The sequence below is a fragment of the Phocoena sinus genome, chromosome 4 (genome assembly GCF_008692025.1).
Source record: "Phocoena sinus isolate mPhoSin1 chromosome 4, mPhoSin1.pri, whole genome shotgun sequence".
Lineage (NCBI taxonomy): Eukaryota > Metazoa > Chordata > Mammalia > Artiodactyla > Phocoenidae > Phocoena > Phocoena sinus.
This window is the reverse complement of record NC_045766.1, coordinates 8,719,354-8,791,442: the sequence shown is the minus strand read 5'-3', so window position 1 is coordinate 8,791,442 and position 72,089 is coordinate 8,719,354. Positions and strand designations below refer to the sequence as shown.

The window sequence follows — 72,089 nt, the reverse complement described above, 5'->3', positions numbered from 1 at the left end:
AAAATATTCTTTTTTTTAAATGTATTTTATTGAAGTATAGTTGATCACAATGTTGTGTTAATTTCTGCTGTACAGCAAAGTGATTCAGTTATACACATATATATTCCTTTTCATACTCTTTTCCACTGTGGTTTATCACAGGATATTGAGTAGAGTTCCCTGTGCTCTACAGTAGGACCTTGTTGATCCATCCTATATATAATAGTTTGCATCTGATAACCCCAAACTCTCAATCCTTCCCTCCCCCACCCCCCTCCCCCTTGTCAACCACAAGTCTCTTCTCTATGTCTGTGAGTCTGTTCTGTTTCGTAGATAACCTCATTTGTGTCATATTTTAGATTCCACACATAAGTGATATCATATGATATTTGTCTTTCTCAGACTTTCTTCACTTAGTATGATCATCTTTAGGTCCATCCATGTTGCTGCAAATGGCATTATTTCATCCTTTTTGATGGCTGAGTAGTATTCTATTATACATATGTACCACATCTTTATCCATTCATCTGTTAATGGACATTTAGGTCGTTTCTGTGTCTTGGCTATTGTAAATAGTGCTGCAATGAACATTGGGGTGAATGTATCTTTTTGAATCAGAGTTTTCTCCAGATATATGTCCAGGAATGGGATTGCTGGATCATATGGCAACTCTATTTTTAGTTTTTTGAGGAACCTCCATACTGTGAAAACATATTCTTAAACTGCTTTCCATAAGCTCTTACCTGTGAAACAGAATATGACAGATGATGTCAAAAACCAGGGAAAAAAATCGGCACCCCCCTCACTGCCGGCATTTAACCTCAGCATGCAGGTACTTTGCTGACCATAAATAGCAACTGAGCCGGTGAGAACTAAAGTTCTATCATTCCCTGTCTCTTCCCCCGCACCTAATCTCAGTAGCATCCATCTCTTCATGCATTTGGAAACAGCTCCCAGAAACAACACAGCAGAAAGAGGGGTAAGTGAACAAAGACACGTTTAATCTTGGGATTCTTAGTTAACCTCAAGAGCAGAGCTATAAATAGGATAAAGACAGAAAGGACATGAGGAAGACTGCCTGCGGGGTGAGTAGATCTTTCTCAGAGGCTACACTCTTCAAATAAGAATTGCAAACTGCTTAGCCAGAGAAACCAACATTGAGAGCAGGAGAAAAATGCAACATCAGACCAGTAGACATATATTAATGTATTAGAGCAACATTTTCAGTGGGAGCACTACTGGTTTTGGAGAAGTGGTTCTTTTTTCTGTGGGACAATTGGCTTCACTGGCCCTTGGGCACTTGATTCAGGTAGTACCCCTGCTATTAATGTTGTGTAACAAACTACCCCAAACTTGCTGGAATACAACAATAATCATTTTTCTATGTTCACAGATTCTCTGGGTCAGGAATTAGGGCACAGCAAAGATGACTTTTCTATGGTTCACCCCATCTGGACCTCAGCTGGGATGACTCCAAGACTGGGGGCATGTCAATGGCTGGGGGCTGGAATGATATAAATGCTCCTTCAGTCATGTTTCTGGCATATGGGCTGGGAGGATTAAAGACTGGGACTGCTCATCAGAGTACCTACATGAGGCCTCATCCTTACATGGTAGCCTCTTAAGGCTTAATATATTTTGTAAAATATTTATTTATTTATTTGGCTGCACTGGGTCTTAGTTGTGGCATGCGGGATCTTTGCTGTGACATGCGGGATCTTTTAGTTGTGGCATGCGGGGTCTTTTTTTTTAAAGATTTTTTTGATGTGGACCATTTTTGAAGTCTTTATTGAATCTGTTACAATACTGCCCATGTTTTATGTTTTGGTTTTTTGGCCCTGAGGCATGCGGGACCCCAGATCTGTGACCAGGGATTGAACCCGCACCCCCTGCATTGGAAGGTGAAGTCTCACCACTGGACCTCCAGGGAAGTCCCACATGCATGGTCTTTAGTTGTGGCATGCGAACTCCTAGTTGCAGCATGACAGATCTAATTCCCTGACCAGGGATCAAACCCAGGCCCCCTGCATTGGGAGCGTGGAGTCCCAGCCACTGGACCACTAGGGAAGTCCCAAGGCTTAATCATTTTCTTAAATTGAAGTATAGTTGATTTACAATGTCATGTTAGTTTCAGGTTTACAGCACATTGATTCAGTTACGCATGTGTATGTGTGTGTATGTCTGTGTATATATATATATATATATATATATATGTTCTTTTTCAGATTCTTTTCCCTTATAGGTTATTACAAAATATTGAATATAGTTCCCTGTGCTATACAGTAGGTCCTTGTTGGTTATATATTTTATATATGGTAGCGTGTATATGTTAATCCCAACCTCCTAATTTATCCCTCCCCCACAACTTTCCCCTATGGTAACCATAAGTTTGTTTTCTATGTCTGTGGGTCTGTTTCTGTTTCTGTCTATTTCTGTTTTGTAAAGAAGTTCACTTGTATCTTTTTTTTTTATTCCAAATATAAGCAATATCATATGATATTTGTCTTTCTCTCTCTGGCTTACTTCACTTACTATGACAATCTCTAGGTCCATCAAGTGTTAATAATCTTAATAATCAGATTTATGCATGGCAGTTCAGAGCTCTGAGTATGAGTGTTCCAGGGAACAAGGTGAAAGTGACATGGTTTTTTCTGGCCTTACCTTGAAAGTCATACAGCATCACTTCTGCTACACCCTTGGCGACAAGTAAGTCTAAACTCACCCAGATTTGAGGTCAAGGGCAGATCCACTTTTCAATGGAAAGAATGTCCAAAAGAGATGTTGTGTCATCTTTGGAAAATAGAAACTGCCTGTCATTAAGACAATGTGTATTTATTTCTATGACTGCTGTAACGAATTACCACAAATTTAACCTCTTGAACAACACAAGTTATTATCTTCTCATTCTATAAGTCAGAAGTTTGACACAGATTTCACCAAATTAAAATCAAGGTGTCAGCAGGCTATGCTCCTTTCTGGAGGTTCTAGGGGAGAATCTGTTTCCTGTGCATTTGGGTTGTTGGCAGGATTAACTTTCTTGATGTTGTAGAACCATGATCTTCATTTTCTGCTGGCTGTCACCTAAAGGCTGTTCCCAGTTTCTAGAGGCCACCCACATTCCTTGGCTAGTGGTCCCCTCCCTCCATCTTCAGAGTCAGTAACAACAGGTTGTCCTTCTTGTGTAACATCCCTCTGGTCCTTCTATCATCATATCTCTCTTTGACCACTGCTTGGAAAGATGAAAAGGTTCTCTGCTTTTAAGGATAACCCTGGATAATCTCTCCATCTCAGGGACCCTTACCTTCATCACGTCTGTTCTTTTTGCCATTTAATGTAATAAATTCATAAATTCCAAGGATTAGGGCATGGGCATCTTTGGAGAGGACAGTATTCTGCCTGCCTGCCTACCACACTAAGCTACCTGCCTACGTTTTGAAATTCTCCTTTTGAAGTGGTACCATCCCTGGTCAATATGCACTGTTAGAGACTTCGCAGGTTAACTTGAACTTCAGGTTTAGGTTTGAGGATAGACAAGGACATTCACTCAGTCTATTGGAAAACACAGGGTTCAAACAATAGTGTTCTCCAAATTCCAACATGAACAGACAGAAAAAAATTCTGGGTACATGAAAAAATACTGTAGCATATGGGAACAGAACACCACCTTTTAATATTCAAAGGAAGTTCGTGGTTCTGGGAAAAACTTGTTTCTAAGAAATACATTAAAATTTTGCAATATATTTGCTTGAAATATTAAAAAAGATGCCCAAGGACATGATTTCTTTGTGGAGAGAACATAAATGACAAGTCTGACCTAAAGATAGCTACGAAAGAAAACTGATTGAAATGAGAAGAAAGAATGTATCAAAACCCAAAATATAGACACAGTATTAAAATCTACACAGAAGTGAGTAAAGGACAAAGCTGGCAAAATAATAAACCAGTAATGTGGAGGACAAACTTGAGAAACCTTCCTAGAATGCTTTATAGTGAATTTAGAAATTTGTTGGTTGCAAGTAACAGGAACTCCATTCAGTATAGCCAATGACTCCTTTGTTCTAAGAATGTTCATATGGAATTTGCCACTTGCAACCAAAATAGTTCTAAAATGATTAGAATAATATATACCAAATATAGTTAGAATAATATAATTATTAAGGCTGATTTAACATATATACATCAGAATTTGTGCTCCATAAATGGAAGTTGTGCCTTTTCAACTGTCCATGGAATAATGTTCCATTTGGCTATTTTTTTTCCTTCTTACAAGAGGCAGATGGAATTAACTGACTCTGATGATCATAATTTGAGCTTTATGTATATATTTGTGCATCTCTGTATAAATGTATTATACTTCATTTAGAAAAAACAAAAAGAAATCAACCAGAGAAACTGGGAAAAAATGGAAGTATGGAATTGATAAAGGTAAAAGCAGAGATTAATAAATAAGAAAACAAACAAATGGAAGAATTGGTAAATTCATGAGGTGCTTCTTTGAAAAAAGAGACAAAAAGCAAAGAAATGCTAGTTTTCATAAAAAGTGGATGTAAGAGCAAATGAGATGGAAGTTTTATTGGAAAATTATCCAGACAATTTTATGAAACTAATGTAACTTTGATAATAAAACCTGAGAAGGGTAACACACAATTTTACTTATATAATAGGGTTGAAAGCCACAACTGACATAAGATCTTTCTTAATAAAGTGAATTCAGTTATATTAAAATAACAACCTGCCATGGTTTAGTTGTATTTAGGCTTGTAATACAAAGGTGCTCTAATATTAGGAAATCCTATATACATACCATATCATTAGGACAAACTGAAAAATTCTTTATCATCTTAGTAGAGGCTGAAAAAGTTATTAAAGTAAACATTCATTCATGATAGAAACTCTTAATGAACCAAAAGTAAAATCATATCTCCTTGATAACTATCTTAAACAATAGCCAAATAATTCTTAGTAATAAATTACTGCATCACTGTTTCCCAAAATGTCATTGAACATTTATTCCTTTGGGGAAATTAGACAAATTTGGTGGTAGTCAGTGGGGACAGGGGTGAAAATAGATTGTTAGTTTGTCATCTCACAGGATATCAAGATGACTTTTAGGTAGATTTAAAAATTAAGTGTAAACAAACAAACAACCCAATCAAAAAGTGGGCAGAAGATCTAAATGAATATTTCTGCAAAGAAGACATACAGATGGCCAAGGGGCACACGAAAGGATGCTCCCAACTGCTAATTATTAGAGAAATGCAAAGCAAAACTGCAGTGAGGTACCACCTCACACCAGTCAGAATGGCCATCATCAAAAAGTCTACAAATAATAAACGCTGGAGAGGGTGTGGAGAAAAGGGAACCCTCGTCCCACTGTTGGTGGGAATGTAAGTTAGTAGAGCCACTGTGGAAAACAGTATGGAGGTTCCTCAGAAAACTAAAAAGAGAGCTACCATATGATCCAGCAATCTCACTCTTTTACATATATCTGGAGAAATCTCTAATTCAAAAAGATACATGCATCCCAATGATCATAGCAGCACTCTTTACAACAGCCAAGACGTGGAAGCAACCTAAATGTCTATTGACAGATGACTGGGTAAAGAAGATGTATATATATAAACACACACACACACACACACACACACACACACGAAATACTACTCATAAAAAAGAATGAAATAATGCCATTTGCAGCAACATGGATGGACCTAGAGATGATCACACCAATGAAGTAAATCAGACAGAGAAAGACAATATCAAATTATATCACTGATTTGTGGAATCTAAAAAAATGATACAAATGAACTCATTTATGAAACAGAAGGAGATTTGTATAGTCTCACACCTTTGGGCCCCAAAATTCTCCTTCCAGTTATCTATCTAAAAGAAATTAATCAGCAGTGTAGACAGTGATTTTGTAGAAAGATGTTTATCAGAAGATTATCATAGATAAAGCATTGGAATTAGCATTCTTATTTACAAAACAGAAACAGACTCACAGACATAGAGAACAAACTTATGGTTAGCAAATGGGAAGGGGAGGGGGATGCAGACTACTATCTTTAAAATAGATAAACAACATGGGACTTCCCTGGTCGTCCAGTGGTTAAGACTCCATGCTCCCACTGCAAGGGGGTGTGGGAGCTAAGATCCCTGGTCGGGGAACTAAGATCCCACATGTTGCGTGGCCAAAATAAATAAATAAATATACATTATATAATATATATATTATAAAAAATAAACAACAAGTTCCTACTGTATAGCACAGGGAACTATATGCAATATCTTGTAATAAACCTTAGTAACAAAAATATGAAAAATTATACATATGTATAACTGAATTACTTTGCGGTACACCAGAGACTAACACAACATTGTAAATCAACTATACTTCAATCGTAAATCAGCTATACTTCAATTAAAACAAACAAACAAAAAACAATAGGGAAATCATTCGTTATGATACATCCATGAAATGGAATATTACATAGACATTACAAAGAATTTTAATAACTTGAGAAAAAACTAACAATGCAATATGGTATTATGAATGGAAAAGAGATGCAAAATTATATGTATTATGATTCCAGTTGTTTTTAAAAATTGTATACAGTGATATATATATTAATTTTTTTTTTTTTTTTTTTTTTTTTTTTTTTTTTTTTGTACGCGGGCCTCTCACTGTTGTGGCCTCTCCCGTTGCGGAGCACAGGCTCCGGACGCGCAGGCTCAGCGGCCATGGCTCACGGGCCCAGCCGCTCCGCGGCATGTGGGATCTTCCTGGACCGGGGCACGAACCCGTGTCCCCTGCATCGGCAGGCGGACTCTCAACCACTGCGCCACCAGGGAAGCCCCAGTGATATATATATACTGCATAGCATTTACATAAATTTATATAACAGTCAAAACTAGAAGAAAACCACTAAAATGTTTACAGTGGATATTTGTTGACTGACAGTTTAGAGACAGTTTTGACAGTCTTCTTTATCCCTTTTTGTGGTTTCCAAATTTTCTACAATGAACATATATTATTTTTATAATCAGAAAAAAGAGAGACATTTTAAAATCAGCTCTTCTCTGTAAGAACAGAGCATTCCACCTTCAAGTTATTGTGTGGCAAGTTAAATCTGAGGCTTGCACTTCTTTTCATTCTTTTTTCTTTTTAATTAATTAATTAATTAATTAATTAATTATGGCTGCGTTGGGTCTTCATTGCTGCACACGGGCTTTCTCTAGTTATGGCTAACAGGGGCTACTCTTCGTTGCAGTGCACAGGCTTCTCATTGCTGTGGCTTCTCTTGTTGCGGAGCATGGGCTCTAGGCATGCGGGCTTCTGTACTTGCAGCACACAGGCTCAGTAATTGTGGCTTGAGTGCTCTAGAGTGCAGGCTCAGTAGTTGTGGCGCACGGGCTTAGTTGCTCCACAACATGTGGGATCCTCCTGGACCAGGGATGGAGCCAGTGTCCCCTGCATTGGCAGGCAGATTCCTAATCACTGCACCACCAGGGAAGTCTTTGTTTTCATTCTTGATGATGATCGATAGAAAGTGCTTTCTTTCATTTTAGAATTACTCCAGACTCCCAAATTAAGGTTCTTCCTGGCTGCTGTCTGGGGTGAACGTTGCAACAAACTTTTAAAAGATTAAAACAGCAGTATTATTCACAGTAGCCAATAGGTGGAAGCAACCCAAGTGTACATCTAGAGATTAATAGATAAATAAAATGTGGTATTTTACAATGAATATTATTCAGCCTGAAAGAGGAAGGAAATTCTGACATATGTACAAGACAGAAGAACTTTGAGGATATACTGGCTAAGTGAAATAAGCCAGTCAAAAAAAGATAAATACTGAATGATTCCACTTATATAAGGTCCCTAGAGTGGTTAAATTCGCAGAGTCAGAAAGTGGAATTGTGATTGCCAGAGGCTGGGGGATGGTAGAATGGGGAGTTCTTATTTCATGGGCATGGAGTTTCAGTTTTACAGGATGAAAGAGTTGTGGAGATTGCACCACAATGAAACAATGAGGATGTACTGAGCCTACTGAGCTGTACACTTAGAAAAGAGTAAAGTGGTAAATTTTATGTTAAGTATATTTTACCACAATTTATAAAAAAAGGATTAAAACAGAAAGAGAAAAAGAGGATGGAAAAGGAAGACAAGAAAGCCCTATCTAGCACGAGCAAGGTGAATTGCCTCACTTAGCAGAACCTTAGAACTGGGCCACGGGGACCTCTCCTTTGATTATTGCAAGTCTTCATTTAATACATCTGTTCCCTGCTTTATTAATTCAGTGAGATGAAAACTGTGCATATCAAGCTGTCGTCAATTAATGGATACTTGAATAACTTTTAGCACACCCACATGGAAATAAGCTTTCTCTAGCCACCTTCTTTTAGGGGCTCTTAATCTGGAGATCACCACTGTGAAAAAGTGGTCTGTGCACGGGTTTAGGGGTACTTTATTTTCATGCAAAATTCTGTGTGTAGCTGAATCTGTATATATATATATTTTTTTTTTTGCATTACGCGGGCCTCTCACTGTTGTGGCCTCTCCCGTTGCGGAGCACAGGCTCTGGACGCGCAGTCTCAGCGGCCATGGCTCACGGGCCCAGCCACTCCGCGGCATGTGGGATCTTCGCGGACCGGGGCACGAACCCGTGTCCCCTGCATCGGCAGGCGGACTCCCAACCACTGCTCCACCAGGGAAGCCCTGAATCTCTATATTTTTATAAAAGAAGTCTCTTTGCTCTTAGCAGATTTTCAAGAGGGACTCAAAGTTGAGAACCATTGTCATAAGGAGTGTTCTCTTTGTGGTTTAGTCTGCTAAATTTCACTGCCCAAGTGTTTCAAATATCTCTCTAACAGTATGTGAAAAGATTCTCTAAATCAGGATTTTATGGATATAACAGATGATTTGCGAGTGACTTTTCACTGTTGGAAGTTCATGATGTATATTTTCCTCCATATTTATGTTGAGCGTGAGTGCGTAGATCAAGAACAGTCTAAGTTTCAGTACAGCGCATTCCAGATTCCTCTGTTTTCTGTCTAGTCAAGGTCTATAAGTAATTTTTCTGTCCTAACCTATTTGGGTTTCTTTTGGCCTGTATTTGTGCTAGGGTGTAACTTAACAACAACAAAAAAAAAATCAGGACATTCATTTGTGAATATTTCTCCATCTGAGCTTATGTAATTGTTTAATGATCACTTTAAAACAGTAGTTTAAAAACTTTCTTGGTAGTGACCCTCAGTTAGAAATGTATTTTATAGTATAATCCACTACACATACACTCTCACATACATACATACATATATATATATATATAAATATACACTGAACAAAAATGTCTCAAAATAATGCCCTGACCTGCATGTGAAACACTGGCATTTTCTTTCCTATTCCATTCCATTCTGTTCTGCTTCATGTCACTCTTCTACTTTAGTTATGAAAAGAATTGCTACTTGGGACCTTCTAAATCAGTTTTTCTCAAAGTTGGGTTCTCAAATTTAGCTGTACATTAAGATCACTTACGGAGCTTTAAAAAATTCGGATGCCTGGGTTTATCCCTTATTCCCTCTCCCTCCCCCCATTCCCACTGCTGAAGGCTGTGATTTAATTGGTCTGGGGAAAGGCCTGGGCTTTGGGACTCTAAAACTCAACCTTTGTGATTCTAACATGTAGCCAGGGTTAAGAAATACGGATTTAAATCGATTTCACAATCCTCTGGTAGGTCTCATCTCTCAGTTAGAAAACCGTAGTTTGAAATAGCCTCTTAGATTATTGTTTGATGGTGTAGCAATTATAAAATGTTTTAATTACTTTTCTTTTTTCAAATACTTATTTTCTCTTTATTGTTTATTCAAACGCACCCCATTAAAGACCGAGGCTTGCATTTGCTCCTGTACCTTTGTGCTTCGATAAGCTCCCTTGCAATCATTTGAAGCATGTGTTTTAGACCAATGCTTCTCAAAGTTTAATGTGCATAAGAATCACCTGGGATCCTTGTTATAATGAAGATTGTGATTCAGTATGTCTGGGATGGAACTTGAAATCTACATTTGAGTTCCCAGGTAAAGTTGTTACTGCTGGTCCATGGACCACACTTTGAGTAGTAAGGTACTAGACAAAGATGCTTCAGCTCTCCTTTCGAACTGGATCTTTCTCTGTTCTGTGGCCAGCTGGCTCTTTGCCCTTTTTGTTATTTACAGTTTTGCACAAACCTTGAGGAAGCAAATGGTATCTTATTTCCTTCTAGCGATAGGACCAGTAACCTCCTGATTGGGGCTCAAGATGACAGGGAATCCTCTCCCCCACACCAAATGGTGTGGCATCAAACCAGTAAACACTCATTTTGCTATAGCAGTTTGAGTGGGTATCTCTGATTCTATGTCCCTTATTTTACGTGTGTATGCATACGTGTGTATTCAATTCTAATGCAATACATTTTCACATTGTAAGCATTCTTTCTAATCGTTGAGTAATGCTTTCACAGCAAGATATGTGTGCTTGTATTTAGCACTACTTTACATGAAGGTTGTTTACAAAGTCTCTCTCTTACTAGTGTATAAGCACTTTGAAGACAGGTCTATGCCTTACTCATCCTTGCATCATCAAAGAGCCTACTAGGCACTCAGTGTTTCATTGAAGAGTGGTAGTATTAGTTAACAGTCACCATGGTAATGCTCAGTGGTACCACCTCAAATCTCAGTAGCTTAAACTAATTGGCATTTATTTAGCTCCATAGTCTGTGGTTCAGCCATTTGGATTGGGCTTGGTATGTAGTTCACCTGATCCAGACTGGACTTGTTGATGTGTCAGGTGGTAGGCTCACTATTGCCAGGTGACAGGGGTTGTTGCTGAACCAAACTTGGGTCCTATCGCCCATGTGCAATAAAGCCAATCTACTCGCACCGGGTTGTGGGGAAGGAAAGTGCAGCATTTATTGCAGGTGCCAAGCAAGGAGTAGGGGCGGCTAATGCTCAAAAGGCCCAAACTTCCTCATGGTTTTCAGGGAAAGGTTTTTAAAGACAGAATGAGGGAGAGGGTTGTGGGGTGCATAATCAGCTCATGTACATTCTTCTGATTGGTTGCTGGTGAGGAGTCAGCATCATCAACCTTCTGGTTCCAACTGGTCTGGGGTCTACCTGTTTGTGGTCAGCATGCAGTTAATTTCTTCCAGCTGGGGATTTCAGTATCTGAAAAATAGCTCAATGATATGGCCCGGAATATTATCTACAGACCTTGAGGAGGAACTAAATATCCTTGACTTTGTTTACTGACTAAACTATTATCATTTTGTCTTGCTTGACTGTTTTCCCTTGTGTCTGCATTTTCTCACTTCTCTGATGAAATTTGTTTTTTGGAACTCAGGAGAGGCCTAGGAGGCTACAATTTTTCTGCAAACAAGAAGCAGGCAGGGTCTGTCCGGGGAAGGCCCCATAGGGTCTGCTCAGTTTCAGGGCGACTGGACATTTTTCTCTCATCCACCAGCAGGATAGCCCCCTTCATTTCCTCATGCTGGAGGTGGAGTTACAGGACAAGCAAATTGAGACAAGTAACCATTTTTCAAGCTTCTACTTGCACATATTTGGTAATATCCCACTGGCTTGAGCAAGTTACCTCTTCAAGCAAGAGTCAGACTGAGAAGGCACTACAAAGTGATATGGCAAAGGAGGGTAAAGAATCGGAGCTATTTTTTTTGCAATTAATCAACTACAGTAGTTTTCCTTTCCTTCTCTATCTTCACAGCACCATCCTCCACCCAGTCTAAAATTCCTGCAATATGTAGAAACAACATAGTGATACTGAAGTCCTTCCTGATTTTAATTTTGAAACCATTAGTTAGCTCTGCCATAATAGAGCCTTGATCTGAAGTGATTTAGTCAAAGACATGAAGATCCTGACTTTTACTGGAGGGCAGCCTGGGTTTCATTACCGTCCACTCTCATGCCAGGTGTATCAGCCACAATCCTATCTACCTGCTGGTGTGTGATCCTTCCAGGTGCTGGGCCAACATGCAGGGAAGCAGACAGCCATGTGTTTTGATCAGCATCTGTATCTTAATTTGTGTGTGGGGGGAGGGAGTTGCTCTTTGAGCCATGTTAAACAAAAACAAAAATTACCTTAAAAACACCTTGATGAAAAGACACTTATCAACTTTCTCATCAGATGGGAGGAAAATACTGAACATGGGGTAAGTGGACAGCAGCACTGGTATCACCAAACCCAAAATAAAAAACCTTAAAAATGCTTAGTTTAACATAGCGATCATAAAGAAGCCATTGCTTGTAATAACAAGAAAAACTAAATAACAAATGGCATTCTCAGTGTCCCCTTATTCTTCTACCACAAGGAGATATATTATATGAAACATATGCAAGTAATTGAGAGGCAAATAGAATTGCTTAAAGAGAGGTACTCAACTGACAACAATAAAATTTAGACCAAATATCAGAAAACAATTAAGCCTGGCAGTAACATTGATTAGAGCACTCTTTTCTTATTTGGTTAGTCCTAGGAGGCCCACTGAGCTGCTATTTTGTTTAAGCTGACGGAAAGATAAACTAATCTCGTTTAATGGGCAGAAGATGCAGGAGCTGTGCTTTCTCTCTTCATTACAAGGATGGTTCAGGGGTAGTTGAAGTTTCAGTAAGATGACTGGGTTTAATACCTTATTTACTTCCTGGGAAGTTAGAGACATGTAGAGATACACACCTCAGCTCAGTGAAAAAATATTTTGCTGGCCCCAAGTAAAATTGTGAAAGAAGTTGGTTGTATCTTCAGATCTTAGCCTCAACCCTTTTCTTCATGAGATACTCCTCTGCAAATCATCACTCAGGATCCTAAATGGAGGCCTCTGGTTTTTCTCCCTATCAAAATGACCTAAAACCCCTTTGCATGTCAATATTAATGATGGCTAACAGGTCAAAGCATTTTTCCCCCAAAGGGAATAAAGTTACTGAAAAAAGGTTTTTATTAGTGAAGGTGTATGTACCATTTCCACCCCTAAAGTGACATCAAAGCAGCTCTCCTTTTACAAGGCAGGATCCTGAAGTTTAGAGTTCATTGGTACATACAGAAACGAAATAGGCAGCTAGCACATCAGATAGAAAATGAAAGTCTACAGACTTCGGTTTAAATATGGCATGTTGAAGACCTCTGACAGTTTTCCGCTTCTAAAACTCCACCAAATTTACAGAAAAGAGTAAATCCAAAAGGCTAAAACAGTAAGAAAGGAGACAATGGCAGATGAATACTGTTAGCAATATTTTGGAAAACTGACAGCAGATGGACTCAAAGTACTGACTTGTATCAGCTTCCTCTACTTTGCTGAGTTTTTGTGGGATACAGGCTCTGGTGGCACTGATGGAGGCAGTGATGGAGGTGGTGACAGTGGTGGTGATGGAGGTGGTGGTGATGATGGAGGTGGTGGTGGTGATGGAGGTGGTGGTGGTGATGGTGATGGAGGTGGAGGTGGTGATGGAGGTGGTGGTGGTGATGGAGGTGGTGGTGATGGAGGTGGTGCTGGAGCACATCCCTTTCCTTCTACCCTGTGAACTGCTTGAGGGCTGAGACTGCTCATCTTGTGTACACTGGACACCTCTATGAAAGTTGGTTAAACAGGAGTATCATAGTAAATGTCTGTTGAGTTGAATGGAAAGTTCTCTCAAGAACTATGAAAGATCTGAGATTTTACCCTATTTGTAAGCAATTAGGTTAACCTGACACATGGATATTGATAGAGGTAATGGGACTCGTGGGTCGGAGACAAAGAGCTTTATTACTTATGGCACAGCAATCATCATGAGCTTCATATTCGGGCCCTCCTGTCCCCCAGGTTTCATGAGGGTGATTCAGAACGTATCAGGGCAATACCTATGCAGGAGGTTTGTGTCACAGCTGAGGAATCACAGCTTTGGAAAACTCAATCTTTTATAATCTTCTCCTTCATTCCTCATGCAAACAAACTTTTCCAACCTTTGCCCTGGGGAAAACAGTATCTTTATTATACTGGACAGCAAACATACCTTCCCTCTATTCCAGAGAGACACACTATGTCTATCTTCCAAAGCTATCTGTTATATGAACATTCTTGAAAAGGTAGTGGATAACGAATTTTCAGTGCTTTGGCTCATGAGACGTGCAGAAACACAAGAGTCCCAGGGAGAATTGTCTCCCAAACTGTCTCTCAAGAGATCATGAGTCTCTTCTGATTCTTCTGATGGCAAAAACTTTAACATACCTTAACTGTGAAATACACACAATTACCTTGCCATCTCTTTGCCTAATTTTTCTCAGCCCCATGCCCCCCTATCTATATAGGCTGCTCTGTGATAGTGGGACTGAGACTCCATAACTTCATCTCCCAGCCCACTTCCACATAGATTCTACCAATAGGAGGCATTGATGGGAGACTGGAAGGCAGGTGGAGGAAATAATGTGCCCTCTCCTGGCCTCCAATTCAGGTCTGAATCCCTCCAGCAGGAGAGAACAGCTATAGCTGTATCCTCCAGCCTTTCTTGGTACTTCCAAAGCCAGCGTGCAGCCGCCCCTACGAGGTATATGCAGCAGCCATGCTGTTGGAGTGACAGCCCCACCACACTCCCTCATCCCCCACCCATCAACCGTCCTAGCATCTGCCACACTATCCCCAGCATCCAATTTTCATTAACTTCCAGTTCTGTCTCCTTGACCTTCTATCACCCACCTGGCTATGACCCTCCTTAGACTTTTCAGCAAAAATCAGCACCATGGGCATGTCCCTTCTTGTCCTGCACTCCCACAGAACTTTCAGGTTCTAGTAACACCATCTCTTCCTATTTGTTTTCCCAGCCCTCAAGGTGGTAGTTTTTCCTGGTGTTTTCTCTAGGTTACCTCAGCATCCCACTTTCAACCTTTCAATGCCTATGTAACAAATCTCTGTATTAAATAACTCTGTTTGAAATACCTAGCATGGTTTTTGCTTTCCTGAGTGGACTCAGGCTGATAAACCACCCAGAATTAGAAATGATTTTCTGTTCTAATCCAGTGTTTAATATTTTATTTCTTTTTAATCTAATTGTTATCTTTATCAAAGGACATAGTTCAAAATATCAAATAGTGCAGTAGGCCCTTGCCCAGTGGCATGCTGGTTAATGATGACTGGGTTTTTTCTATGAGTGCGATGATCTATCTGTGGGACTAGGGGTAGAACCTCCAAGTGCATGACTGACAGTTACAGATAAGCTAGTTATTTGTGGGTACCAGTCTAAGCTCAGAGGTTAAATAACTTACTCAAGAGCAATGGTAGTCCCTAGAGAAGGTCTTTAATTTCTCTTTTGGAAATATGTCCCAAATATTTATCAAAATTATGATAATAATATTACTCCATACAGGAAAATTTTGTTGTTTTTTATAAGTATATCATCTTGTGAAAATTATATATGAATACTATTCACTGTCTCATTAATAAAGGAGTCAGTTTGAAAACAATTTTAGGGACCTATTCTGTGACTTTATTTTTCTAATCATAAAATATTGAGACTCAAATATATGTCCATGTAATATCTCTCAGAAACAAAAACATAATACACTGTTTACATTTTTTTAGATGAAAGAAAATTCGAAATAACTTTAGTGGTAAATAATTTTCAGTGATAAATAATTAGAAGCTGCCTGAGTTCATAATACTTTAATACATTATTATTTTACCTAAAACATGTACAAAAGCAATTTAATATCAGGAAAATATAGTTACAGAGACAGATGTTATTCTGGATCACCTTACCCCCTTAAGTAAAGAATGCAGGTTAATGCTGATTAATTTTAATAAATGCCTTCAAAGGTATATGCCTTCAGAAGGCATACACGCTGAATTGTAAATGGTTTCTTGAGACCAAATCCTTTAAATCCTTCCAAAGCATGTTGCCATTTTAATACTATCAAATGCTAGTTTAGTATATTTCATTATCATCAGAACTGGGAATGAAATATTTGGGGCGCAGCTAATAATACTCAGACCCTGCTCACATTGTGATATGAGAGTCAACCTTTTAGGAAGCGAGTCCTACCTTTATGAATAATTTGTTTCACAACCCAACTCAATCTGTTGGTTAGAATTTGGATATTATTGCATAATCTTGTTGAGAAAAATAGAGTAACATCTTGAACAGAGCCAAGGAGCTCTTTTATTCATTTTCAGTAATAATGTAAAAATGGGACCACAAATTGATTTGTGCATGTGGCACTATTTGAAATAAAAAAGAAGAAATGTTCTCTTTTACAGGGTTCACTTCTTTAAGGAAATGCAGCAACATCCTCCTCTCTGTTCTGCTAATGTTTTGCTGAGTTTTAACCATTTATTTGCTTTTATAAAATTTCCAGTGGGATTTGTCTGCTTGAAAAAGGTTTACGCTGGGACTTCCCTGGTGGTGTAGTGGTTAACAATCTGCCTGCCAATGCAGGGGACACGGGTTCCATCCCTGGTCTGGGAAGATCCCACATGCCACGGAGCAACTTAGCTCGTGTGCCACAACTACTGAGCCTGCGCTCTAGAGCCCACACGCCACAACTACTAAAGCCTGCGTACCCTAGAGCCCGTGCTCCACAACAAGAGACGCCACCGCAGTGAGAAGCTCACGCACCACATTGAAGAGTAGCCCCCGCTCGCCACAACGAGAGAAAGCCTGAGTGGAGCAGCGAAGATCCAACGCAGACAAAAGAAAAAAAAAAAAGAAAAAGGTTTTTGCTAATGTTAACATATATTTTGCCTGAAGGAATATATAAAGGACAAGGAAAATAAATGCATTAATTTCAATGAATGGATCTGTCTTATGACCAGAATGGATCATTCCATGATGTAGCTGAATTTCACCCCAAAGTGCCTATTTTAAACATTTCTATGCGTTTGACAGTGGATTTTCTTAGTTACAGCTTCCCATCTCTCTTGCATCCTTAGTCTCTATCTGGTGCCCTTACTTCTGCTGGAAACTTGCTCACTTCTGCTCTATTCTGTATTAAAATGCTTCTCTCCACTCTGCATCCTCTTCAAGCTATTGTCCTCTTATTCTCCTCCACTTTTCTACCAATTCATCAAAGAGCCTCTCAGCCCCTACCTCCATCCTCTACCAAAATGTGGCTTTAAGGACAACACTCTGAATAATCTCTACCTCTTGCAGGAAGGAAGGGAAATGTTATTAGAAAGGAGTACACTGAAGGCTTCAGCCATTTTGATAATGTTCTATTTATTTAAATACTTTTTTATGCATGAAATACTTATTATATTAAAAAAAATGCTTCCACCATCACTATTTTACTAAAACGGCCATCAGTGACCAGCTAATTGCCAAGACCAATGACCTCCCCCCTTCTTTAACTTTCTACAATATTTGATGTTATTGAGCAAACTTTCTTTGTATAAAAATTGTTTTCTAGAAATAGACTCATAGGTGTAAAAAACAAACTTATGGTTACCAAAGGGGAAATGGGGGAGGGAAGGGAAGAAAAATTAGGAGTTTTGGATTAAAAGATACACACTACTATATATAGAATAAACAACAAGGACCTACTGTATAGTACAGGGAACTATATTCAATATCTTATAATAACTTACAATGGAAAAGAATCTGAAAAAGAATATCTATATCTATACCTATATAGATATAGATATATCTGAATCACAACATTGTAAATCAACTAACTTCAATTAAAAAATTGTTTTCTGACTCTAAAGTATTACACACTTATCATAAAAATATGGAAAATAGACGAAATACTTAAATTTATTTAAGTATTTAAATTACATTCTTTAAGAATAAACTTAAATCCCAATCATTCCCATTCTCCAGATAGAACCACTGTGAACGTTTTTTTTCCTACAAGTGTTTGTGTATTTCTACTTAGTAAAATTTCCATTTTATATTCTGATTCTCCCTTTTAATATTAAATTAAAGGTATTCTCCCAAGTCACTTCACTATTCTTCACAAACATGATTTTAAAGAACTGAATGATCTTCCATCATGTAACTATACAATTATTTATTTAACCTTCTCCATTCATTAGAACAATCAGCTCTGCAGATGCTTCAGGACAACACTCACTGAGGACTTACCTTGTTCCCGGGAAGTGATCCACGTGCTTTGCATTTGTCATCTCATTTTGTCCTCACGACAGCGGGAGTATGATTGTAACCCTCCTTGATCTCAACTACCTCCCCTCTGCAGACTTCTTCTGAATAAAAACCTGTGTTTCCAACTTCTCTTCTGAGCTCAGGGGTCTTAACACCTAACTGCTTCCTGGTCTTCTACCCCAGGATGTCCACAAAACACCTAAACCTGAGATGGCCCAAACTGTCCTTTCCTTCCACAAACTTGCTTACGTTTCTTCCCTCCCCAAGTTCAGTTAGTGGCCCTCTTTTCCTTCTAGCCCCTGAGCATGCAACCCAGGCATCCTCTTTCCTTACGTCTAACCAGTTGTGAAGGCCTGTCCTACCTCCATTATATTTTCCACAACTACTCTTATTTCCCCATTTCCTCAGTAACTTCTCAAGTGACTTACTTATTACCTCTCATCTGGACTAATTTAAAAGACTGTTGAGGAATTATCCTGACTTCCATCTCTTCTAGTGTCAAATCATCCTATCTACCACTGTCTTATTAATCTGGCTCCATTCTGTTCATACATTTGCATTGGTGCCTCATTCCCCCAGATGAAGTCTAAATCCCTGAGTCTGATATTTAAGACCTTATATCCACCAAAATCCACCATTCTAGCAAATTATGATGTTCACAAACTCCTGTGCTTTTGCTTTTATTCTTCTCTGTATTTGGAGTGTTTTAACTACTCTTTCTCTCCCCTCTCCTTCCACTTTATTTGTTCTAAAGATGTCTATCTGTCAATATCAAGGTTAATACCACTCCTCCATGAACCTGCCCCATTCTCCCATCTGGGACAAATCTCTTCCAAAATTGAGAATCAAGAATTCTTTGCCTTGTCTTATTTTTGGTCCATATCACTACAACTTTGTAGAACAGTAATGTGAAGAACTGTTTTGTGTCCCTACTAAAGTATACGCTGCTTGAGGGCGGGAACTGTGCATTACACACATTTTGGGCCTTCATAGCACCTGCCACAGTACCTGGCACATAAAGAATGTTCAGTGAATGCTTGTTGAGTGTGGAAATCAGTAAAATTACTGACCAGTATCACATATCCATATCATTAACTCCCTTTCTTTTACTTTAACTCTTTATAATTTTGCCCTGCTTCAGTTTCTGCTTCACTTTCATGCCTCATGAATAACTCGCACCCATCCCTCTGCTGAAGCCTCACTTAAGTGTACCCTCCTTTTGTAATAAATCCCAAATGATTAGGTTGATGTTTACTTGCCGACACATTTCCTTTCCCAGGAAGTCAGTTCTTCAGCACTATTCAGAGAGCTGTACGATATTAGTGTGGACTCTTGGTTACCAGTGACAGAATCTCAACTCAGACTAGCCTGAGCCCAAGGGGGGCTTTAGTTGAAGGATCTTGCAAACGCTAGCCAAACCAGAGGAAGAGTTTCAGGAACTTCCTTGGTTCGGGGATCTCAGAACCTGGAGTTTGAAATTCGGGACTCCCGCCATAGAGACACTTTCCCCCTCTCATTCTCTCTCTTGCTTCCAATTACTTCAATCCTGGCTTGCCTTGGCTTGGCTTTATTCTGCCCAGCTGGAGATGGATGCAGACATTAAAGGCAAACAGAAACTGGAGACAAGTAGAAAGGGAAAAAAAAAATCCAGGCAGTGGTGAACTCAGATCACCAGTCCTTAAGCTTAGCTCCTGTTTCTCTAATCCAGTATCTTTTCCCAGCTATGGAAAGCAAACTAGTCTGCTAGTTTGCGGAGGCCAACCCGAGTTAGTTTTTGTCATTTGTCATGAAGAGAGTCCTGACTAATACAGGTAAATGCTTTTTCACAGCGCCGGAGAATTGATTTAGGAGCAATTCAGTAAAATACTCCGACTTCAAAATGGGATTGAGTCCTCCATATCGTTGAAATGTGTCAACGGAAACTGTGGGTCCTATTCTAGACCTCCCCATATGTTGGGGTGATTGAAAACTTTCCATTTAAGAAGAAATTTAAGATTTCAAATTCTTCCCCCCAAACTTTCTAAATCTACCACACTTACCAGGTTTTCAGATTTACATATGCTCATAATATGCCTTAAAGATATTCCTTATCTCTTTTATCACTATCCTTTCTTGTTTTGTATAAATTGCTGTTATGTTGAGCTTTCTCTCTCCTTTTTATTGAGGCAGTTATCCATTTACCAGTTTCATCTGAATTATCACAGGAAAATTTATTTTCCCTATAAAAATAACTGGCTTTCTTAACTGCAGTTTTATTCAGTAGTGCCTAAACTCATAACAGTTCTCCATAAGGTTTGGGGGAATTTATACTTTTATTTAAAATCTTTTTGGAGCAGTCCAGTTTTCTTTACCTTTGGCATTTCCAAATTCTTAGTGAATGACCAGAAATCTATCTGTTGCTAGCTGCTTCAGAAGCCTCCCATAAGCTATGGTGTGGTGCAATGCTATGCTAAATTAAAATCTATATATTCTTTGATTTCCTTTGTAATGGCTATTAGAAAACTTTTATCCTTGATTAATGGATTACTGAATATCCAACATGACACCGTTTTATCTTTCTCTGTTTATATTATCTGTATTAATCCACTTCTACATGATCATATGAAAGGAAATTCTGCGTCTGAATTTCTAACGGGCTCCTAAATACATTGTTTTTTGCATGCTCATATATATATATATACATATATATATATTCAGTATAAAGACTAGTGATTAAAAAACATGTTATCTGTTTTCCCATGTTTCAAAATTTTACTGGAATCTATCGGCAACATCTAAATAATCTGTATTATGATGACCAGATTCAGAATATAGAAACATGAGAGCATCAGAATTTATGGGTTTTTCCTTTAAAACACTATTTCTGAATAATGCCAACTTAAATTGATTTTCTTACTCAATGACCACATTACCTCCTGTATTTATTTCTTTCTAAACACTAATCTCAACTATAATAAGTCCACACACAATAGGATTATCTTAAGGAGAAACTTAATTAAATCAGGAGGAAAAAGGGAATCTGTCTTTGTAGAATGAGGGCATATATATTTCATAATACATTTCCTTCTAGATCTGTGCAGGTTTAGAAGACTTGTTCCAGATTCAGAGTGGTCTCCTGAGTGTCCTGTGAAATAATGTTATGTGGTGGTAATATTTATACTATGACAACATCTGTACCTGATCTCTGGCATAAATTAGTAACCCATTCCTTGCTCTTATCAAAAGGAATTTCACATTTCCTGTTAATTTCAGTGACATTTATCTGACAGTGTAAATTGGGAGAAGATAGTAAATGGCACAGTGGGTTTCATGGATTTTTGTTTGTTTGTTTGTTTGTTTTTTTATTTGCGGTACACGGGCCTTTCACTGTCGTGGCCTCTCCCGTTGCGGAGCACAGGCTCTGGACACGCAGGCTCAGCGGCCATGGCTCACGGGCCCAGCCGCTCCGCGGCATGTGGGATCTTCCCGGACCGGGGCACAAACCCGCGAACCCTGCATCGGCAGGCGGACTCTCAACCAGTGCGCCACCAGGGAAGCCCGGTTTCATGGATTTTTAAAACATATTTCTTATTGTGGTAAAGCATACATAAAATAAAATCTGCCACTTTGACCATTTTTATAGTAATCATGTGGCAGTAATTATATTCAGAGTATTGTACAACCATTACCACTATCTATTTCCGAAATTTTTTCATCACCCCACACAGAAATTCTGTAGCCATTAAGCAATAACTCTCCGGTCCTCCCTCTCTTCAGCCCCTGGGAACCTCTAACTTTCTGTCTCTATGAATTTGCCTATTTTAGATATTTCATATAAGTGGAATCACACAATATTTTCCCTTTTGTGTCTGGTTTATTTCACTTAGCATAATGTTTTCAAGTCTCACCTGTGTTGTAGCATGTATCAAAATTCCTTTTTATGACTGAATAATATTCCATTGTATGGATATACCACACTTTGTTTATCCATTCATGTGTCAAGGGACACTTGGGTTGTTTCCACATTTTGGCTATTGTTAATAATGCTGCAATGAACACTGGAGTACAAGTATCTACTTGAGTCTTTGTTTTCAATTCTTTTTGGGCATATACTTAGGAATAGAATTGTTGGGTCACATGGTAATTCTACATTTAGCTTTTTGAGGAACCATTAAACTGTTTTTCACATTGACTTCACCATTTTACATTCCCACCTTCAATGTATAATGGTCCAATTTCTCTGCATCCTTACCAACACTTATTTTCTGCTGTTTGTTTGTTCATTTATGTATTTATTAATAGCCATCCTAATAGCTTTGAAGTGGTATCTCATTGTGGTTTTGATTTGCATTTCCTTAATGCCTAAAGATGTTGAGAATCTTTTCATATACTTACTGGCTATTGGTATGTCTTCTTTGGAGAGATGTTCATTCAAGTCCTTTGCCCATTTTGAAATTGGATTATTTGTCTTTTTGTTGCTGAGTTGAAGGAGTTCTGTATTTATTCTGGATATTAAACCCTTACCAGATATGTGATTTTCAAATATTTTCTCTCATTCTGTAAGTTGTCTTTTCACTCTCTTGATAGTGTCCTTTGATACACAAAAGTTTTTAATTTTAATGAAGTCCAGTTTACCCATTTATTTGTTGTTGCTGTTGCCTGTGCTTTTGGTGTCATATATAAGAAACCATTCCCAAATCTAAAATCATGAAGATTTGTTCCCATGTTTTCTTCTTCTATGAGTTTTGTGGTTTTAGTTCTTAAGTTTAGGTCTTTGATCCATTTTGAGTTAATTTTTATATATGGTGTAAGGGGTTTCATGAATTTTTTTAAACCAATAAAGAGTAGATTTAAAAAAATGTTTTTGAAAAAGAGAACACTTGTACACTGTTGGTAGGAATGTAAATTGGTACAGCCCATATGGAAAATAGTATGGTGGTTCCTGAAAAAATTAAAAATAGAATGAACTACCATATGATCCAGCAATCTCACTTCTGGGTATATATCTGAAGAAATGAAATCACTATCTCAAAGTGATACAGAATCAATATCTGCACTCCCATGTTCATTGCAACATTATTCATGATAGCCAAGGCACGGTAGCAACTTAAGTGTCCATCAGTAGATAAATGGATTAAGAAGATGTGGTATATTATTCAGCCACAAAAAAAGAAGGAAGTTCTGCCTTTTGTGTGACCATGTGGATGGACCTTGAGAGCATGTGCTAAGTGAAATAAATCAGACAGAGAAAAGCAAATACTGTATTTTCTCCCACATATGTGGAATCTAAAAAACCAAACTCATAGAAACAGAGTAGAACAGTGGTTATTAGGGGGTGGCAGGTGAGGGGAATGGGGAGATGCTGATCAAAGGGTACCAAATTCCAGTTAGAAGATGAATAAGTTTTGGGGGTCGAAGGTACAGCATGGTGCTTATAATTAACAATGTATAGTTAACTGTATTATATACTTGAAAGTTGCTAAAACAGTACATCTTAAATCTTCTCTCCACACCGAAAAACAAATGGTAACTATGTGAAGTGATAGAAGTGTTAACTAACCTTCGTGGTAATTATTTCACAATGTATACAAGTATCAAATCATCACATTGTACACCTTAAACTTACACAATGTTGTATGCCACTTATATTGCAATAAAGCTGGAAAAAATCTGCTTGTGAGAATCATTGCTACAACCAGATAAATATCTCCAAAGTATATAACTTAAAAAGAAAAACTAGGGGCTTCCCTGGTGGCGCAGTGGTTGAGAGTCCGCCTGCCGATGCAGGGGACACGGGTTCGTGCCCTGGTCCGGGAAGATCCCACATGCCGCGGAGCGGCTGGGCCCGTGAGCCATGGCCGCTGAGCCTGCGCGTCCGGAGCCTGTGCTCCGCGACGGGAGAGGCCACAACAGTGAGAGGCCCGCGTACCGCCAAAAAAAAACCCAAAACTAGTTGATTTATGGATTCCATCTACAAAACATAACATTTTAAATGTGTTCCTGAATACATATTATATTCATTGACTATCTTCAAAGGCAAACAAGAAAACTCTCTCCAAACTATCTCCTCCAAGGCTATCACCAGTAGATACTTTTAAGCACAAAAAAGATTAAAAGAAAAAAACAAAACCCACTCTCATTGCGCCATAGTCTTCTATTGCGTGAGCTATAGCCAATGTGAATCTTTCAAGTGAGAATTGCTGCTTATGAAAGAGGCATTCAAAAATAAGCACTTTTTAGGAGGAAAAGTGCCAGGGAGAAGGGCTGGTCTTATATAACTGGGCAAGCTCTCTGCTGAGATGTTTCAGGAAGTTCCTGCTCCCCCATTCCCTAAATATCATCCTTTGGCTTGTCAGCAAACCAAATATTAGACACATTTTGTTTTTCATTAGATATTGACAGCCCTTGGTAGAGCTAAATTTTTAAAATATATTACCACAGAGTTATTAAAATTGTTTTAACAATTAAGTCATTTTTCAGAGAGTTGCTCTAAGAAAAGTTTTGTCTACCTTTTGAAAAACCAATTGGTATGCTCAGAAACTATCAATATTTGTATGGAGAGGGGAAACTAGATCTTGTATTGCAAATCTTTAGCCACCCCAGCTCATTTAACCTACTCTGAATAAAACCACTGTTAGGACCATTCTGGTTTTGTGTATTTGCTTCATACTCTCAGCAGCAAAGGTGAGGCAGAGTGGGGATGTTTCCGAGAAAGTTTATTAAAGCAGTGATTCTTGATTCTGGCTGCACATTGGAATCACCTGGAGTGTTTAAAAAAATGCATACACACACGTATATACCTATAAAATCATTTTATTAATCTGATTAAATATGTCTCATATATACTGATCATATATATGTATATTGATTTTATATATATACATATATACTGATTATATATACACAAACACAATGTATAGTTAGAGATCATACATATATGTATGTGTAAATATAAAATCAGTAGATAGATACATACATTGATTGGTAGATAGATGGATAGATATTATAGATACTGAATATATCATGCTCGGGCCCAACCCTCAGAGATTCTGACTAAAATCTTTCGGGTGGGGCTCAGAGAGTTTTAAAATCTCCTCAAGTGATTGTCTGTGCAAACGGGGTTGAGAACCATTGTGCCAGATAAAAGATGACAAATGGGAAACAAATACTAACAACAAATACTAGGTACTGTGAGGTCAGATACCTAGTTTCTGAAGCATGGCTTGCTCTTTGGAACTTGCAGCACCCAACCCCCATTCTCCCGCAAAGTGTCGTTTCCTCTAATCCTTTCTCCAGGGGTAATAGTCAGTCTAGCATATCCAAGGAAGGAGCCCATACCTAAAAAACCCTCCTTTCTTTAAGGTCTAGGACAGGTCTGCAAACTTCCCCTTTTCTGTCTGAGGACCTATATTTGCCTAATGATCAACATTGGAATAGGTACCCCCTTCAGTGGAGAACTAACCAAACCTATTACCTATCATGGAAAAATAATTATCTGTAGCTTTGCTTCTTACCTGTGCTATCCCCGCTTAGCAACAGGTACTAAAGCCTTTCAACCTGCAGGCTCAAGTCAGCACTATTCCTGAACAGACCTAATCAAGCTTAGTGATGTACCTGGAAGCCTGCGCTCACCAATGGATAGGGCTTAGAGTGAGTCTCACAGACATCCGTTTACTACTATTCTTTACCTACCAATCTGGATGCCCTGAATAACAGCATCAGCCCAAGTGTGGCTTTTTGTATACTGGGATTCAGCTGGTGGGCCTCCTCTCTAAAGGACCAGCCCTGTAGCCTGGAGCTGGTAGTTCCCACAACACTGGCCTAGTATATTCATGACTGGATGACCCTCCCTCTTCACTCTCGCCCAAGGTAGAGGTCCCAGGATGCTACCTCACTGAACCTTCCTGGACCATTTCGGCTCTCCACACAATGGTCCAAATTATTTCGTGAGATATCCTAGTAAGGTGTTTGACATTCTGTCCCATTAACAAGCTATAAAAAAAAATACCCCAGGACTGTATCCAGAACCTGAATGAGTCTCTCTACACATATGAGGAAGGGCAGTTTCTGGAAATAACTGGGTTCCTCTGTTTTGGCAGATGGAGGCTTCATGCTTCTAGTGTAAGGGTGGCAGGATTGTTGGTGAATACTGGGCACGTTAACTTTGCATGTTCCATCTGTTTGGGAGAAGCATAAACTCTGTGAAATACTGGTGTTGATGGTAGCAGAGTGGAGCCAACTGAGGACACTGGACATCCAGGGAGGGTGAAGGAAAAGAAAAGTTTCCTGAAAGGGAAGTACAAGCCAGCACTGAACTTGCCCATCTTACTTCTGTTTCTAATTGAGGGAACTCATGCTGGGAGGGGAGGAAGTGGGTTGCAGAGAATAATGAGAATCATGTTTGCACAGAGACACAAACTTGAGCGGGGAGAGGGGGTTGATGACATTTTCTGTGCTTTGGCGAAAATGCTTGGTCAGGATCTCCTGCCACTGTACTTGTCTGCATGGCTCACAGGAGAAAAGTTAACCAGATAACATGTACAGGTCATTCCCTAAGGACCACATTAACAGATGCACAGTAAATGGGCATGTGCTTCCCAATCACAGCTGGGATTTCCCACAGCTGAGTTCACTGGGACACACCTCTTTCTCCTGAAACAAGAGCATTCCTTAAAAAGGCAGAGCCGCAAGGCACAGGGATATTAGCTCGGTGCTTTGTGACAGCCTGGAAGGGTGGGATGGGGAGAGTGGGAGGGAGGGAGACGCAAGAGGGAAGACATATGGGAACATATGTATATGTATAGCTGATTCACTTTGTTATAAAGCAGAAACTAACACACCATTGTAAAGCAATTATACCCCAATAAAGATGTTTAAAAAAAAAAAAAAAAAAAAAGGCAGAGAAACCCCTGCATGTGAAAGCCAAGCATGCTTTAAGATGCAGGTTCTGTCAGAATCAATGGGAGAGACAGAAGTGCCATGCCTGCCTTGGTGAGGTGGTGACCCTCAACCGGTGGGAGCTTGTGGGAAAAGCTGATGCTCTAACTCAGGAAAGCTGATGCTCTAACTCAGCCTGAAGTCCCTAGAGGTCAACCAGACCACCAGGAAGGAAACCCAGATGTGGACAAGCACAAGGACAATCTGAAATCTGTGAGGATGAACTGAAATCCATGTCTATTTCTCACTAACTCCAACCTGGGGGAGACTTGGGTGTCCCGTGAGGGAATCTGGTGTCCTGCTCTGACAGCAGCTGGAGAATCTGAAGGAAGACGGGCCCCAGGCAGGTCAGTGACAATGGCCAGCACCTTGCTTTGACGTTTTTGGGGTAAAAAAAATCATCTATGTGCTGCTTCCCGTCTGCCTTTCAAACATCATGGAGAATTGTTTCTTATGGCAAATGCTAGCCTGAAATTTTAGAGGGAAAGGAATGCTGGGAAATGTAGTTCCAGCTTTAGTGAGTCAATGAAATTGACAAGATCCCACAATACTTCTTCCTAGAGAGCTCAGAATATTTGTCGCCTTTGACTCTTTCTCTCCCACCCCATTTGCACTGGATCATCCATCAGTTCTGTTTATCCTTCTTTCATAGTTGCTCCTATCCCCTCATTTCTGCCACTGCTGTAGGTTGTGTTGGGACTATTCCCCTGGATTTGAGCTCTCCTCTCTTTAATTCATATCCTGTGACTAAGCACCCAACCTGTACCCCACTTTCAGTGGCTGTCCCTTGTCATGTTCCTCCATTGCCTGAATCCCTGCTTTGTTAACCTGCTTTTCCACTCAGAACCCCAAAGCCAGGGGACACCGTGATTTTCCTAGACTTCCCAGGGACTTGTATGTTCTCTGAACCTCATTGCCCAGCTCCAACCTGGATTTTCTCTCCCTGAGAGAGGACTATACACTCCCATCTTGTTGAAATAAGGTGTGGCTTTGTGACTTGCTTCTACCAAGAAGATGATAGAGGGAGGGGAGTTGTTGAGCAGGGTACCCTGCACTGGTAACGAGTCCCAGGGGAGGACTCTCAACACTTCTGCCCACTGCATCTTGGTATCAGCATCACCAAAGAAAACACAATGAAGTCAAGCACTGAATGGAACAACGCTTACTTACACAGAGAAGAGACACAACGAGATCAGCTTCAATAGTGGGCACTTGTCCCCCATGGCTGAGGTCTCTCCCATAGCCAACATGAAGAAACCCGACCCCTCCCCACGGAGGAATGAAATAGCAGTTGGCCAGGTACCATTTAAGCAGAACAAAAAAGCAGCATTGAGCCTGAAACAAGGAAAGATATTCCCACCCAAGGTGATGAGCTCAGCATAAGCAGTGTGGGCTCTTTATCTCTTGGTAAGGAAGTGATCCAGGTCCAAGACCCATTGTTAGGTGGTCCAGTGGGTGTTGAAAGACTGTGTGAGATTTCCTTTCCCAACAGTAGCGATGTTTGATGTCGACATCTATGAGCAGAAGATTCAAGACCCGTCAAGAGGTTCACCATGTTCTCGGTTATCTTTGCCACACCACCGCCAATGTTCTGGATAGCGGCTGCTCCGTCTGCCTGGGTCACAGAATGAAGATAACATGCAGCAGAACACAGCTGACCCACAATGGACGTGAAATGTGAGTAACCTTCGTCAATTAATCCACTGAGTTGGGGGAGTGGGCAAATTCAAGAGCTTTGCCTGCAATGGACAGAACTTGGGGATGGATTGGATGTGACGTAGAGAGGGGTGTCAAGTGTGCCTTCCAAGTCATGGCTTGCAAAGCTGGAGTGATTCACTATGATTGCAGGCATTACAGAGGGTGCAGGACTTTGATAATCAATAGTGTTGAATTGCTGAAAGCCATGTAGTTATAGAAGCAGATGATCCGGGAACTCTGAGTAAACATTTGCATGAGCCACACCAAGGAGACCCGAGAGCCTGGAAATGCCACACACCCAATGCAAGGCAGTGGACCAAATGCAGGAAATGGGAAGAGGCTAAGACAGGCAGGCAAAGCTGGATCCTGGATAGGTATGGTGTAAGGCAGCTGTGTTGATCCAAGCAGGCCATTAGATATGAATGAATGAGAGAGCAAATTCTACTCATTGCCATACAAACAGACTTTGGCCATTCTGTCTTCCCCATATTTATTCAAAACACATTTATACCCTACCAGGAATACTTTCTCCCCAGTCCAAATTGGATTTCACATCTAAGACTTTTCATGTCTAAGACCATTTTCTCATAACCTTACTTTTGGTTTCAAGGCTTGCAGGATTCGCTGGCAAAATAACCACTCTGTACTCAGTTAAACAAGAATTTAGAGAGAGTTTATTGAATTAACAAAGATTACAGTACACTAATTAAGAAAAGAATAGTATAACTAAGAAAGAATAGTAAAGACAGGTTTATACATCACCAAATTGGGGAAGCACCTACATCCAGATCCAAGCAGTGCTGGGTAGTCCCTTGAAGAGCAATCTGGAGTCCCAGTTGGGAAGGTCCTGGTGGTGTGTCCACCCCATGGGTGAGAGCTTCAGTTTGCCACTTGAAGGAGCCCAGCTTTTAGCACCAGGCTGCAGGCTAATAACAATCAGTTTGTGTGCAAGTTTGCAGCCCTGGTTATTGTCATAAATGCCTTGGTCTTAACTCGTAAGTCTTGGAATGTTCTTGATCCCCTGTGGCTGGCCAGACCCTCAAGGTTCAAGAAGTCCCATGACTTACCCTTTATCTTATACAGTAGTTTACACTGTGTGCTGGCGCCACCCCTGCTGGCCTGGGTGTAGCTCAGCAGTTTGGCATGCGGCCAGCTTTCACATCATTGTCCAGTCAGAGAGAGGCCTGGAGCTGCCTCTGAAGCCTGAACAAGACTACTTCACTAGCTTTCCCAACACTTGACTACACTGACAATAGGATTTTACAATTTAACAAGCACTCTCCTAAAGTTTGGCACTTCGAACTAAGCTTCCTTGTGTCCTGCTTGTGTCTGGCGAGTGAGGGAGGGCTAACAATAAGTTGACAAATTTTCCTGCTGCATGTATGTCAGCAAGCATGCCCTATAGTGGTACTAGTGCTGGGGTGAGATATGGCCCCAAATGCAGAGGTCAAAATGCCTTTGGTTTATGATAATGTCAGGAATTTACTTTTGTTTCCTCCAACCCCAACTTTTCATTATGAAAAATTTCAAACATAAAGGAAGATTGAAAAAAAATCTCAAAGATGATACCAACAGATGGAGAGATATACCATGTTCTTGGGCTGGAAGAATCAATATCGTGAAAATGACTATACTACTCAAAGTAATCTACAGATTCAATGCAATCCCTATCAAATTACCAATAGAATTTTTCACAGAATTAGAACAAAAAATTTTACAGTTTGTATGGAAACACATAAAACCCCTGAATAACAAAAGCAATCTTGAGAAAGAAAAACAAAGCTGGAGGAATCAGGCTCCCTGACTTCAGACTATACTACAGAGCTACAGTAATCAGAACAGTATGATACAGGCACAAAAACAGAAATATAGATCAATGGAACAGGATAGAAAGTCCAGAGATAAATCCACGCACCTACGGTCACCTAATCTATGACAAAGAAGGCAAGGATATACAATGGAGAAAAGACAGTCTCTTCAATAAGTGGTGCTGGGAAAACTGGACAGCTACATGTAAAAGAATGAAACTAGAACATCCTCTGACATCATACACAAAAATAAACTCAAAATGGATTACAGACCTAAATGTAAGACTGGATACTATAAAACTCTTAGAGGAAAACATAGGCAGAACATTCTCTGATATAAATCACAGCAAGATCTGTTTTGATCCACTTCCTAGAGTAATGAAAATAAAAACCAAAATAAACAAATGGGACCTAATTAAACTTAAAAGCTTTTGCACAGCAAAGGAAACCATAAACAAAATGAAAAGAGAACGTACCAAATGGGAGAAAATATTTGCAAACAAAGTGATCAACAAGGGATTAAGCTCCAAAATTTACATGCAGCTCATGCAGCTCAATATCAAAAAACCAAACAACCCAATCAAAAAAATGGGCAGAAAACCTAAATAGACATTTCCCCAAAGAAGACATACAGATAGCCAAGAGGCACATGAAAAGACGCTCAGTATCACTAATTATTAGAGAAATGCAAATCAAAACTACAATGAGGTATCACCTTATACTGGTTAGAATGGGCATCATCAGAAAATCTACAAACAATAACTGCTGGAGAGGGTGTGGAGAAAAGGGAACCCTCTTGCACTGTTAGTGGGAATGTAAATTGATACAGCCACTATGGAGAACAGTATGGAGATTCCTTAAAAAAACTAAAAATAGAACTACCATACGACCCAGCAATCCCACTACTGGGCATATACCCAGAGAAAACCATAATGCAAAAAGACACATGCGGGTCTTCCGTGGTGGCACAGTGGTTAAGAATCTGCCTGCCAATGCAGGGGACATGGGTTCAAGCCCTGGTCTAGGAAGATCCCACATGCCACAGAGCAATTAAGCTTGTGTGCCACAACTACTGAGCCTGCACTCTAGAGCCCATGAGCCACAACAACTGAGCCCGTGTGCCACAACTACTGAAGACCACATGCCTAGAGCCCATGCTCCACAACTAGAGTAGTCACCACAATGAGAAGCCTGCTCACTGCAACAAAGAGTAATTCTGCTTGCCACAACTAGGGAAAGCCCACGCGTAGCAACAAAGACCCAATGTAGCCAAAATAACTAAACAAAATTAAAAAAAAAAAAAGACACATGCACCCCAATGTTCATTGCAGCACTATTTACAATAGCCAGGTCATGGAAGCAACCTAAATGTCCATCAAGAGATGAATGGATAAAGAAGATGTGGTACATATATACAGTGGAATATTACTCAGCCATAAAAAGGAATGAAATTGGGTCATTTGTAGAGACGTGGATGGACTTGGAGACTGTCATACAGAGTGAAGTGAGTCAGAAAGAGAAAAAGAAATATCGTATATTAATGCATATATGTGGAACCTAGAAAAATGGTACAGATGAACCAGTTTGCAGGGCAGAAATAGAGACACAGATGTAGAAAACAAACGTATGGACACCAAGGGGGGAAAAGGGTGAGGTGGGATGAGTTGGGAGACTGGGATTGACATATTATACACTAACATGTATAAAATAGATAACTAATGAGAACCTGCTGTACAGCACAGGGAACTCCACTTCGCTGTACAGTAGAAACTAACACAACATTGTAAAACAGCTATACCTCAATTAAAAAAAATGGGTAGAAGATCTAAACAGATATTTCTCCAAAGAAGACATACAGATGGCCAAGAGGTACATGAAAATATGCTCAACATCACTAATTATTAGAGAGATGCAAATCAAAACTACAATGAGATTTCACGCTGTTCAGAATGGACATCATCAGAAAATCTACAAACAATAGATGCTGGAGAGGGTGTGGAGAAAAGGGAACCCTCCTACACTGTTGGTGGGAATATAAATTGATACAACCACTATGGAGAACAGTATGGAGGTTCCTTAAAAAACTAAAAATAGAGCTACCATATGATCCAGCAATCCCACTCCTGGGCATATATCCGGAGAAAACCATAATCCAAAAAGATACATGTACCCCAATGTTCATTGCAGCTCTATTTACAATAGCCAGGACATGGAAGCAACCTAAATGTCTATCGATGGAGGAACGGATAAAGAAGATGTGGTACATATATACAATGGAATGTTACTCAGCCATAAAAAAGAATGAAATAATGCCATTTGCAGTGACATGGATGGACCTAGAGATTGTCCTACTGAGTGAAGTAAGTCAGACAGAGAAAGACAAATATCATATGATATCACTTATATGTGGAATCTAAAAAAATGGTACAAATGAACTTATTTACAAAACAGAAACGGACTCACAGACATAGAAAACAAACTTATGGTTACCAAAAGGGAAGAGGGAGAAGGATAAATTGGGAGATTGAGATTGACATATACACACCACTATATATAAAATAGATAACTATTAAGAACCTACTGTATAGCACAGGGAACTCCACTCAATACTCTGTAATGACCTATATGGGAATAGAATATAAAAGAGAGTGGATATATGTATATGTATAACTGATTCACTTTGCTGTACAGCAGAAACTAACACAACATTGTAAATCAACTATAGTTCAATAAAAATTAAAAAATACAACAAAAAAGGGAAGAAAAAAGAATAAAACATCTTAATGAACATCTGAATACCTACCATTTAGATTAGACATTTGTTAACATTTTACTATCTTTGCTTTATCTTCTCTATTTTCTGATCCATTTGGAAGTAAGTTACAGACGTCAAGCATTCCATCTTAAATAATTCAGGTACATATCTTAAAAGTAGGGGCATTCTCCTACATAATGATTATACTTTTAGCAGTACTTCCCTACTATCAGTTAATATCCAGGACATATTCAAATTATCCAATTATCTCCCAAACTGTCTTTTATAACTGTATTCTTTCTAAAGCCAAGATCTAACCCATTTGGCTATTAAGTGAGTCTGACTCTTAAAGAAAAATAGGAATTATTGAATAAAAACGATATAAAAAGCCCAAAATAGAGAGTAGTGGGTGTAAAAACACAGGGGATGGTTAAAGGGAACAGCAGAGCAATATCCTATGATGCGACAGCCAACAGAATTTGTGGGAAATGATTTTAAAGGAGCATGAAGAACCAGACCATGAACAATTTTGAATATTATTACTCCAAGAAGCTTTGAATTCATTCTTCTGTTGAGGTGGGTTTTACCATCCTATAAAATTTGACAATGTCAGGACTGAATACTCAGCCATAGAAGAATCTCGCTAGCAAGATATTCGTTAGTACTGGTCTCCTTTCTACCTAAATCTTTCCACTACAGCATCTTAAAGAATCGGATACTTAAAGCAGTCCTCTTCAATGTTTGACTTATAGCTGACCACGTCCAAGTCTTTTTCACCTAGGGGGTTTCGTTTATTCTCAAAGGGACAGCATATTTTTCCTTTAAAGGACTGACGTGCCTCCTCAAAGGTTACCCAGTTGGTCCTAGGCAAAGGAAGGCCACAGGGGAACTTGACCCCTCTCCCTGCTTTCTGGAAGCCTGTCACAGGGGATTTCATCACAGACCCTCTAAGGCTGGAACCTATGTTGTCCTGGTCATTTATAAGGATGAGGCTTTGCCTTTTCTGATGAAAATGTGGAAGCTCTTTGTACCAGTTATAATTAGCTTACCATTGATGTGAAAACCACGTGTAATTTAGCATTTTCCCCCTTTATTTCTAGCTGAGGACTCAAAGGCCAAGAGAGGTTAAACTACTTCTCTGGGGTCACAGTGCAAGACAGTGGGGGAATAATCACCTTCAGTGGACATGGCTATGTGCCAGTTACTGAATTCTGTGATCTACATAGCACGTCTCCCTGGCGGGATTACCTGATCAACTCACATGGTATCAGATGTGCAGGGAGCTGTGGTTACTTTAATTCTCTGTACCTGCTTTGACTTTTCTCATGGTCCCCCAGCCCTTGGAGAGCTATGACCACGCCCACTTGTCAATGACTATTGGCGAGTCTTTTTCAGTTTTACCTCTCTTAGTTTAATCATTTAGGAGAGTTGAAGTACAGCCTCTGATGATGATTCTTTCAGGTAAAAGTTCAGCCTCTTGCTCTTCTCTCAAAAATGGCTTCTGGGTGTTTAGGGGAGGGCAGAGAAAAGGGATCTTTGTATCCACACTCCCTTAGGTTGGGTTTTCCAGAAGTAGACCTAGAGATGAGGATTCTTTAAAGAAATGCTCCCAAGGAGTGCCTGGGAGGGAGTCCTCAGGGGGCTTCTAGCATGCTGGTAACATCTTGATCTAGAGAGCTGTTTCACTGGTGCGTCATCGCTAGAAAATTTGTCAAGTTGTATGTGTATTAGTGCACATTTATGTATGTATGCTCCATTAAAAAATTCCAAGAGGTGGGGAGGGATAAATTAGGAGTTTGAGATTAATAGATACACACTGCTGTATATGAAAAAGATAAACAACAAGGACCTAAAATAAGAAAAAAAAATTCCATCTATATATTTTTCTGGATATGGATATAGGAGCAAGCAATTTACAAATATTGGGTATATGGATATGGATCCTATGGATAAAGTTTATGGAAATAGGAGCAACCAACTTTTCTTTATCATTTTGTGCTAACAATAGTATCTTAAAAAAAAATAGCTTTATTGACACATAATCCATGTACCATAAAATTCACTCTTTTTTTTTTTACATCTTTATTGGAGTATAATTGCTTTACAAAATTCGCTCTAAAATGTACAATTCAGCAGTTTTTAGTATATTCACAGAGTTGTTTAACCATTACCATTATTTAGTCTCATAACATTTTCATCCCCCTGCCCCCCCCAAAGAAACCCTATACCATTAGCAGTCACTCCCCATACACTCCTCCCCTATCCTGGCAACCACTAATCTACTTTGTATCTCTGTGGATTTGCCTATTTTTGACAGGTCATATAAATAAAGTCATACAATGTGTCATTTGTGACAGGCATCTTTCACTTAGGATACTGTTTTCAAGGTTCATCCATGTACTATATCAGTATATCATTCCTTTCTATTACCAAATAATATTCCATTGTGTGGATATGCTACATTGTGTTTATTGATTCATCAGTTGATGGACATTTGGGTTGTTTCTGTTTTTTGGTTATTATGAACAATGCTACTATGAGCATTCATGTTCAGGCTTTTATGTGGACATATGTTTTTAGAGCTATTTCTATTTAACCAGATAGAAACTTAAACACTTGCACATGATACAACAGTCTTCCAATTTACCTTTTAGATTAGAGAAGAAGTCAATACAGTAATAGAATATTTAGAACTACGACTCATATTCACATGGTATTAAAACTCAGAGTGTTACATCAAAAGTGCACTCAGAGGAAATTTCATACACTTAAATGTTATCACACTGAAAAGAAGAAAAATGAGTGAATTATGCATTCACCTCAGGAAACTCAAAAAGAACAAGAGGAACAATAACGAACAGGAGGAACCAGTAAAAAATAGGAGGAAGAGCCAGCCAGGTAATGGTGTAATTTCAGGCAAAGGCAGGTAGACGGTAGTCTCAACCTGGTCCTGCAGGGAACTCTGAGGTCTTAAGTGCTTTCCCAAAGTAGTCCCCACTTGAGGACTTAAGGTGAAGTGATTGGGCTTTCTTATTCCCTCCATAGCCATTCCAGTAGCCTGAAGAAGAGTTCACCTCTTCATCTCCAAAGAAGAGTCTCAAGTGCAGGCATTGGAGGCAAAAGCACACTGGAAGGGGTGGGGGTGGGGGGGGGCTGTTAGGAGACACCAGGGAATCTGGGTAGAGCATCGACAGTGTCCACCTCATGGTGTCTTCTGGCTTTCCTGGTCTTTGTAGAATTGTCCTCTGTCTACATGGTCACATCTTACCACATGGGCCAAGAGAACAGACTGGATTACGTAAGCTGCTAGAGGTGGCAGCTCGTATAACTGAGAGTACAGTTAACTGGCTTGGCCAGGACCTGGGAGTCTTCCCATGTGACCGTGCCTTGTTTAACCCGTGCACCTATATGCACGCCTATGCACTCAGACCTGCCACGCTTCACATTGGCACACCCTCCCCTGTTCCTGGCTTAGGCAGTTTACCACAGGGTCTTGGCTCTGAGGTGACCTTGTTCTTTCCCACTGTGAGTCCCAGAAAGTCCCTGGGCTGTCATCTCACATACCTTTCTATCTCCCGTTGGGGGCATGGGAGAACTTTCAAGTTCTGTCCACACCTAACTTGGATTCAAGAAAGCTAAACCCTGGCTCTTACTCTGCCTAACCCTGCTCTTGTTTGACCTGAAGGGGGCTGTCCCTGAAGCTGGAGTCTGGGCAGCCTAGGAGGCAATGTCCTGTGCCTTAAAATTGAGTTTGTGAAAATCCCCTCTGGTCCTGTCACTTTGTCCAACTCTCAAAGCCCGTGCCATTTTCAGAGAAGCGCACCTCCTTCCTCTTGCATTTCTCTCTTCTCGAAATCCTATGAGAAGTAGCACATGTTGGGCTTTTCACTTTCTAGGTATCACATCCTCCTTACCTAGGGCAGCAGGCCCTGTGGTCTTGGCCAAAGGTGGATGGGTTACTCAGCTTCACTATGGAAGATGAATCAGCTCCTCTTGATAAGTTAAAGCTGGAGATAAGGGAATTCAGAAGTTCCTTTTCTTTTTTTAAACTAAAAAAAAATATTTATTTATTTTTACTTTTGGTTGCCTTGGGTCTTTGCTGCTGCGCGTGGGCTTTTCTCTAGTTGCAGCGAGCGGGGGCTACTCTTCGTTGCGGTTCGCAGGCTTCTCATTGGGTAGCTTCTCTTGTTGCAGAGCACGGGCTCTAGGCGCGCGGGCTTCAGTAGTTGTGGCACTCGGGCTCAGTAGTTGTGGTTCTTGGGCTCTAGAGCGCAGGCTCAGTAGTTGTGGCGCCCGGGGCTTAGTTGCTCCGTGGCATGTGGGATCTTCCCAGACCAGGGCTCGAACCTGCGTCCCCTGCACTGGCAGGCAGATTCTTAACCACTGGGCCACCAGGGAAATCCAAAAATTCCTTTTCTTTTGACAGAACTTTGCTTTTCAGTCTTGCTATGCATTTGAAAATTCTATTTTCCAAGTCAGAGGCTAAACTATAGCTTTCTTTCTCTTTGCATTCTTGTTTAGCAGTCCTAATTCCCCCCAAGGCAGATGGATGCTTCAGGCTGCCTAGAAAGACTTGTCTCTAGAAGAAAGGGAGGGGTTGGGGGGGGTCAGGGCAAAAACATTAATGTTATTATTAGAGCCGTACAATTCTGACCCAATATTCTGACTTACAACTTAAAGGTTGGTATCAGGCTGTAGATTCTGTCTAATCATCCAAATTGGTTAGGAGACAAAATCCCTGAAGCCAATATCTGCTACTATTGAAACAGAGAAGGACCCTGTGGGGCTCCTGGGCACTGAAGCCTTTTTGTCCCAGTTTCTTGTAGGCAAGACTCCAGCCTCCATGACCTTCCCTGAGGGCAGATTTGAACAGTTGCTAATCAAGGGAGGAGCAGCCAGGAAACCACCTGAGGCGAGATTAAAGGGACCAGAGAAGCTCATCAAGATTAGGAGATCTTGCACATGCCCTAATCTTATCAGCAACCCCACCCTTGAGCTATTGTTATAAAACCCCTCATCAAATCCTCCCAGGTTGGGACACATAGTTTTCTTTCGAGCTGTGCCCCTCTTTGCCTGGCAAAGCAATAAAGCTATTCTTTTCTACTTCACCCAAAACTCTGTCACTGAGATTCGATTCACACTGGTGCAGAGAGGCCGAGCTTTCAGCATCACTGTTGGCATGTCATCAACACATGTGCAATCTCCACCTCAATATTCCACTCAGTGTGTGGCACCCAAAATTGTAGAAGGCTGTAAATGATCACAAAAATGATCATTCCTTGCAGTAGACCACTATTTTTTACAATTGACTATAATTTTAAGAAAATGGCGTAACCTCCTAGTTAGTGGATTCTTTAGTCCCCAACTCAAATGGCCTTTTATGGGTTTTTCCTTTTGCCTCAGACCCCAATAGGGCTCTGCATGGTACTGTTACTTGTCCAGTCTTTATTTAAAATTTTGATATTTTGTTCATCATAGATATTTTTGCATTAATTTTTGACCTTTAAAAATTATACATTAAAATATTACATATCTTGATTACTGAGGTTTTCTTTTGGTTAAAACAAAATTTTTTTCTTTAATTGAAATATAGTTGATGTACAATGTTGTGTTAATTTCTGTTGTACAGCAAAGTGATTTAGTTATTCATATACATATACTCTTTCTTATATTCTTTTCCATTATGGTTTATCACAGGATATTGAATATATACCCTGTGCTATACAGTAGGACCTTGTTGTTTATCCATCCTATATATAATAGCTTGCATCTGCTAACCCCAAATTTCCAATCCATCCTTTCCTTACTGATTACTGAGTTTTTTGATACCCCCTTAAATTCTGCACCTGGGGCAAGTGCCTCTCTTGCTTCACTCTCTTGTCCTTGAGATCCAACTCCACACAGCCTTCTCTCATGTCACTAAATGGATTCAAAATTTTCTTTATATTGTAATGAACTTACTGCTAGAATAATCTATGTACATGTCTTATTACCCATCTTCCTCCCTCAGTTGTAAGCCACTGGAGTCTAGAATCCTGTTTTGATTCACCTTTGCATCCTTTTAACAACTGCTAAAGTACCTTGTACAATAAAGTTTTATTTAAGGAGTAAAGCACATTCTGTTTCCTAAGGAGGGAAAATGTAAAATACATTTTAGAAAAATGTATATCAGAATAGTCAGTTTTTTTTTTTTTGAAGGAAGTGTGCTTTTAGGTCATCTTGGAAATTTACTTAATATTGAACGCCTTATTTTTGTATGATGCAATATAAGTGAATTATTACTGTATTACACTCAGTTTCTGTCCCCTTAGCATGTCATGACTAAGTAGTTAGAAAGGTGGTAGAGAAATACACTGAAGAGAAGAGGGATAAAAATCTAGAATTAAATGTTTTCCCTTTGTAGTCTACCAAAAGGATAATCCACATGCAGATACCCAGGAGTTGATTGTACAATTTATCTTTAAGCAGTTTGATGCAGTGTTGCCATAGGACATGACACAGTAATTTATTTCTAAAATGTTAGATTCCGTTAGTATTTTCAGATCAAACTTTGTTTTCTTCTTGACATAATTGATTACTGCTTTCATTGGGATTTATTTTAAAGTAATTCTGAACTGAAAAACTGCAAGGAAAGTAAAAACTGCACATTTCTCTATTAGGGCAGCTGTGTCTAGAACAGCACAGCAAGATGCTTTTTTTTTTTTTTTTAGCTATTTGATTTCTCTATCTCTTTATTGCTCTAATCATTGTAGAAAGGACTCCAAGTCACACATCAGTCTTTTGAATGAATATTATGGGCCACATAGGTTGAAAACATTCCACCATCAGCAGTAGTGATTGAGTACATGAAACACAGAGATTTGAGGGTACGGTGAATGAATTGTGCCTTTTTAGATGCTTTACTTCCACTATACAGTCAAGTCCTTTCTGGCATTTCCCCACATTCATCAGTTAGCTATTGCTGTATAACAAAATTCCCCAAATTTTCATAGCTTAAACCAATAATCATTTATTATTTCTTATGAATTTATAGATTGACAGGGAGGTTCTGCTGACATGGAATAGGCTTGGCTAGTCTTGGGTAGGCTCCCTCATGGGTCTATGGCCAGCTGGTGGGTCAGCTGGGGGCCAGGTGGTCTAGGACTGGCCAGGATGGCAGCTTACATTGTTCTGTAGCAGGCGAGCCTGGGCTTGTTACCATGGCAGTGGTGTGGGTGCAAGAGGAAGAGAGCAGAAACATGCAACTCCCTCTTCGAGTTTAGGCCCAGTACTCTCATACTGTTGTTTTAGCTTCAATCTATGGCCAAAGAAAAACATAAGCCCATCTGAGAATCTCTGGAATGAGCTACAAAGTCACATCACATGAGGCATGGATCCAGGGAAGGGAATAATTGGGGTGAGCCCTTTTTAGAATCAATCTACCATACAGCGTGAGATGGTCTCTTGACTTATTCTCTAAAATATTTGAGATAGATTTCAGAATATATACAGTTATGCAAAAAATTTTAACATGATAAATAAAAATGTAACATTAGGGTTAGGGTTAGCAGAATTCTAAGATGATCCCCAAGATTCCTGCCCCTTGGTATACATGTCATCTATAATCTTCTCCCCTTGAGTTTGGGCAGGATCTGTGGATACAATGGGATAGTTACTCCCTTAAGTTACATCAGATGGCCAAAGTGATAGCATGGCCACTTCCATGACTATGTGACATTGTGTAAGACTATCTTTGCAGACTGGAGAGGTTCTCCTGCTGGCTTTGAAGAAGTAAGCTGTGATGCTGTGAGAGGGCTGGGAGAGGGCCATGTGACAAGGAACCGTGAGGGCCTCCATGGAGCTGAGAATGGCCCCTGGTTGACGACCAGCAAGGAAATGGGGACCTCAGTCCTACATCTGCACAAAACTAAATTCTGCAAACAACTATGTGATCTTGAGTTCCAGAAAGGAATGCAGTCCAACCATCACCTACACTGCAGCTTTGTGAGACCCTAAGCAGAAGAATCAGCTAAGCTCTGCCCGACTCCTGACCCATAGAAGCAGAGATAATAAACGCATGTTGTTTTAAGCCACTAACCTTGTGGTAATTTGGTATGCAGCAATAGAGAACTCATACATCAGGGGGAAAATCCAACTAAGACTTTAAGATCCAGACATTTGGAAAATGAGAACAAAGTTTTGTAGACACCACAGATAGGGGTTTTGGAGAGTTATTAACTTGAAACACAAATTTAATTATGAGACTCTTGGAGGCCAAAATCAAAGGGAAAATATAATCTTTATTATTGCATTCACTTTTGTGTGAAGCATGTCATTCCTCTTTCAGACTTGAAAGACATGAGCATCCCAAATGTGAATGGGATATTCACAGTTCACAATTCATTCAACAATTCACAATTGTTACCAATCAGTATCAATCCTTGGGTAGTAATATCAGAAAGTTGCAGCTGATGTGTGGGATCTAGAGATATATGAGATATCAAGACAAAAGGACGATTCAATTTAGGGGGTACTCCATAGTTGTTGCTGGGTTAGAAAGTCAGATGAGATTGTCTAAAAAGTGCTGGTATTCAAGTGCAACTGTAGCAGATGAGATTTCTCCAAGACAGAAGCAGCAGCTCCCCAGTGGAAAATCTCTCACATCTCCCAGGACGAGCACAGTGAGGGAGGGGACCAGCTTTAGCACCTCCTACCTCTGCCACCAACCTTGCCATCCACAAGACCCAACTGATGAGGAGTCATGGATCGATTTGGGCTGGAGGGTGAGCCGGGCTGAAGAGGCAGCTAGAAGAATCACTCAGTAATCTTGGTTTGAGATGGAGGTATTCTGGACTAGCAATGTGGTGATGGGGACAGAAGTGGGTGGCTTGGAGAGAAATTTAAGGGGTGTCTGATTAATGGAAACACCAAATGGGGGTATCCAGAGATGTAGAAGGAAAACTACAAGAGAGGAATGTCACAGAAGCCAAGGAGGAAGTCATTTCAGAAGAGAGTGGTCAGCCACTTCAGGTGCTACAGGGAGATAAATTAAGATAACTGGGAAGTTTTCATCACTGTGTCAGTTCAGGGGTGATCTGAGATCTTTAGGAATGAAAGGGGAGAAAATGGGATCCAGAATCCAGGTGAAAGACTCACCTTGGATAGGAGGGACAAATTTTCCTACCAATGAGTGAAAAAAAGAGGCAAGGAAGGTGCTTTCCTTCCCCCCAGAGGAGAAGTGTAAGAAAGGGAATTTAATGTAGTTCCTACTGGATTTTTTCCACGTTCTCTGTCAAGCAGGAAGAGAGTGGCACTGAGGGTAAGTAAGGACATATCCTTGAGCTGGCCACTGCACATGAGAGGCAAAGATGGCCATCACAAATAGAGGCACTTCCTGGAACTCCCTGGTGGTCCAGTGGTTAGGACTCGGCGCTTTCATTGCTGGGGCCCGGGCTCGATCCCTGCTTGGGGAACTAAGATCCTGCAAGCTGTGTGGCATGGCCAAAAAAAAAAAGAGGAATTTCTGGTCAATGGTAAGGATCAACTGTGGATGCAGAACATGGTGTTTTCTGTATCTCCTCACTCACTATTAGTTGAGGGTTGCTTACAGGGCACTTAGCACTACTGACTGCCCTGTGAACTCTGGCTGAGTCTGCTCCACAGACATACAAAGTCATCAGAGATAGAGGTGTAGGTATCCTTGGTAAGCAACCGTTGGGGGATGGAGGTAGATGCTGAGGTGGATGGGTGGGGCACTGATAGGTGTGCGATAGCCATACGGAGGAGAAAATATCCAAGTTTGGAGACAAAAAGGAAAGGCTAAGTGAGAGTCCCAGCAGAGAAGTGGTTGATGTGGTGTGATGGAGCATGGGATCTAGTCTGGATAAGGAAGGAAATAAAATTAGGAAGGGGTTGAGAGATTCTACAGAGGGGGAGGCAAGGAGAGCTCCGTGGACCCGGATCTCTTAAGGAGAGCAGAGCAGGTATAATGAGTAGAGAAATAACCAGGTGGGAAAAACTTGTACATTGGAGTTGAATATTTTACAGATGGTCCAGTTATGCATCCATGACAAGACCACAGCATGTGTCACAGGAGCCAGCTGCTGAAATACAGAAGATGCACATCCTAGAAACTAAAGAGGTCAAGGACCTGCGAAGCAGAGATACTGAATGATATTTCTTGGGCAGTGCAAGATCTGGACTGTGAACAGGCACCAATATTTTGATGATTGTGAGGGAAAGACTAGGGCATAGGTCGTCTGTAAGCTCCAAGAGGACAGGGATAACATCTCTCATCTTTACCACTATATCCCAGTGCCTACCACAGTGTCTTGCAAATTACCTCCACTCCCTCAATTATTGGCTTCAAACAACGATCAACATTTATCAGCTCCCAGTTTCTGTGAATTAGATATTGAAGAGCAGCTTAGCTGGGTGCTTCTGGTTCAAGGTCTCTCATGACGTTTCAGTCAAAATGCTGGCTGGTGCTGTGGTCATTTGAAGTCTTTTTTAAAAAAATGATATGAATGCATATTTATTGACAAGGAACACTACTATGATTATTATTAAGGTATAAAAGCAAGATGCACATAGAGTTACCATATGGTACAGCAATTCCACTCCAAGGTATATACCCAAGTGAAGTGAAAACATATGTCCACATAAAAACTTGTTCACATGTGTTCACAGCACCATTATTCATAACAGCTAATGTCCATTGACTGGTGGATAAACAAAATATGGTATGTCAACACAGTGGAATATTATTCAGCCATAACCAGGGATGATGTACCGATACATGTGACAACATAGATGAATCTTTATAAACATTATACTAAGTAAAAGAAGCCAGTCACAAAAGACCACATATTGTATGATGCTATTTATATAAAATGTCCAGAATAGGGAATTCCAGAGATAGAAAGTAGACGAAGACTGATGGTTGCTTAGGACTGAGTGGAGGAAACTGTTGATGAGTATGGGCTTCTTTTGGGGAAGATGAAAGTGCTCTGGAATCAGATAGTGGTGAGAGTTGCAGAAGTCTGTGAATATACTAATAACCATTGAAGTATACACTTTAATAGGGTGATTTTCCCAATGCCATTTTTTTTTTACAGAAACAGAAAAATCTATCCTAACATTAATCTGGAACCTCAAGGGACCCCAAGTAGTCAAAACACTCTTGAAAAAGAAGAATGAAGTTGGAGATCTCACACTTCCTGATTTCAAAATTTACTATGAAGCTACAGTAATCAAAATAGTGTGGTACTGGCATAAAGACAGACATATAGGCCAATGCAATAGAATAGAAAGCCCATAAATAAATTCTTATATATATGATCAAATGATCTTTCCAAGCATTCGAAGACCATTCAGTGGGGCAAGGACAGTCTTTTCAACAAATGGTGTTGGAAAAACTGGATATCCACATGCAAAAGAATGAAGTTGTTTCCTTATCTTATACCATATACAGAAATTAAAACAGATTAAAGACCCAAATGTAAGACCCCAAGCCATGAAAATCCTAGAAGAAAACAGGGGAAAAGCTTCATGACATTGGATTTGGCAATGATTTATTAGTATGACACCAAAAGCACAGACAGTAAAACCAAAAATACACAAGTGAAACTGTATCAAACTTAAAAACTTCTGCTCATCAAAGGATACTATCAGCAGAGTGAAAAGGTGACACATGGAATGGGAGAAAGTATTTGAAAATCATATATCTGATAAGGGGTTAATATCTAGAACATATAAAAAACCCCTACAACTCAACAATAGAAAAACAAATAAACTGATTTTTAAAAGGGCAAAGGATTTGAATAGACACTTCTCCAAAGATGATTCAAATGGCCAACAAGCATAAGAAAAATGCTCAACATCACTAATAATTAGAGAAATGCAAATCAAAACCACAGTAAGTATAGTCAATACGTCTTGTAATAACCTATAATGGAAAAGAATCTGAAAAAGAATGTATATATTCTTTGAATCACTGAATCACTTTGCTGTACACTTGAAACTAACAACATTGTAACTTAACTATACTTCAATAAAACAAACAAACAAACAAAATACAGTGAGATGTGACTTCACACCATTGGAATAGCCACTATCAAAAGAATAGAAATTAACAAGTGTTGGCAAGGATGTGGAGAAATTGGAACCCTTCAGCACTGTTGGTGGGAGTGTGAAATGGTACAACCACTATGGAGAACAGTATGGAGGTTCCTTAAAAATTAAAAATAGAACTACCATATGATCCTGCAATTGCACTTCTGGGTATATGCCCAAAAGAACTAAAAGCAGGGTCTCGAAGAGATATTTCCACACACATGTACATAGCATCACTGTTCACAATAGCCAAGAGATGGAAGCAACCCAATGTCCACTGATGAATGGATAAACAAAATGTGGTATATATATATAAAATGGAATATTATTCAGCCCTAAAACTTAAAGATCCTGTCACATGCTACAACGTGGATGAACCTTGAGGACATTATGTTAAGTGATATCAGCCAGTCACAAAAGACACTGTATGGTTCCATTTATATGAGATATCTAAAGTGGTGAAATTCATAGAGACAGAAACAGAATGGTGGTTGCCAGGCCTAGGGCAATGGGGAGATGAACTTTGTTTATTTATTATTTATTTATTTATTTACTTACTTATTTTTGGCTGCATTGGGTCTTCGTTGCTGCGTGCAGGCTTTTCTCTAGTTGCGGTGAGCAGGGGCTACTCTTTGTTGCGGTGCGCGGGCTTCTCATTGCGGTGCCTTCTCTTGTTGCGGAGCATGGGCTCTAGGCACACGGGCTTCAGTAGTTGTGGCACGCGGGCTCAGTAGTTGTGGCTCTCGGGCTCTAGAGCGCAGGCTCAGTAGTTGTGGCCCACAGGCTTAGTTGCTCTGCGGCATGTGGGATCTTCCTGGATCAGGGCTCGAACCCGTGTCCCCTGCACTGGCAGGCTGATTCTTAACCACTGTGCCACCAGGGAAGCCCTGGGGAGATGCACTTTAATGGGTTTAGTTTCAGTTTAGCAAGACAAAAAGTTCTGGAGATCGGTTGTACAGCAGTGTGAGTATATGTAACACTACTGAACTGTATGCTTAAACTGGTTAACATAGTTAAAAAGAAAAAAGGGTGGATTTTAGGATATGTGCGTTATATCTCAAAAAAAGTTATATGAAAAAATTTTAAAGCAAGTTGCAAAACTGTTTGTTAAAAATGTGTATATAGAACAGATATAAAATGTAAGAATCTATTGAAAATGTTAACAGTGGTTGGATTACATGTGAAAATCTATATTTTTCTGCACTTTCAGACTTTTCTTCTGGTGATAATGTATTACCTTAATATATAAAAAACAAAGCACTTCCTCTGTTTAGGGGTCAAAACAAGAAAGGTGATACTTGAGCTGGAGTGTTTGTAGTCACAGGAGATGGCGATTCACTAACTTTTGGCTCACTTGGGGATGTGGCTGACCCTTGCGACTCCTAGCTGGCTGGCTGGTCTGGAGACAAAGCATCACTGCTGTCTTTGTCAAATGATAAATTGCTGTGAGTTTGAGGACAGTCGTCCTTCCCAATGCCTATAATTACCTCCTTAACACTGGAGTCTACAGGAAGGGTGTTTTCTCTACCAGCTCCATAGGACCAGGTCTTTGAGCAATCTTTTCATTCAGATCATCAGCTAGTCGAGCTCTTTTCAACTTCATCCGAGTAGCCTGCAAGGATGGCTCTGCAAACGTTCTTTCTAAAATGGGCATCCTGACAAGTTCAGAACCATCGGGTTGGCTCCAGATCTTGTGCTTCAAAGGGTTTATGGTTCTGGCCCCTTCCAAGTCTTTTCATTGCTCCTGGAATGCCGCTGGGCTCTTCGGAGGTGGCATGATGCCCTGGTCCACTAGCTGTCCTCTCGTCCTCTTTGTTGCAGCCTCGGCTGGAGCATAATCTTCCTTTTGTTCCGAGGGGGCAGGTGCTGACTGGAGAGCAAGGAAAGCCCCTGCAATTCGTGGGCAATGGCTTCACTTTGAGGACTTGGAGAAAGATGGGTTAAAAGGTCCCACTTCATCCTCGGTGTCTAGTGTCTCTGTGTGACCCATTGTGTTCCAGCCTCTGGCAGCAGAGGCTACGAGACACCTCTTAAATGTGGCCTGTTGAAGAGACTCAGTAAAAATATTTAATTATTTTACTGTCTTACACTCTCTTTCTTAGCACCTTAGCACCTAGTCGAGCTCTTTTCAACTTCATCCGAGTAGCCTGCAAGGATGGCTCTGGGAGGGGGGGCCACCTCCTCCCCACGCACTGCCGCCCACGATCTCGCGAGACCGTCACTTGCAGTCTTGACTGAGGTTAGAGGATCCACTTCCGAGGTGTCTTCCCTCATTTGGCTGACACGTTGGTGTTGGTTGTTGGCAGAAGTCCTCAGCTCCTTGCTACGTGGCTGTGTGTTGAAGTAAAAGACACAGGAGTAGAAATTAAGTGTGCAACTTTAAGAATAGGGGGTTCCGTTTGGAGCATTTCATTTGAGGGTGCCTCAGGGACAACTTTAGGGATTTCGAAGGGCAGTTAGATATACGAGTCTGGTGATCAGAGGCAAAGATGGAATGGAAATGAAGATTTAGTAGTCATCAATACATAGGCAGTAACTCAGACCATGGAGTGAATGAGACGGCTTAACGGGAAAACATCAGAGGAGGGAGTTTTGGAAGAGGCAGGGGAGATGCTGGGATCATGGGAGAATCCACAGCCTCAATTTGAGAAGGTTGTCAAGGAGACACTGGTCCTGGAGGAGGGTCACATTCAATCATGGCCAGCAGTCCCAGGGAACATAGAGATACAAGCTACCAAGGCAAGTACGGGAAACCAGGTGAACTGGGGGAGGAGGAATGAGGCAGTAGAAGCACATGAGGGCACGGGAGAGGAGGATTTCTGAGGATGAGAGAGATGAGGGTCACAGATGGAAATACCCAAAGGGTATAGAACTTGGGTTATCTGTTTTTCTGTGTTTTCCCTTGTTAGGATATCACTGTTGGCTCACTCTAGGAGTTGGCTCTGTAGCAGGTGGCTGTCCTGGGTTTTTAGGGCACAGGGCCTAGCAAGATGAAAATAGGAGAAACTGAAGACAGATATTGATTTTCCAACGTGGTTGAGTGGCAGGTGATGTTGGTGTCCTATCTGACAGGAGCTATATCTTCCCCTTAGCAGGTTCTTAACTGACGCCAGATCCTCATACCTGAAGCCACGGACACTGCATGAGAAGCCACTATAACACCTGAACCCAGGATCAGAACTCTTCCCACCTCAGCTTGCTACCATCATCTTTGTCCCTTGTCACATATGAGCTGACTCTTATTACCAGCTTGCAGAAATCCATTCCCAGGCCTTGTTTTGCCTTGGAATTCTTGCCCAGACGGTTGGGGCTAGGACACTCCCTTGAAGACTCTCAACCTTTGATGGAATTAACAGCCATGATGATTTGGAGGCCGGAATTATCTCCTGGTAAATCTATCAGCTAGATTGCTGAGAGCTGGAACTGGGATGAAGCGCCCTACATGGGAGAACATAGCCTGGAGAGATCAAGCCCAAAAGCCAAATCCAGAGGATCAGAGACCAGGATCCATGAATGTGGTTCTGCAGATCCAGGATCACCGTGAGAAGAGACCAGAAACAATAATTAATAATAACCATAGGAATTCCCTGGTGGTCCAGTGGTTAGGACTCCGTGCTTCCACTGCAGGGGGCATGGGTTCAATACCTGGTTGGGGAACTAGGATCCCACATGCCATGCGGTGTGGTCAAAAAAAAAAAAAAAAGATAACTGTAATCAACATTTTTGAGAACTCACCCCGTGCCAGATGCTGTGCTAAGCTGCCCTACTGATCCTGTTTCATTTTCACAGGAATGTTTTGAGGCAGGTATTATTGTCATCCTCACCTTATGGATAAGGAAACTGAGGCTTAGGGAGTTTAAGTAATTGGCTCATGGTATACAGCTGGCAAGCAGCAGAGTGAGGTTGAAACCAATGCATTCTCACCCAGAGCCTGCATTTCCATCCATGATGCTATCCCCTGAGCTGTGGCTGAGAATCCTACTGGTGTTTGGGGCTCTTCTTCACCAACTAGCAGCTTTGATGCAGATCTTGGCTGAGGTCTTGGTGTCTGTGAGAGGCTTCATGACATTTATTCTGTTTCCACTGCCTTGGTTTGTGGTTCCAAGTAGAATTTAAGGGAAAAGCCAGTTCTGCAGGGATGGTTCTGGGAGGGTGTATCTGTTAAGAAGATATTGAGCTTAGCGGGGCAGAAACCCAACTTTAACCCATATTTTATTATATTCCAAGGATGCAGGGGATTTTGTGGAGTCCAAAATAGGCATGTGGCTGAGATTCAGGAACCAATGGAAACAGCCCTTGAAAACTACCAGGATAGTATCTACGAATCTTACCTCTATATTTCAGGCTCTCTGTCTCTGTTTCTGTCTCTACCTATGTCTGTCTCTCTCCCTCTCTCTCTCCCTTTGTCTCTCTATTTATCTCTCTTTTTCTCTCTCTCCAGACATATTTTTTCAACCTCTCTAGTTGTAGAATGGGAACCATGCCCTTGATCCCTGATGGTTCTGGAACTTTACATCAATCTCAAAGTGTGGTCCCCAGACTAGCAGCATTAGCCTCACCTGTGAAATCATTAGAATGTAAACTCTTAGGCCCCATAGAATCAGAAACTCTGGGTGGGGCCCAGCAGTCTGTTTTAACAAGCCCTCCAGGTGATTCTAATGCATGCCTAGTTTGAGAACCACCAGTTTCTATCTTACAGCGTCAGCCGTCTGGAGAGAGACTGACCCATTTGCACCCCCAGAGTCAACATTTTCAGCAAAGGGTTATGGACACAGCTTGAGTCTTGGGTCCACCTCTGCCCTGATTAGCTGCAGCCTGAGAGCTGTGTCATGCTGTAACCTTACTCATCCCACTGCAAAACACCTGGACAGACGTGGAGGTGGGATCAGTTCCAGAAAATAGGCAGTCTGGAAAAGAAGTGGGGTGTAGGAGGAATGCTACATGGACAAAACAAGAGAAATTATGAGATCTCAGAACCTGAGAGTACTTACTGGCTTACTGGCTGGGCAAAGCCATGACAGGAGAGGACAGGGAAGTTAATGAAACCCAAGTGCCTGCCAGCCCAGGGGCAGCCTGTGGAACCAAGGTCCATACTGTTACTGAACTTGGGTTTGACTGCTCATCATTCAAGAATCCAATGCTAAGAGACAAGTGTGGGGTAGAAGGAAAGATAGCTTTACTGAGGAAGCTAGCAATCCTGGGGAGAAGGTGGACTCATGTCCCAAAGAACCAACTCCCCATTGCCGATCTGGGGACAAGAGTTTTTAAAGTGGGACTTTCGGGGTGCACAGGCGGGGGTGGGGATGGGGGCTACGTGCAGAACAGCACAGGAAGCTCTGACAGTCGTCTTGAAAGTGGTCATGCCATGGTCTGATCAGCATCATATTGATTGTTTCACATACAGTTAATCTTCAATTCCAGGGTCAGTTTGTTCCCATTTCCTTGAGGCCAGTTCTCAGAATTGTGTAAGATGGAGTAGTTTATGTCATGGCTACAGTCTGGTCATCAGGTCATTAACTTCTTCCACCTGATGGGGGTTTCAGTATCTGCAAGACAGCTCACAGGATAGGGCTCAGGATATTATCTATAGCCCTTGAGGAGGGACTAAAGGTCTTTGACTTTGTTTAATGGCTAAAGTATTATTATTTTGTCTTGTTTTACTGCTTTCCTTTGCTTCTGCATTTTTTTTTCATTTCTCTGATTAAATTTATTATTTGGCTAAAGTTTTTCTACAGACAAGAGGCAGTCACAGAGAACACGGTGTTGGTGGATGCTCTGTCCCAGGAAGGCCCCATAGGGTCCTGCTCTGTTACAGTACTTCTTCAGGGTCATGACCATTGGCCAGGGTCATGTGCAGAGCATTAAACTTGATACTGACTCATTTCTTGTCACCTGTGTTCCTTTTCCCTGAGCAGTTCCCATCCAGCTTATCACCTGTTTTAGGTCCTGGAGGTTGTATTAATTACAGCAGCAGTTCTAAAAGTCCAGTCCCTGGGCCCTTAAGGGTCTCTCAGACTCTTGGCATTCCACAGGTCAGACTGTTTTCATAACAACACTAAGATTTTATTTGTCCTTTTCACTGTATTGCCATTTGCACTGATGGTGAAACTGCTGGTACCTCAGCACAAATCAAGGTTGTGATACCAAAATTCTAGTAACGATTGTATTCTTCACTACCAGGCCCTCGCAGTATATGTTTTTTTAAAAAGTCAGTTTCACTTACGAATGTCTTTGATAAAGAAATAGAAATTTTATTAAACTAATTAATAAAACAAAATTAATTTAATCAAATTTCAACCCTTGAGTGCATGTCTTTTTAATGTTCTGGAGGACAAAATGGGAAGTGTATGTAAACTACTTTTTCACATCCTGAACTGTGAGGGTTGTCTGAAGACAAAGTGCTTGCTTGAGCTATGAGATGAATTAGCCTCTTTTTTGCAGAAAACCATTTTTACTTGAAAGAATGACTGATAGACAAGCTATAGTGGTTGGCAGATATTTCCTTAAGACTGTATTAAGGAAGCCTGTCACTTCAAGGAAAACAACTGACAGTATTTGTTGCCAATGATAGCATTTGAGCTTTCAAGTGAAAATTATAATTGTGGAAGACTTGTATCCACCACCATGAGCTTGACGGCTTCCCAATACTTAAAAACTCTTTTTGATGAGATTTGTGGTGAATTTAACCAGTGTGATTTTTGCATATTGTCTAATGATGCATCAACATTTGGAAGATCTGCATAACTCAATGAACCAATATTCTCAAAATGACCAATTCATGAGACAAAATTGCACATGGGTAAGAGAGCCTTTCAAAGTGCAAGACAGACCAATGGATTTTAATGCAACAGGGTATGAAAGTTCATTTGTATGTTTTCAGATTTTACTTTACAACTAACTTTTAAGAAACTACCACTTGTCAAGTTTTAGTATAATATCAATAAGAAATACCCTAGATTATCTCAAATGGCTATTAAAATACCCCTCCCATTCCCAACTACATATCTGTGTGAAGTTGAATATTCTTCATATACTTCAATCAAAACAACAAAGCAAAACATATTGAATGCAGAATAAAATATGAGGATCCAGCTGTCTTCTATTAAACCAGACACTAATGAGATTTTCACAAATGTAAAACAATACCTATTCTTCTCACTAATTTTTTTTTTTTGGAAAATACAGCTATCTTTCATAAAAATGCTATTGATATTAACTTGTAATGGTTTTGTTATTGTTAAATGAATGAGAAAATAAAAATTTCTCAGTTTTAATTTCTAATGTGGTAAATATTGATACATATAACCCATATAAAAGTTTTTTGAGGTCCTCAACAATTTTCAAGATTGTAAAGGGGTCTGAAGACCAAAAAGTTTGAGAACTAGTGAGCTGGAGTACAGCTCAGCTATCGTAACTGAGAGTCATATACAGAAAAAAGAATGGCAAAGTGGTTCAAACAATATAGAAATTTCTCCCTTTTTAAGTAACAGTCCAGACATCAATAGAGAAGGAGTCCAGAGCAAGTGGTGGCTTTGTTCCATGGGTCATGGGGTCAGTCCTTCTGTCTTCTTGCTCCAATATCCTCTAATCTGGGGTCTATGGATAGAATTTAGGATGTCTATGAACTTGAGTTAAAAAACCTCTAACAGAGATATAGTGTTTCCTTCAATTATAGGCAACAACCCATAGTGAAGTTAGCCAGACTAGTGACTTTGTCACCAATGGAAGGCACATGTATTATCAAATCACATTATAGTTACTGCAGTTATCTCAAACTACCATTTCTATGCATCATCTCAAAACCATGTTAGTCATTGGACCCCCTCCCTTGTTAAATCTTGTTATGTAATATATCAATAAAGAAATACACAGAGTAAGGTATCATACATTAAAAAAATTTTTATAACTGTATTTCATTATGATTGGTTTCCTTCATAATTCTTATAATTTCAATATGACTGATTTCCTTTATAATCCTTTTTTTTTTTTTTTTTTTTTTTTTTGGCGGTACGCGGGCCTCTCACTGTTGCGGCCTCTCCCGTTGTGGAGCACAGGCTCCGGACGCACAGACTCAGCGGCCATGGCTCACGGGACCAGCCTCTCCGCGGCATGTGGGATCTTCCCGGACCGGGGCATGAACCCGTGTCCCCTGCATCGGCAGGCAGACTCTCAACCACTGTGCCACCAGGGAAGCCCTATAATCCTTTGTATCTTTATGTATTTAAAGCATCATTCTGTTAAGGTCTCAGGGGGTTCACCAGCATGCCAAAGCAGTCCATGATGCAAAATGGACAAGAAGTCCTGTTCTAGGATCATGGTTGAAGAAGGAAAGAGAGTAGAGGGAAAAAGCCCTTCTGATGAAGTGCCCCCAGCACTTGCTGCTCACATGCCATTGTTGGGAACTTAGTTATGGGCCCACATCTAGCTGGGAAATGCAGTTTCAACATGGAAGGTAATGTGTCTTGCTAAAACTTGAGGATGAGTGAGTGGGGGTTAAATTATCAAGGGAATATTGAACAATGGGGCAGAGACAATTCATAGCCTTTTTCCAGAGTTCTCTGGGGCTCTACTTCTTCTCTGTTGACTATCCTCACTTTGTCTTTCTGTTCCTCATCCAGTCCCCTAGAGGCTGTTCTTCCTTCTCAATGATGAGTAGGTTTGTTCTCTGCTTGTCCACTCCAACCATCCTCTTCTGAACAGTCAGTGTCATAAAAAAAAAAAATGAAGTTTTGCCATTTGCAACAACAGGGATGGACCTGGAGTGTATTATGCTTAGTGAAATTAGTTAGATGGAGAAAGACACTATATGTTTTCATTTATATGTGGAATCTGAAAAATAAAACAAGCAAATGAATATAGCAAAACAGAAACAGACTCACAGATACAGAGAACAAACTAGCGGTTACCAACGGGGACGGGTAAGATAGAGGTAGGGGATTGAGAGGTACAGACTACTAGGTATAAAATAAATAAGCTGCAAGGATGTAATGTACAGCACAAGGAATATAGCCAATACTTCATAATAACTTTCTATGGAGTATCATCTTTAAAAATATCGAATCACTGTGTTGTACACCTGAAACTAATATAAGTCAACTATACTTCAACTATAAAACAGCTTGCTCACAAAACAGATCTGAATATGTATGTGTGCAGATAAAGATACACACATGTGTATATACATATAGTCTTTAAAACATAGATGGTCAGGATTGATCAGATTCAATGCAAAAACTATCTATAGTAAATATCTTAAACCATGGTAATCACGTGTTAAAATACATTTCCACTGGAAAAAACTGTGCTGAAATTAGCAAGCTGATATGTCAAAATTAAAAAGGCTGGCAGGAGGATCTCAAAATATATCATCTCCAAATAAATACAAAGTGAAAATATAGTAACTTTCCAGTGGAGAAATCTGGTAGACAACCCCTTAATCAAGGTTAATAATAATAGTGACATACATAGTCTTAATAATAAGACAGTGACAATGTGCATCGCTTGAGACAGTACCCTAGGAAGGCACATCATCTCTGTGATGTTCTGCCCCCAAATCCATAACCGTAAGGTAAGCATGACAAAACATCCAGCAAATCCAAATTGAGGGACATTCTGATTGTATTATATTGTATTATAATATATTATTAGATTATATTGTATTATATTACAATACAACTGAGCTGCGCTCTTCAAAGTGTCAAGGTTATGAAAGATGAAGACTGAGGAACTGTCACAGATTGGAGGAGACAGAGGAGGGAGAAAAACAAAATGCAGTGAGAAACATGGCATTAATGGGTAAGCTGACAAAATTCGAACAAGGTCTGTAGCTTAATAGTATTGTAACAATGTTAATATCCTGGGTTCATTAATGGTACTGTGGTTATGTAAGATGGTTAACATTAGGGGCAAATGGATTAAGGGTATATGAGAACTTCTCTGTACTAGTTTTGCAACTTTTCTATTAATTTAAAGTTATTACAAAATAAAAAGTTAAAAAAAGACAGGCAGTTACAGAGATTGGGCTGTCCTGGGTGGTAGCACCTTGCTAGGGATTTTACTACTGAGTGAGGGTCAAGAACTAGTGTATCTCCATCTCAGTCAAAGCTGAAAAAGCAACTCCAGCCAGGCTGTCTCTAGCCTCTGGGTCAAAGCTCCACTGTGAGCCAATGACTCAGGCAGAATACAGTAGAGCATATTGGCTATAACGACATGCTTTGGTATCAGAGATAAGGGTTTCAACGTGGTCTCTTCTCTTAACAATTGTGTACCTTTCATAAGGTATTTACCTTCTCTGAACCTCAGTTTTCTCATCTTTACAATGGGAGAATATAATACTTATCTTACAGGGTTGTTGGTGTGTATTTAAAGAGAATGTCTCTGAAGCCAACCAGTGTTTAATAAATAACTATTATTATTGCCCTGTAAAGAGAGGTCTGGGAAGAATCTTATGACCATTTAAGCTTAAGTGAAGCATCCACATAAGTATTTATAAAGTGCTTCGAATATACCATATATGCTCCAAGCCTAGTTACCATAGTGATGTTAAGGTCATTGTAGTGCTATGGGCTTTAACTAAACTTACAGCACTGTTGGGGAATCTAATTTAATTGAGATGCACCCTAATTTGGATTACATTTTTTTTCTAATTTAATTCCTCATGCCTTATATTTTCACATAGTTGTTAGTGTATAAATTATTAATTTAGTCACTTTGTTTGATTATATTTTTTCTGGCATTGCTCATCAGTGCTAACATGTTTAAATATTGGTCTCAGTGGTTGCTGAAAGCAAAGTTACATAGGAGGGAAACATCCCCATTGACCCAAATCTAATAAAAAAGCTGCTTTGTTTACATTATTTCATAACACAAAGCTGGACTTTGTGTCTGATCACTTTTGCCTACTGGTTTTAGTACTGTCATCATTCAGTCTCTTTGGGGAGAATAAACTAGGGGAGTCTAGGATCCCCTTGGAGGTTTTCACTTTTCCTGTGCTCCATACCTCTTGCTCTGCCCTTCTGGACCAATGCTGCTCAGTGTGGTCTGTGCACTTGTGCCAGTCTGCAAACTCTCACTGGTACACGGCAGAAATTGAGAGTAAGCGTTCAGAGACTCTGATAGCAATTTGACGGAGTTATTTTTTGTTTGTTCAATAAAATTAGAAAAAGGGCTTGTATTTTGTATTCTTTGCTTTTTCATTTCATTTTTCTAGTAATTTATCATTATTGTATTTTAAGAAAGTGTCAGCCTGTGACATATTGGAAAAGGAAAACACAAAACCTGGTCCTTCCTCACAGATAAAGAAGCACTGATCTAAATCATAAGGCATATCTGGCAAAAGACTATCCCAATGTGTAATTGAAAGTAATCAATAAAGAGGAAGGCATTCTCATCTAGCTCCACACATTTCATAAATACAACTTGAGCTAAGGTTACTGCCTGGAAGCATCTATGTACAGATTAGGAGCATTTGTCTGTGTGAAATTTCCTGTTGCTTGTGAACATGCCTAAGGGTTGGAGTGGGGTGAGGGGTGTTTTTCTGCCCAGGAACTTTGTCCTAGTGTATATAGTAAACCTACCTTCTAATAACTACCACAACTATCTCCTGACTGGCCCCCTGTTTCCACTCTGGCCCATAATTTCTCCTCCACACTGTGGCCAGGATAACAGTTTTAGCAAAATGCAGTTTTATCTTGTTTCCCTGATGCTTAAAATCCATCAGGAACTTTCCATCATCCACAGGATGAATTTCAAACTCTTTAGCCTCCAGTCCCAGGTCCTCTATGATGTGATCCTGGTTTATTTCTCTAGCCTGTTCATTTTAGCAAGATTTTCCCTCCTGTCCATCTCCTTATCCCTCCTGTCTTTGAAGGGCCTTCTCAAGTGTCACCTTATCTGTGAATCTTTTTCTAAACACCCCACTCACTCCCCTGTAGAACTTACATGAACAAAAAATAAACTTCAAATGTGTTTGAGTCTTTACACTCCCCTAAATACTACAGAGCCTCCAGTTCTGAGTTTTGTTTCCACTTTGAAGTTAGACATTCACCTAAAAATTAGTTACATGTATTTTTACAAAATATTTAATTGAATTGAACACTCCAAGTTTTCAGAGAGGCCTCAATTTTCCCTGAGAGATTAATAAAGCCAAATGGATTGAGACAGTTGATGAAGCGTCAAATAAACAAATTACTTACTTGTCTAAATTTTGCTGATATCATGCTGTTCACTTCCAAATAAGTTCACTTTTAATTTTAATATACTTGTATAGATGTGAAGAATGTTGTTCTTTAAATATAGACTGTAATTTTTACATGTTACGCTCATTTCACAGTGGTATTTATTTATACTTCACCTCTTTCCAAAAGAGTTTGCAATAACTTATAAAATGCAACTTAGCAACAAGGTTAATAAAATAGAAAAGCAGGGTATAGGAAAAAGGAAAAGGAAAATATGCTAATTTCAACCGTTCACGTGGTTGCTGTGATTGGGTTTCGACCTTAAGTCTAAGCTTCTTGGCAGGTGGGGTACGAGGGAAGCATGATAAATTACAAATCAGCCATCAGAAAGGAGGAAGTGTACTCCTCTCTCAGGGAAGGCAAAGCTTTGTCTGGGACCCAAGTCTCAAAGGAATGGTCCTCAGTGTTTTCATCTCAGGGGAGTCAGACCTACTAGAAGTGAAATCAAAATGGAATTTTTTAAACTTTAGTTAGTTTTGTGAGATGAATTCTTTTTTTTTTTTTTTTTTTTTGCGGTACGCGGGCCTCTCATTGTTGTGGCCTCTCCCATTGCTGAGCACAGGCTCCGGACGCGCAGGCCCAGCGGCCATGGCTCACGGGCCCAGCCGCCCCGCGGCATGTGGGATCTTCCCGGACCGGAGCACGAACCCGTGTCCCCTGCATCGGCAGGCGAACTCTCAACCACTGCGCCATCAGGGAAGCATGAATTCTTAATGATACTGAAAAGGGAAGAAACTGTTAGGCTAAATAATTACTAAAAGCCTTTTGTTTATTTTTATTTTCCACATATCTTAACCCTTGGGAACTTAGGGGTAGCTTGCAGATGACGATCTCTGATATATTCATTTATAAAAGTAAACTTCTTTGGCTCTAGATGGATAAGCTCCGGACTGAATTACTGGTTTGATTCTAGAAGTATTTTGAACAAATTATGCCATTAGTCAAGATGAATTGATATTTGAAGGTGATTATTTTATCTTTCTTGGGAGGGGATTTGGTTTTCTCAATGTATGAACTTTGGAGTTTTCAAAAATTGAGGATTCTTAGGTTGGGATTTCTAAGGAAGTACCGCTATGTTGTAGCACAAGCCACCCTGATTAGACATGTTCAGTACAGGTTTTTCTCAACTTAGATTCCATGTGCTCAAAGAATATTGCAGCTAGAGATTGTCTCATCCAGCCATCATTTTTTTAGATGAGAAAACTGGGGCCCTGACTGGGTTCATGATCAGCCAGCAGTCCCACAGTGAAAACAGAGCTTGTTTCTCTTATGTAACAGATGCCTCTTTTAAGTACTGGTTTGGTGCTGTTCAATTTAATGCAATACGCTTTTATTAAAAATCAATGGTAAAAAAAAAAAATCAATGGTAGAAAGGACCAGACAACCCCCCAAATATTTCTGAGCTCCTTAGAATTTTTGCTTATTTCTGTATTATATTGAACCCTGCTTCTTCCATAAAATACAGATAGGCAATGCAAAAGAGATCAAAGTGAAAATATTGAAATAAAAGGAAGAACTGAAATATTAGTCTCTGATAGAATGATGTTATGTTCCAAATGAGTGGTACAATATATTGTCCTTCCTACTCTCTGAAGATTTCAAAGCACTTAACATGGCCTTAAAACTCATTAAGATGGGTGCTGAATCAGACATTGGATATTGTAACTTTATTCTTACTATTTATTTAATACCATCAGAGGAGTTGGTTCTCAGTGGGAATTGATATCTCTAAAAGAATGAAATATTTTCTTCGATATTCTAAAAGGACAAGTACCATTCAGCCAATACTTCTCTTCCAAAGATAATCAATGATGATGTGGGAAAATATTAGGAAGTCACTCATAAAAATTTTTCCAAATGAATAAACTAATTGCATAATTTCAAAAAGTCTTTGTAAGTTTATATTGGTTTGATCTGGTGTGTGCTGCCTTATAGGAATGAGCATGTGAGATTTTATTAGTTAAAGAAGAAAAGAAGATGAAATTCACTTATTCTTTCTTACCAAGTAAAATTTAGAATTCCTTCATCTTTTAATTTGTATTGCAAATTCTTCCTTGCTCTAAAATAGGAATGCTCTATTTTTTAAAAAGTGAATAGTATGTAAAGCAATTATACCCCAATAAAGATGTTTAAAATAAAAAAAAAAAAAAAGTGAATAGTACTCTGTGTTGGCCATTGCCTTTTGAAATATGTTTTATTATTAGTATGCAATTTATATGGTCATTTTTGACCTTTTAAAATATTTAAGTGAATATGAATTTCTCTTTGTACATCAAAAAGTGGTTACTTGTTTTCTTGGATTTTAATTTCCTTAACAGAAAGTTGACCACAATTTGGCCAAATTAATTGAAAACATTAATCCATAAGAACATAAGAGTAATAAATGGATAGTCTATTTGGCCCTGGCTACCTTTCAATATGAGTGGTTAACTACCAGTTATAGACCTGTTATGCAGTCTAAGAATTTTTCATATTCAAAATCAAACTTTCAATCGTCTCTAAAATGACAGAGGCCGATGACATAGATGCAGTTTTGAGAAATGGTAAACTACACTGATAAAAGCTACTGTAAGCTTTTTAGGTGTGTAAGACAGGCTCGTATTCATGTACATTTTTGATCACTTGTTTTACATGTGAACATATCATGATTTTGGAAATGCTGCCTAAAGTTCTAGCTTAAAAGCAGAAACACTAGTAGGTTCAGTAAAGTGCATGGAGATCCTGAGCAGAGGATTTCAGACTCATTTCTGTATTATGCAAATTACAGAGGCAGTGCTAGAGGGGAGGGGGTTAATGACTATTAATTGGTGATAACATGTTTCAGCCTCTTCTATCATTTATTCACGTAGTGAGGGAGAATGGAGAAGGGCTGAGGAGTCATTGAAGAAACAACTCCGGATTTATGAATTGGGCTTATTTCGTGTAGTATTTTTTTAACAGGAATAAACAGATGAAAATAAAAATCACCTAAAATTTATCATTTAAAAATAATGTTATTAACTTTTTGCTCATTTAACACTATTAACATATGCTTTATGCACATAACATTGAAAATTTTTTCTTTCAAAAATCGTATCATGTTATATATGCCAGTTAAAATATATTATTCATTTAATCTCATAAATTTCCTCCATATCAGTAAATATACTTCTAAAACTTTAATGGCGTTGTTTTCCATCATTCACCACTGTACCATCATTTATTTAACAAAACCTTTGGTTTTTGGACATTTAAGCTGTTCCAATTTTTTTGAGTATAATAAAAAATGCTGTGATGAGCATCTGTATATGTACACTTTTGTCCAATTAGTTCTTAAGATGAATTGCTAGAAGCAGAGCTGTTATGTGAAAGGGCAAACAACTCTTTAAAGATTTTGGTATATAGTGAAAACTTCCTTGCAGAATTTGTATCCATTTTTATACCTGTGGACATATGAAATTCTCTTTTCCTCCAAATCTTGAAAATACCATAGTTTCTCCAATCTTTGCTAACTTGAAAAGACATACAGATTTCATTTTTAATTGCTGTTCTTAGATTACTAAAAATCAAATAAGCTGAATATTTTCTTCACGTTTTTCATATTTTCTATTTTTTTCTTTTTAATTGCCTATTTATGTCGTTATTATTCAATGAATGTATTTTTTTTTTTTTTTTTTTTTTTGCAGTATGCGGGCCTCTCACTGTTGTGGCCTCTGCTGTTGCAGAGCACAGGCTCCGGATGCACAGGCTCAGCGGCCATGTCTCACAGGCCTAGTCGCTCCGTGGCATGTGGGATCTTTCCGGACCGGGGCACAGAACCCGTGTCCCCTGCATCGGCAGACGGACTCTCAACCACTGCGCCACCAGGGGAGCCCTGTATTTATCTTTTTGTTAGTGATTTTAAAGCACCTTTGATACGAAGGACAGGAACTTTTCATCTGTCATATACGTTGCAAATATTTTTTTCTAAATTTTCCATTTGACTTTTAACTTTGCTGATGGTGATTTTTGATATGTAGGTTAAAAAATGTAGTTATACCTTTCATTTATTTTATTTAAATTTAAAAAAAAATTTATATTAGAGTATAGTTGATTTACAATGTTGTGTTAGTTTCAGGTGTACAGCAAAGTGATTCATCCATACATATACATATATCCATTCTTTTTCAGAGTCTTTTCCCATATAGGTTATTACAGAATACTGAATCGTTATACCTTTCAGCCTTTTTTTTTTTCTTTTTGGCTTCTATTTTGAGTGTCATGCTTAGAAAGCCCTTACCCATCATAACATTGAACAATACTTGCCTATGATTCATTTAATCCTTTTAATTTCTATATTTAACCTTTAAGTTAGTATGAAATATTTCACACATAGAAACTGGCATGAAGAATAATATAAAAGAGGCAATATATGTAATAGTCAATCAGTTTCTGAGCCTGATTTCATGGGTGTCTAAAATAAGTCTACAAATTCTTTGACACTCTTCCCTTCAAAAAGTGGAGGTCTGGGACTTCCCTGGTGGTGCAGTGGTTAAGAATCCGCCTGCCAATGCAGGTGACACAGGTTTGAGCCCTGGTCCGGGAAGATCCCACATGCCATGGAGCACCTAATCCCGTGGGCCACAACTACTGAGCTTGTACTCTAGAGCCCGTGAGCCACAACTACTGAAGCCCGTGTGGCCTAGAGCCCGTGCTCCACAGCAAGAGAAGCCACTGCAATGAGAAATCCGCGCACCACAACAAAGAGTAGCCCCTGCTCGCCGCAACTAGAGAAAGCCCACGTGCAGCAACAAAGCCCCAATACAACCAAAAAAATTCCTTCCTCTGGAGTACGGGGTAAACTTAATGACCAACTTCTAATGAGTAGATATTGTACAAATGATGGAGTGTGTCTTCAGACATTAGGTCATATAAGACATTGAGGCTTCTCTCTCTATTTCTCTCTCTCTCTCTTTCCCCTTCTCATGTTTCTCACTCTGGGGGAAGTTAGCTGCCATGCCATGAGTTCACTCAGTCAACTCTATGAAGAGGTCCACGTGATGGGGAACTGAGGCCCTCTACCAGTAGCCAGTGAGGAAGATAATAGAGGCTTCAGGCCAACAGTTACATGAGTAGAGTTGGAAGTGATCTTTCAGCCCCATCATGCCTTCAGATGATTTCAGCCCCAGGTGACCCATTGGTTACAATATCATGAGAGTCCCTGGTGCAGAATAAGCCAAGCTGCTCCTAGATTTCTGACTTTCAGAATCTGTATGAAATAATAAATGTTAGTTGTGGAAGACTGCTAAGTTTGGGGATAATTTGTCATGTAAAAATAGATGACTAATACAATAGGCATGAATCTTCAAGGTGTGAGATTTTGTGCCTTAGTTTTCTTATTTTAAAATGGGGAAATAGTAGAATTTTCTTTGTGAGATAGATCTGAAATTTAAGTAAATTAACATATTTGTAGTACTTATAACAGTGCCTGATGTGTAGTGAGCTACACGTTTTGCTATTATATAACAAATATCCATATACTCCACCTAGCTTGAGAAATAAAATATTACTGATAGAACTGAATATCCATTTATGTTCCTCCTCAAAAGTATATATTTAACTATTCCAACACCTGGAACTAATCTTGGTCAAACAGTGAGGCAAAGATCCAATATAATATATTTTTTCCCAAATGGATAACAAATTTTCTCAACGTGATTTGAGATTTCCCATTTATTTAAAGATCACTATTTTTTTTTTTTGCGGTATGCGGGCCTCGCACTGTTGTGGCCTCTCCCGTTGCGGAGCACAGGCTCCTGATGCGCAGGCTCAGTGGCATGGCTCACGGGCCCAGCTGCTCCGCGGCCTGTGGGATCTTCCCGGACCAGGGCACAAACCCACATCCCCTGCATTGTCAGGTGGACTCTCAACCACTGCACCACCAGGGAAGCCCAAGATCACTATTTTAATGTACTAAATGCTTACATAGACTTTTATTTGTTTGAAGGTTTCTATCTTGCACCATTGAATAATGTCTATTCTGCCATCGGTAATGTGCTGTTTTAGTTATTATAGCTTCATGGTATATTCTGATGCTGGCAGTACAAGTTCCCCTTGATTATTGGGTAAGCAGCCTCTAAGACGGGCTTCTATGATTTCTGCCTCCTTGTATTCATGCCCTTGGTTATTCTCCTTTCCTTGAGTGTGGGCTGGATTTAGTGACTCCCTGGTGAATAAAATGTGGTAAAGGTAATGTTACGTCACTTCTGGTTACAAGAAGGTTGTGGTTTCCATCTTGGATATTTTCTTGTTTTCTCACTTGCTTTGAGAGAAGCCAGCTGCTTCATTGTGACCTGCCCTGTGGAGATGGCCAAGTGGCAAGGACCTGAAGGGGGTCTCCTGATGACAGCCAGTGAGGAACTGAGGTGCTCAGTCCTATATAGCTCAGGAGGAATCAAATCCTGCCAGCAACCACTTATGTAAGCTGGGAAGTGGATCCTACCCCAGTGGAGCCATTAGAGGAGATGACAGTTAATGACAATCCCAGCTGAGACCTTGACTGCAACATTGGGAGAGAACTCGAGCCCGAGGCACCCAGCTAAACCACTTTGGTGTCCTGATTCACAGGAGCTAACACAATAAAAAGTTTGTTGTTTTAAACTTTGAAGTAAGTTTTAATGCAGCTGTAGACAGCTAACACAATTATTCTTTTCTTTTTTTTTTTTGCATTTTTCCCACTTATCCTTTCACAAGAACATCATTTTGCCTTATTCCAAAATTTTTAGAGGATTTTAATTGACATTGAATAATATTTCTAAATCATTTGGGGGTCAAATGACACCTCATGTAATGAGTTTTCTGATACAGAAACGTTATATTCCATTAAAATCACACAAGACTTCTTTTATGTGCCTCAAAAATTTATAGTTTTCTTTATACATATTTCTTATTAGGTTTATTATTAACTATTTTATACTTTTCATTGGTGTTGCAAATGGGAAAAATTTCTACTTGATTATTGTTTGTATATAGGAAATTGATTTTTGTACATTTATCCAACAATTTACCACTTAAGTGAATTCTATTATTAGTTTTCATTGTTTTCCATTTTACCTCTTAGATTTCCTGCATATACAATGATCCACTATTCTTAGTAAAGCAGTCTAAAAGATACTGAGCAGAGAAGCAAAAATGTGTATATGTGTGCATGTGTGTTGTGAATGTACCATGTGCATGCTGATGGAGATTCAAGAATTTGGAAAGAAATGAAAAGTAGCTATGTTTCACTCATTTCTTTCTCTGCATCAACTAGCGTAGCTATCAGGATATAAAGGTTGCTGGGTGGATGGTAATTGAGTGAATGAGTGAATGATTGGTCCGCTCCTAGTTTGGATTCCTCAGTCCTGCCTTCATGGCTGTCTGGGAGCCAGCTCATTGTGAAGACCCATCATGCCCTGAGCTGAGCGCATGGTGGGTATGACATCTGCTAAGGCCTCAGCACTCCACTAACATAATGTAAATAAGTAAGTACATAGCTTACCCTCAAAGACCTAATGAGCTACTGGGGGGCGGGGGAGACAATATGAGCACACGTGCAGTCATTAGAGAATAGATTAATACTAGATTGTGAGGTTCTTCCCTGGACACACGTGGTGCTGGTATAACCTAATCAAAGGTACCTCGCATTTGAGCAGGACTCATGAAGAAGATGCTGGGCCTACACTGAACAAGCCTGGGTTTGTTAAAAGGTGATGTTTGAGAGGGGGTCAGGATCTTATTTGAAGGAGTGTATTGGTTGCCCTGTCCAAAGGGCAAAAAGAGGCACAAAACCAGTCAACAAATCTGAAAACTGGATGGACAGAAATTCTCATCAAGAACATGCTGGGACAAATGTCTTAGAACCAAAGTGGTGGTAACATAGGAACTCAGCATTTATCTGGTGCCTGTGCATGACCAAGGATAGGAGTGGGGACAGAATCCTTGAAGGAACCTCACAGTGGTGGGGTGCACTGACTGCCAAGGAAAGTGTTACTCAGAGGAGAGAAACAGAAGTCAAGGGTTCTGTAGGAGTGAGATTCTAGTCAAGGGGCAAGGGAAACCAGAGGAGGGTTTTCAGTTTAGGAAAGACACGGTCTAGCTTACTTTTTTTTTTTTTTTTTTGGTGGCTCTGCCATTTATGTCCCTTTTATTTATTTATTTATTTTTAAACATCTTTATTGGGGTATAATTGCTTTACAATGGTGTGTTAGTTTCTGCTTTATAACAAAGTGAATCAGCTATACATATACATATGTTCCCATATGTCTTCCCTCTTGCGTCTCCCTCCCTCCCACTCTCCCCATCCCACCCTTCCAGGCTGTCACAAAGCACCGAGCTAATATCCCTGTGCCTTGCGGCTGCTTCCCCCCAGCTATCTACCTTACTACGTTTGTTAGTGTGTATATGTCCATGACTCTCTCTCGCTCTGTCAAAACTCACCCCTCCCCCTCCCCATACCCTCAAGTCCGTTCTCCAGTAGGTCTGCGTCTTTATTCCTATCTTACCCCTAGGTTCTTCATGACATTTTTTTCCCTTAAATTCCATATATATGTGTTAGCATACGGTATTTGTCTTTTTCTTTCTGACTTACTTCACTCTGTATGACAGACTCTAGGTCTATCCATCTCATTACAAATAGCTCAATTTCATTTCTTTTTTTTTTTTTATTTTTTTTTTTATTTTTATTTTTTTAAACATCTTTATTGGGGTATAATTGCTTTACAATGGTGTGTTAGTTTCTGATTTACAACAAAGTGAATCAGCTATACATATACATATGTTCCCATATGTCTTCCCTCTTGCGTCTCCCTCCCTCCCACTCTCCCCATCCCACCCTTCCAGGCTGTCACAAAGCACCGAGCTAATATCCCTGTGCCTTGCGGCTGCTTCCCCCCAGCTATCTACCTTACTACGTTTGTTAGTGTGTATATGTCCATGACTCTCTCTCGCCCTGTCAAAACTCACCCTTCCCCCTCCCCATATCCTTAAGTCCGTTCTCCAGTAGGTCTGCGTCTTTATTCCTATCTTACCCCTAGGTTCTTCATGACATTTTTTTCCCTTAAATTCCATATATATGTGTTAGCATACGGTATTTGTCTTTTTCTTTCTGACTTACTTCACTCTGTATGACAGACTCTAGGTCTATCCATCTCATTACAAATAGCTCAATTTCATTTCTTTTTAAGGCTGAGTAATATTCCATTGTGTATATGTGCCACATCTTCTTTATCCATTCATCCGATGATGGGCGCTTAGGTTGTTTCCATGTCCTGGCTATTGTAAATAGAGCTGCAATGAACATTTTGGTACATGACTCTTTTTGAATTTTGGTTTTCTCAGGGTATATGCCAAGTAGTGGGATTGCTGGGTCATATGGTAATTCTATTTGTAGTTTTTTAAGGAACCTCCATACTGTTCTCCACAGTGGCTGAACCAATTCACATTCCCACCAGCAGTGCAAGAGTGTCCCCTTTTCTCCACACCCTCTCCAGCATTTATTGTTTCTAGATTTTTTGATGATGGCCATTCTGACTGGTGTGAGATGATATCTCATTGTAGTTTTGATTTGCATTTCTCTAATGATTAATGATGTTGAGCATTCTTTCATGTGTTTGTTGGCATTCTGTATATCTTCTTTGGAGAAATGTCTATTTAGGTCTTCTGCCCATTTTTGGATGGGGTTGTTTGTTTTTTTGTTATTGAGCTGCATGAGCTGCTTGTAAATTTTGGAGATTAATCCTTTGTCAGTTGCTTCATTTGCAAATGTTTTCTCCCATTCTGAGGGTTGTCTTTTGGTCTTGATTATGGTTTCCTTTGCTGTGCAAAAGCTTTGAAGTTTCATTAGGTCCCATTTGTTTATTTTTGTTTTTATTTCCATTACTCTAGGAGGTGGGTCAGAAAGGATCTTGCTGTAATTTATGTCATAGAGTGTTCTTCCTATGTTTTCTTCTAAGAGTTTGATAGTTTCTGGCCTTACATTTAGGTCTTTAATCCATTTTGAGCTTATTTTTGTGTATGGTGTTAGGGAGTGATCTAATCTCATACTTTTACATGTACCTGTCCAGTTTTCCCAGCACCATTTATTGAAGAGGCTGTCCTTTCTCCACTGTACATTCCTGCCTCCTTTATCAAAGATAAGGTGTCCATATGTGCGTGGGTTTATCCCTGGGCTTTCTATCCTGTTCCACTGATCTATCTTTCTGTTTTTGTGCCAGTACCATACTGTCTTGATTACTGTTGCTTTGTAATATAGTCTGAAGTCAGGGAGCCTTATTCCTCCAGCTCCTTTTTTCGTTCTCAAGATTGCTTTGGCTATTCGGGGTCTTTTGTGTTTCCATACAAATTGCGAAATTTTTTGTTCTAGTTCTGTGAAAAATGCCAGTGGTAGTTTGATAGGGATTGCATTGAATCTGTAGATTGCTTTGGGTAGTAGAGTCATTTTCACAATGTTGATTCTTCCCATCCAAGAACATGGTATATCTCTCCATCTATTTGTATCATCTTTAATTTCTTTCATCAGTGTCTTATAATTTTCTGCATACAGGTCTTTCGTATCCTTAGGTAGGTTTATTCCTAGATATTTTATTCTTTTTGTTGCAATGGTAAATGGGAGTGTTTTCTTGATTTCACTTTCAGATTTTTCATCATTAGTATATAGGAATGCCAGAGATTTCTGTGCATTAATTTTGTATCCTGCTACTTTACCAAATTCATTGATTAGCTCTAGTAGTTTTCTGGTAGCATCTTTAGGATTCTCTATGTATAGTATCATGTCATCTGCAAACAGTGACAGCTTTACTTCTTCTTTTCCGATTTGGATTCCTTTTATTTCCTTTTCTTCTCTGATTGCTGTGGCTAAAACTTCCAAAACTATGTTGAATAAGAGTGGTGAGAGTGGGCAACCTTGTCTTGTTCCTGATCTTAGTGGAAATGCTTTCAGTTTTTCACCATTGAGGATGATGTTTGCTGTGGGCTTGTCATATATGGCTTTTATTATGTTTAGGAAAGTTCCCTCTATGCCTACTTTCTGGAGGGTTTTTATCATAAATGGGTGTTGAATTTTGTCGAAAGCTTTCTCTGCATCTATTGAGATGATCATATGGTTTTTCTCCTTCAATTTGTTAATATGGTTTATCACATTGATAGATTTGCGTATATTGAAGAATCCTTGCATTCCTGGAATAAACCCCACTTGATCATGGTGTATGATCCTTTTAATGTGCTGTTGGATTCTGTTTGCTAGTATTTTGTTGAGGATTTTTGCATCTATGTTCATCAGTGATATTGGCCTGTAGTTTTCTTTCTTTGTGACATCCTTGTCTGGTTTTGGTATCAAGGTGATGGTGGCTTCGTAGAAGGAATTTGGGAGTGTTCCTCCCTCTGCTATATTTTGGAAGAGTTTGAGAAGGATAGGTGTTAGCTCTTCTCTAAACGTTTGATAGAATTCACCTGTGAAGCCATCTGGTCCTGGGCTTTTGTTTGTTGGAAGGTTTTTAATCACAGTTTCAATTTCAGTGCTTGTGATTGGTCTGTTCATATTTTCTATTTCTTCCTGATTCAGTCTTGGCAGGTTGTGCATTTCTAAGAATTTGTCCATTTCTTCCAGGTTGTCCATTTTATTGGCATAGAGTTGCTTGTAGTAATCTCTCATGATTTTTTTTATTTCTGCAGTGTCAGTTGTTACTTCTCCTTTTTCATTTCTAATTCTATTGATTTGAGTCTTCTCCCTTTTTTTCTTGATGAGTCTGGCTAGTGGTTTATCTATTTTGTTTATCTTCTCAAAGAACCAGCTTTTAGTTTTATTGATCTTTGCTATTGTTTCCTTCATTTCTTTTTCATTTATTTCTGATCTGATTTTTATGATTTCTTTCCTTCTGCTAGCTTTGGGGTTTTTTTGTTCTTCTTTCTCTAATTGCTTGAGGTGCAAGGTTAGGTTGTTTATTCGAGATGTTTCCTGCTTCTTAAGGTGGGCTTGTATTGCTATAAACTTCCCCCTTAGAACTGCTTTTGCTGCATCCCATAGGTTTTGGGTCGTTGTGTCTCCATTGTCATTTGTTTCTAGGTATTTTTTGATTTCCTCTTTGATTTCTTCAGTGATCACTTCATTATTAAGTAGTGTATTGTTTAGCCTCCATGTGTTTGTATTTTTTAAAGATCTTTTCCTGTAATTGATATCTAGTCTCATGGCGTTGTGGTCGGAAAAGATACTTGATACAATTTCACTTTTCTTAAATTTACCAAGGCTTGATTTGTGACCCAAGATATGATCTATCCTGGAGAATGTTCCATGAGCACTTGAGAAAAATGTGTATTCTGTTGTTTTTGGATGGAGTGTCCTATAAATATCAATTAAGTCCATCTTGTTTAATGTATCATTTAAAGCTTGTGTTTCCTTATTTATTTTCATTTTGGATGATCTGTCCATGGGTGAAAGTGGGGTGTTAAAGTCCCCTACTATGAATGTGTTACTGTTGATCTCCCCTTTTATGGTTGTTAGTATTTGCCTTATATATTGAGGTGCTCCTATGTTGGGTGCATAAATATTTACAATTGTTATATCTTCTTCTTGGATCGATCCCTTGATCATTATGTAGTGTCCTTCTTTGTCCCTTTTAATAGTCCTTATTTTAAAGTCTATTTTGTCTGATATGAGAATTGCTACTCCAGCTTTCTTTTGGTTTCCATTTGCATGGAATATCTTTTTCCATCCCCTTACTTTCAGTCTGTATGTGTCTCTAGGTCTGAAGTGGGTCTCTTGTAGCCAGCATATATAAGGGTCTTGTTTTTGTATCCATTCAGCCAATCTGTGTCTCTTGGTGGGAGCATTTAGTCCATTTACATTTAAGGTAATTATCGATATGTATGTTCCTATTTCCATTTTATATATTGTTTTGGGTTCGCTACTATAGGTCATTTCCTTCTCTTGTGTTTCGTGTCTAGAGAAGTTCCTTTAGCATTTGTTGTAAAGCTGGTTTGGTGGTGCTGAACTCTCTCAGCTTTTGCTTGTCTGTAAAGGTTTTAATTTCTCCATCAAATGTGAATGAGATCCTTGCTGGGTAGAGTAGTCTTGGTTGCAGGCTATTCTCCTTCATCACTTTCAGTATGTCCTGCCACTCCCTTCTGGCTTGTAGGGTTTCTGCTGAGAGATCAGCTGTTAACCTTATGGGGATTCCCTTGTGTGTTATTTGTTGTTTTTCCCTTGCTGCTTTTAATATGTTTTCTTTGTATTTAATTTTTGACAGTTTGATTAATATGTGTCTTGGCGTGTTTCTCCTTGTATTTATCCTGTATGGGACCCTCTGTGCTTCCTGGACTTGATTAACTATTTCCTTTCCCATATTAGGGAAGTTTTCAACTATAATCTCTTCAAATATTTTCTCAGTCCCTTTCTTTCTTTCTTCTTCTTCTGGAACCCCTATAATTCGAATGTTGGTGCGTTTCATGTTGTCCCAGAGGTCTCTGAGACTGTCCTCAGTTCTTTTCATTCTTTTTTCTTTATTCTGCTCTGCAGTAGTTATTTCCACTACTTTATCTTCCAGGTCACTTATCCGTTCTTCTGCCTCAGTTATTCTGCTATTGATCCTATCTAGAGTGATTTTAATTTCATTTATTGCATTGTTCATCGTTGCTTGTTTCATCTTTAGTTCTTGTAGGTCCTTGTTAACTGTTTCTTGCATTTTGTCCATTCTACTTCCAAGATTTCGGATCATCCTTACTATCATTATTCTGAATTCTTTTTCAGGTAGATTGCCTATTTCCTCTTCATTTGTTAGGTCTGGTGGGTTTTTATCTTGCTTCTTCATCTGCTGTGTGTTTTTCTGTCTTCTCATTTTGCTTATCTCACTGTGTTTGGGGTCTCCTTTTTGCAGGCTGCTCTTTCGTAGTTCCCGTTGTTTTTGATGTCTGTCTCCAGTGGCTAAGGTTGTTTCAGTGGGTTGTGTAGGCTTCCTGGTGGAGGGGACTAGTGCCTGTGTTGTGCTGGATGAGGCTGGATCTTGTCTCTCTAGTGGGCAGGTTCACGTCTGGTGGTGTGTTTTGGGGTGTCTGTGGCCTTATTATGATTTTAGACAGCCTCTCTGCTAATGGGTGGGGTTGTGTTCCTGTTTTGCTAGTTGTTTGGCATAGGTTGTCCAGCACTGTGGCTTGCTGGTCGTTGAGTGAAGCTGGGTGCTGGTGTTAAGATGGAGGTCTCTGGGAGATTTCCACCGTTTAATATTATGTGGAGCTGGGAGGTCTCTTGTTGACCAGTGTCCTGAAGTTGGCTCTCCTACCTCAGAGGCAGAGCCCTGACTCCTGGCTGGAGCACCAAGAGCCTTTCATCCACACAGCTCAGAATAAAAGGGAGAAAAAGTAGGGAGAATTAGTAGAAGTATGAGTAAAGAAAGAAGGAAAGGAGGAAAGGAAGGAAGGAAGAAAGAAGCAAAGAAGGAAAGAAAGGAGGGAGGGAGGGAGGGAGGGAGGAAGGAAGGAAGGAGGGAAAGAAGGAAAAAAGACAGA

General features: G+C 39.7%; 1 pseudogene; it reads right to left on the bottom strand.

Moving 5' to 3' along the window:
* Positions 1 to 46,637: 46,637 nt before the first annotated feature.
* LOC116753177 lies at positions 46,638 to 47,350 on the bottom strand (annotated as a pseudogene).
* Positions 47,351 to 72,089: the final 24,739 nt, after the last annotated feature.